This window comes from Nomascus leucogenys, chromosome 3, assembly GCF_006542625.1.
Source record: "Nomascus leucogenys isolate Asia chromosome 3, Asia_NLE_v1, whole genome shotgun sequence".
Lineage (NCBI taxonomy): Eukaryota > Metazoa > Chordata > Mammalia > Primates > Hylobatidae > Nomascus > Nomascus leucogenys.
In genome coordinates this window covers 9,948,925-10,021,013 of record NC_044383.1, presented here as the reverse complement: position 1 = coordinate 10,021,013, position 72,089 = coordinate 9,948,925, and positions in this window count along the sequence as shown.

Here is a 72,089-nt window from a genome sequence, read left to right as displayed (position 1 = left end):
CTTGGGGAAAGCTTTGTCACCTGTCCCTGAGGTCTGCTCTATGCATCTTCATCCCCTCTACTGAGACCTATGTCATTGTTCTTTGTCCCAATTAAAAGTCTATGTTAGTGAGAATGATGCAAGGGGTGTTAGGGACCCTCAGGTAGTCTTTGCTCTCTTCATTTCCAACCAGTTTTTCACTCAGAGGGTTTTTTCCCTGTCTCCTGACTCAGGCAACCTCATCATTTTCCTCTGAAAGTAAAAATTGTCTGTGGCCAACCACTCAACCTCGGAAGAAAGCCTGAGGTTGCTTTAGTTCCATTGGTTTATTCTTTCTTTTCCTCCTTCCTCTCCTTCTTCCAATCTTGGGCATCATTCTGCCCCCTGAGATGTTTTACTTGCTCCTCAAGACCCCCATGCAGCAGCCTTCGTCGCTGCTTCAAACTTTTTCTCTTTTTTGCTCTTCTCTTTCTCAATTCCTCTCTGACTTTTGGGGTCCAGGAATGGTCAATTACTTGGGCTGATAGGGTTGGCTTTTCAAAGACCCACATAGTGGTTGCAGCACAAACCTTTTGGCCAAGCAGCCACCAGACCAACTCTCTCCCTTCTGGCTCCCAGCTTTGCAGCAAAAGGAGGCTCGTTCCCATTCAGCAGGCATGGTTTCCATCTGCAAAGATCGCTTAATCTCCTTCCTTGCTGCCATTGCTTAGAGCAGGATCAGTTCTTTATGTCCTATGTTGGGTTTAATGTCAGTGCCATACATTTCTCACCGCATTAACTTTACAACACCATCGCCTCCATGCCCGAGCCAAGTGGGCAGGGCTTGTCTCTGTTTTATGGAAACCCAGTCACTGTATAGGAAAACCTGGCTGTTTAAAAGCTAGTTGAACATTGTATAAATCATCCACATCTCTTGCTACTAAAGGCCTCCTAAGACAATGTTGCTGGATGTCCCTTGCTGACCCCACAGACCGGTTCTTGCAGTGCCTGCTGACTTGGCCTGGTGAGAAGGGCAGGGCCAGGCCTGTCTCGACCTGCATTCCCACCCAACGCAGCAAGCTATTTTGAAAAAACTTCTCTATCAATTCTTGTGAGTTATTTGTATAATAAACAACATTGTAAAAATGAAGCACTCATGTATTTGTATATTGATGAGAGATAACCAATTCCCTCAACAATTTTACAATTTCAAATTAGGATAACATCCTTTTTTGGAGCTCTTCAAACATCTTAAACAGGGAACACATGCACACATTTAAGTACCCTAAACAATTATTAAACTTAAGGTAATCAAAGTATTAACACGATAGTTTAATTCATTCATTGGTCGTTTAGAAGCTTGTTCTCACACCTGACTTGGGTTCTAGGAGAATGAGAATATGCACCGATGCAGGCTGGGGTTGTCCAATGCCCGCCGCTGGTTGGGGCAGAACAGGGTTACTGTCTAAGCTGATTCGAACTCTAGTCCCCACCCAGCAGGCTGAGCTCTTTTTTTTTTCTTTCTTTTCTTTCCTTCAGGTTGGTTTTTCACCTGTGGGCTTAGACGGAAGGGGAGATTTCTTTGGCCCGAGCACCTTCTGTCCTCAAAGTGGGTTGCTCGTGTCAGTGGCATGAGCTCCAAAGGCACCACCTTCCCCCATGGCTGTCCCTAAGGGGGGCGGCTCTCTGCTGTAAGGGGGAGTACTGGTGAGTGGACGCCAACAGGCCAGACCCAAGCATGGGAACACAGCAGCCCCATGCTGAGACAGAAGCTTGGAGGTATGAGGGTGGTTGAGGACAAGGAGCTGGCCAGTACCAGAACTGGCCCTGGAAACAGAGCTGAGGGCTGGGCTAAGGGGGTGAGGCCTGGCCACAGAGGGAGGTGCAGCCCCTCCAGGGCCCTTGAGACCCCTCATCCTGGCATCTGGCAAAAGCAAGTGATTGTTTTTCCTGTTTATTGAGGAAAATTGCTATTTCCCTCCAGTGAGAAAAAGCAATGGGCCCGGAGGGGAGTATGGGCTGGGGGGAACCGTGCAGGGGAGGGGCTGGGCTGGGGAGCAGGAGGGAAGCAAGGCGCAGAGGGATGAGGAGATCCAAGAAGACTGGGGTTTGGGAGGCAATTAGAGCAGAGACCAGGACAAGCGCAAGGCTATGATCATGGTGCGCCAAAGAAGCCTTGAAACCACAGGCCTCGTGGCTCAGTGAGGTGCATGCAGATGGGGCCGGGATAGAAATGGGCCTGCAGGGCTTGAGAGTGAGCGCTCTCCTCCCGCAGGCCTCTGAAAGCACCCTTCAGTGTGTGGTGGCCTCCCCACCTGGAGGCCCTGTCCCCTGTCCAAACCATTCTCTTCCCAGTGCCCACCCAGCACCTGGCTGACCAACGATGAACAACAAGTTTCTCTGTTTCTTCTAGTCCGCTAACCTCCTGAAATGCTGCCTCTTCCAGGAAGCCTGCCGGTTGCACTAAAACATTGCTCACTGTGGCTCTCCATGGTGGCTCTGACCCGGGTGCGAGTTCTGCAGAGATGAATGAGGCTGCCCTGGGGTCACTGCCCCATCCAGCTAAGTGATGGACTTTCTCCATCTTGCTGCCCTCACGTTTCCCGGGCCCACGTGTCTTGACTCACCTAGGCTGGTGGGCATCCACAAGGGCAGGCAAGCCAGTGACTGGCAGAGGCAACTTTGCCCAGTGACTGGTGCTGGCCCAGATGCTGGGAGTTGAGAGCACAGTGCAATGCATTTGGGGCTCACCAGATGCTCTTCGGGAGCCCTAAGGGGAGCAGACTTCCCCTGGGAAAGATCTCAACTCAGAAACCCTCTCAAGGCCTGGATCCCCACCCTAGGAAGGGAAGAAAACGATCGTTTCACCCAGACATCAAATGGTCAAGGGGGTCATCGAAAGGATTTCACTGTGCATTGGGAATCCTTGGCACGGGAACTTCTCTGCTTCACAAAAAATCCTCGACTGAGAGTCTCCTACATTTTATGTCCTCAAATCTAAACCTCAACTGGCAGATTCCGGCCAGGCTGGGGGTTAACTCAGGACTCAGAGAAACCGTTCCACCAGAGGCTCTGATGAAGGGATCAGTCAGGAATTCATAAAGTATTTATTTAGCTGCCCAAAGCACTCCCACCCTCCCTTTCTTGTATGTTAGAATTGATGCAAAGTTTCCGAGACAAGCCTGCGATTGCGGCTGTCACCAAACAATGCCATATTTCTTTTCTTCTCTTAAATTCTAGGGATCATTCCCTGTAAGAGGGCAATTTGTCTGTCAGGCAGGCAAAACAGGGGCCGCTCCCTGCCCTCATTAAACTGACAGCACGCTTATTAGCAGAAAACGAAGCCAGCCCGCCATGAAGCTAGCCACTGTTTTATGGCGAGCGCCAGGGAGATATTTTCAGTAATTAATTTGATAAATATATTAATTATGAATTGAGTTGACAGTACAATCAGATTGTCAGCCTTCCAGACAGCCTCTTGTGATAAGTAGCTCTGTGATGAAGTGGTTGGATTTCAAGCCTGTCATCCTGCAGGGCAGTCCCTTATCACCCGTCTGCCCATTCACTCTGTAATTTCCTGCGCATTGTAATTAAATGGTAGCTTTCTGATTGGAAGTGACTCCTCAAACTTAATCTCTCTTTCTCTCTGAGCTTGGTGGGGGAGGGGTACAAAAAGCCCTTTGTTTCAGGGCATTTTTTATGTTAAGAAGCAGTTTTGCTCCCCTACTCTTTTAAATGAACCTATCTGGTCCTGAAGGTCACAAAGGAGGAAGAAGCCTTATTTGGTGGCTTCAGAGTCTTGCGGGGACCAAGCTACAGTGAGGGGTGGGTGACCCGACTGGGGGCAGCCCCATGTCTGTTCCTGCTGCCCTCAGTCTCTGCCACCTTGGGAAGGTCACCGCTCCTCTCTGGGCCTGTTTCTTCGGCCGGAAAAAGAAAGAGCTGCCAAAATGATTACGCAGGTTACCCCCAGGCCTGAAATTCCGGGCTCCTGTGGACATAGCAGCTCTGCAGCCTCCCTGGTCCTGGAGTCCTGGGGAAGGGGAGGGAAGGAGAGGGAAGGAGAGGGAAGGAGAAGCGAGCCAAGTGTCAGCTGTATTTCTCCAGGACAGGGAGTCATTCAGGGAGTCCCTTGCCGGTACTTTTTTTTTTCCTTTGATGAAATTAATTATGAACACTGCCTGGGGTCATTTGACTCCGGAGATACATGTCAAGATAAAATATTTCAGAAACACTTATATTTAATAATTTAATATGGTGGTTCGCATTTGGGTGCAACAAAGGGAATTATTGGTAATTGCAAATTTTAAAGACGCAGGTCAAAGCCCAGCAAAGTATAGGGGATCATGGGACAAAAATCAGGAAGGATGGCAGAGGATTTTGTTCAGTAAGACCCAAGGGCCTGAGGTTAGGATGAGGAGCGGGGTCATTCATGTGCTTTGTAAAGAAGTTAACTTCTGAAACCTTCTTAAGGGGCAATGCTTGGTTTCTCAGCTGGAAGAAGAAAGAGAGCCAGTTGGTCTGGAGTGTTAGGAAGTCTGTGATTTGAGACTCAGAGAGGCCCAGGGCTGCCCCAGGCCATACAAGAAAGGTGCAAGACCCCAGACAAGCTTGACCTCCCAGCCAGCCAGTGTCCCCGGGTTATGGAGCTTTGTGGAAAGAATAATAGCTTTGCATCTCGTAGCCCCAAGTTCCAAATTCAGCTGCCACTTGTCTGATATGGCTCTGTCTCTTTGTCTGTAAAATGGGCTATTAAACTAACTGCCTCAGATTTGAAGTGAAGGTTACATGAAATAATGCATGGAAGGTATCTTCTAGGGCATTCAGATGCCGTGGAAACCAGGTAGTTAGCTATTGCTTTGCAAATAATAAAATCTCCTTGAAGGTAGGCGATGCGATTATTTTTGTTTTATCGAAGAAGGGCTGCGGCACAGAGAAGTTAAGCAATTTACCCAAATTTACACAGCTAGTTTGTGGCAAAACTGGGATTTGAACCCAAACCGCCTGGCTCCAGGGTCTGGGCTGCCCCTATGGGAGAAGGTGAAACTGCAGTGTGCTAGAATGGACCAGGAAACAAGTCCACGGTCCCTTTCACCTGGTGGGGGAAGACATCCAAAATCTGCCCATGGCCCCCGAGGCCGCTCTGGAGAGGAGTTGCTGTCACATCCTTTGCTCTGTCTGCAGTGACAAGTGACACCGTGCTGGCCACTCAGAGGGCTTGCTCCTCTGGCTTTGGACTCTTGTGGACATGGAAAGGGCAGTGGCCTGGAGGTCAGGAGCCACATTCTAGGTGACTGTGGGCAGGTTGAGCTACCTCTCTGCACTCAGTTTCTCCTCAAGACTCTTTACGATCTGACTGGCTCAGTTCTCACCACTTCCCACGTCCTCCCCACCCCCCCATCCCCCTTATGCCTTCCTCCTAACGCATTCTGCTGGAAAACTGTGGCGCTTACCAAATATGCATGCACCCACTGCCTGCATTTCCCAGCATCTCCTGCAGTTAGGTTTGGTCATATGACTAGCTCTGGCCAATGGGCGATGGGAGAAAGTGACCCATGACACTTCCAGGCCGTGGCAGTTGAAAGCTGAGTGTCCCCAGCCCCCGCCACAGAAGACTCAAAGGCCATGATATGTTTCAGGCAGACGAGGGCCACCACACCAGATCAAGAAGGAAGATCTTGCTGTGCAGAACCACTGAGATTTGGGGATTTCTCTGTAACCGCTCCCTGCCTGAGCTTCCTTGACTGGGTCTCAACAGAACTTTTGCCCATTCTCTGGGTAGCTGAGTCCATCCTTGCCTCTGGGCCTTTGTACAGGCCATTTCCTGAATGCTTTTCCCCTCCTGCTGTTGGCAAACTCCTTCCCCCTTCAGTCCCGGCTCCCTTCTGTGCTATGTGGCTTCTCTGGCCGACCATGGCTGAGTTCCTCGTGCTCTTCCCAGGATTACTGCAGAGAAACATTCCTGCCCCTGGTTCATGCGTAACTTCACTGGCGCTCTCTGTTATGGGCCTGTCTCCCCCAGTAATTTGGGATGTCCACAAGGGCAAGGCCCCTGTACTCTCCCTCTTCATAGCCTTAGGGATTTACCCAGTGCTGGGTACGTATCGAGTGCTCAGTTAATACTTATTGCACGAATGAATGAATGAATGAATGAATGAATGAATGAACAACTGGCATTGGGGTCCTTAGTGGCTTTGCTCTCTGAGCCTTGCCTGCCTCCCTTGTTCCCTTGTTAGGATATTCCACATTCGTGGCTGAGCCTGTGGAGCCTGGTGCAATGAACTAGGTCCCAACAGGGTCACAGACAAATGGAATTTAGCCCTGCTTTTCAGCCAGCTTAGCTTGTGGCTTTGGGAAAATCACTCCTTCAGGGTCTCTGGCTTCCTCATCTCCAAAGTGTACCGAAACATCTTGCCTAGGGAGCTGCTTGGATGGGTGCTCATGCAGGATGGGGGTTCTCTGATGGTCAGGGCTGCAAGTGAGAGTAGGTTCAGTCTGTTTCTCTCCAGCAAGGTGAGCTGGGTGGTCCCTTCTCTGCTCTGATTTTTTGTTCCCTCATCTTTAGAGTGAAGGTGCTGCACTCAGCCACTGGCAGCATTACTGGCAAAAGCCACTGTCGCCACAGTCTAGAGCTGGGCCATATTCAAACTCAGCTTCCTTATGAAACCCAAGCACCTTACTGAAACACTCACAGCTCTTGTCAATCACCTGGAAATCATGGGTCCCACCATGAGCAGAGGATAAAAGCCATAGCATTAAGGACCAGTGCTCAGATGCGTAAGCCAGGAAGCCCCTCATTAGGGCTCCCCATGCTAGGTTCCAGCACATTAAAAAAAGAAAACCTGAAAGTTATACAAGCTTTGTTTGCTGTCACTGGAGGCAAAGCCAACACATACATGCACATATCAATAATCAGGAAAAAGTTTTGATGTGAAGTAAGAAAATTATCACTCATGATAGAAATTGTTTCTATTCATGTTTCTTTCATGAACAAATGCGTGCATATTTTTTTCCCAAAGTTCCAGATTGCTGCCCTTTTCTTAACTTTTCAAAGAAAACTTAAGTACTTTGAGCACAACCAGTGTTGAATATTTTCCTTTGTCAGATTCTACTTGAATCTATATTTTAACATGTTCCCATTATATTTCAAAGAGTAGGCATGATTGCTCTTGAAAAAAAAAGACCAAAGACGGGGTATTGTCTATTATCCCATCCTCCACCTCAGAAATGTTCTCATCAGAGCTAGCTGGGTGTCATTGATTAAATCCTGAATGATGAATCGTAAGCTCCTTTATTTTATACCAGAAGCGACTGGTAAGTGGACGTAAATTGATTTTGGAGAGGATGCTAAGTGATAATCCTTCCCAGGTTTCCAGTAAAGAAAATATACCTATTTGAGGGAATTTTCAACTTGGGTTTGAACCCGCTGATGCCTTTCTGGAGTCCAAGTGGAAACTATGGTGCTTTTGTGTGCCTGTCAGACGTCTTGCTTAATGCCGAGGGAGGAATGATAAATATGCAGAATGCTTTGATGTTAATACCAAACGGGCCTCCAAAGGAGTGGAGTTGAAGGCAGTTGACACTGTGGTTTTCATCCCTCGGCAGGGATCGAACGGATGCTTGAAAATAAATGGCACCTGTGGAGAAAGTGCCCCATCCCTGATTATGTCATCGGAGCCTCTGGTCCCCACACCCGCTGGAGGGCCCTGGGCTCAGCACTCTGCCTGGCAGGAAGATGTGAATGCAGGCAGGGGATAAAAGACAGTGACTCACTTTGTTTTGTTTTGTTTGCCAGGAAGCCTTTCTGATGAGCCCAAGCAACCATCACTAAAAGATCCATGTGAAATGGAGGCTAATCTTCTGCAGGCAGGGATATGAAAGGAGAGGGTCTTCTAGAAATGCAGAGACAACTCCTTTTGGCTGAGTTCCTTTCCCCATGGGACCTCAGTTTCCCCATCTGTGAAATGATGGGGTTTTGTAGGTGATCTCTAAGATGCTGTTATTTGCCATTAGCTAAGAAGATGAAGTGCCATATGGTCCCTTATGGTGGGGATAGGCAGCTTGTGTGGGGTCAGGACAGTCCCTTACGGTGAGGATGAGCAGGTTTTGTGGGGGAAGGACTGTCCCTTATGGTGGGGGTGAGAAGCTTGCATGGGGTCAGGACTGGCTTCTTTGGAGGCATCTGTCTCAGCCCCCCTCAAGGTTAACCTCACTTCCTTGTGGGATTGGTGAGTGGAAAAGCCAGAGGGTGAGGAACCAGGGCCTTCTAGGGTGCCAAAGACCCTGTGCAGAGGTCGTCTGCTCTGTGGGGGCTCTAGGGCTCTCTCCTTTATCCAGGGAAGCTCTTCAGCACTGGGGGAGGAGAAGGGTTTGGGGAAGCAGAGGCCAGCCCAGCATTCAGGAGCCCAGATCCATGGTACTTACAAACCCTCTCTGTGCACCTGCCCCACGTGCTCAACGTGACACCCAGGGCCATGCCTCTACTTGTCCTGCCTCCTGGTCTGGGCTGTGTTATGACTTTCAGAGGCCCTAGATACTTTTGTCTTCAGAAACCCTTTCTCCACAAAAAAATTAACATTTTGTTTTACAACTGCATTGGTCTCAAGATGAATATAATCCAGGCTTGATGTGTTATTATGCATTCATTATTCTTATATTTCTTTCTTTCTTTGAATTTTAAGATAAATAAAAATGAAAACACTTTCATGGACCCTTAAAGGTTGTCCTGAGCTCTGTGCCTGATGAATACATGGACTCTGCTCACCAAACTCCCTATGAAGTCCAACTCCTTTAGAAGCTGCAAACCTACCCTTCAGATTTGCATTCCCAATGACTAACCCCTGCCCAGTACTCCCCAGAGGAGCAGAAGGGGATGGGAACTGTTTGCTGAGTTGTGTGTATGAACGCAGCTAGGAGGGAAGCTTGGGCCATCCTGGCATCAGAGGACAGCCCAGCCCAGGCAGGCAGGCAGCCAGGTGGAACGGGACAGAGTGTGGCTTGGGGTCAGGAACACTTGGACTCTCAGCTCTACCACCTCCTTCCTATCTGAAGGACCTGGGCCTCAGTTTTTTAATCTGTAAAATGGGACTAATGCCACTTTGAACACAGGTTTCCCAAGGCACATGGCACTGGATTAGTGGGAGCTCTTGTTGGAGTGTCACATGTATCATGACCACAGGATTCATATTTTCCAGGAAGCCTCAACATCCATTTGTTCCTATGTTCTCATAAGTGCATTCACACTTGGCACACCACGAGGCCCAGTTCTTGCTTCAGGAATAACAAACCAGTAACTGCCCAGCTGGGTTTGATAGCAAAGATGCAACAGGGCTATTTTTGCTTTTCTTTCTCCAACAAGAGATTTTCCAGGCAAATCAACTGGAAATGATGGTGTGAGAGAATTGAAGCTCTGGGGGCCCTTGCAGAATTCTGTTAGTTCACTGGCAACAAACTTTTTGTAAGTTGGCCAATCTTCGCCCTAAAGACACTATGTGCAACTCAGCCCCGAATCAAACTAATGGGGAGTTCTGAAGGCTCCTGTAATTTCATGTTGAAACAATGTCTTAAATTAATATTTTCTTTAGTTCAAAAGGCTGCCTCGCCTTTGGCTGAGTGTTCCTGCTGCAGGGAACCAGGGAGTGACCCTGGCCAGAAGTCCCCAAGACGTGGGGACAAAAGCCCCATGCACACATCAATAATGAAAAAAAATCTCACCCGGAGGCATTAGTCACCAAAAATGTTTTACACCAGTTCAGTATAAAAATCAATTCTGAAGTGCAGTATATCATAGTCCATAAATTACATGTGTTTGATCAAAACAGTGACAGAAAAGAGCAGAGGTGAAGACGAAGAAACTTTCCACTGAAAGAGGGGACTGCAGACCCACCCAGGCCCTTCACACTGGAGGTGGACACCAGCAGCCTAGGGGGCCCCCAGCATGTTCCACCAGGGAGCACATTCCTGCCTGCACCCCTGGTCCAGAATTAAGATGAGAACAAATGGAATGGGAAGACCAAGGCGGGATGAGCATGGGGCTCAGGCTTCACCCGCGTGGCTTTATGCTACACAGAGAGCTCCTGCACGCAGGGCGGTCCCCAGAACCTGCTCGGCCACTGGGCCTTGTGCTCCTACCTGGACTCAAGGTTAATGGCAAGGAAAGGCAGCTGAGTCTCTGCTACTCTTCTCCCCCAAGGCTTTCTAATGAGGGGTGCCCGGTTTTTAGACATACATTTCAGGAAGTGCAGATGCTGTTGAGTAGAACAAAGCTTCCCCACGTGGGAAGCCACCAGAGGTGGGGAGGGTGGGCCTGGAAAGTCCCTGACACAGGCCCCAAAGCCAACTTGCTTTCTAGGTAACTAATGGAGACCCCTCCCCATGACGCTTTCCCAGGAGCAGTCACCCCCCTGCCCCCAGTCTTTTTTTTTTTTTTTTTTTTGGAGACAGAGTCTTGCTCTGTCGCCCAGGCTGGAATGCAGTGGCATGATCTCCACTCACTGCAAGCTCCGCCTCCTGGGTTCACGGCATTCTCCTGCCTCAGCCTCCCGAGTAGCTGGGACTACAGGCACCCGCCACCACGCCTGGCTAATTTTTTTGTATTTTTAGTAGAGTTGGGGTTTCACCATGTTAGCCAGGATGATCTTGATCTCCTGACCTCATGATCCTCCTGCCTCAGCCTCCCAAAGTGCTGGGATTACAGGCTTGAGCCACTGCGCCCGGCGTGCCCCCACTGTTTGCTGTCCCAAGTCAGAGGTGCTGCTGATGCGGGTTCCTGGAGCCAGCACCCAGGGCTCTCCGGGCTCCCCAAGTGCCTTCTCCACCTGCCTGATTGCTGCTCACCCCTCCTCTGGGCTCCAACAGATGCTAGGCTTGGAGGTTTGGGCCCCACACCATCTGACCATCACCTTCCACCTCCATGGTGGCTTGTTCCAGCCAGCACAGCCCCATTCAGTGGCACTGTCACGCCTGGTGAAAGCGAGAGGCAGCCCTTGCTGAGAAGCAGACCATGTGCCGTCTCTGTGCACCAAATACTCTCTAGCACCTCGGTCACTGCCCAAGGGTTCATTCAATTCCAAAGCCAGAATGAGCCTTGGAGGTTGTCTAACCTGACCCACTCATTGCACAGAGGGGGAAACTGAGGCCCAACATAGGCAGTGACTATCCAGGGATCCAGCTTGAGGCAGCTCTAGGATTAGACCCGGGCAGCCTGAGTCCTCTGGCTGTTGTCCTCCCAGCGCTGTTCTCCCCTTCCCAAGGGCACATGGGCTGGTGGGGACAGCCGCTAGCTCGCCTCCTGCTGGGTGGTGGGGAGACCACCCGTAACCACCCAGGATCCCATCCCTTCCTATTTTCAGCCAAAGAGATTCCAGCCTCCACAAGGGGGTGGAGATTTGCATCTGTTGCCATTTCCCCTGAGTGCATACCCAGCTCTGTTCTGTATTGACCAGGATATTAAGAGGAGCTCAGTGAGCACTAAATAGAATGTAACCTGCTTCCTAGCCTGGGGGTCCCTTAAGTTAGGCTTCCAATCCAAATGGTGACTAACTCTGGGCTAGGTGGAGTCTCTGTCTCATTTGAGGGGAGAGGAAATTGGGGGTTGGAAAACCCATCACACATCCCAATTTATAGTGCAGCTGCTGCAGCCGCCAACCTAACCAGCTCAGAGCTTGACCATGCGGGGCCCCGGACACCATAAAATGTGTGGTCTCTTTCAAGTGAACTGTGGCAGAACCAAGAACTTTGCTGCCTGCCTCTCTTCACTGAATGGCATTACTCCCTGCTCCACAGGCCCCTGAAAGCCCCCAGGCCTGCCAAGTGTGGCTTTGCATGGACAGGCACAGAGGGAGACATGTCACCCTCCCTGTGTCTTCTGTGCAAGAGCCCAGGTTGCCAGGCCTGAGCTGGAAACTGAGGCTCTGTAGAGAGCATGACCCAGACTTTGTCTCAAAGGACCTGAATTCTCAACAGAGGAGCCTGATGGGTAAACAAGATGGGGTCTTAAAATTTGCAACTCTTCTGTGTGGCAGGTATTTTCTTCCCATTTTATTTCTTCATCTACTCTTTCAATCAATATTTATTAGGTACCATTATGTGACACATGCTGGGCTGAATCCCAGGGATGGAGCCTCCTTCTTACCTCCCCTGTGCTCCAGCTCCACACCAAGTGCGTATCCTCTGAGCCTGGCAAGCCCTCCTCTCTCCAGGCCTTCATAGCCACTGACTCCCTTTATCGGACCACTTTTGTCCTCCCCACCACACTTCCCCACTTGGCAATCTGTGAATCACTTTTTTGAGACCCATCTTGAAAATCCCTTCTTGTGGACTATGGTGGATGTCCTGGCAGAAGCATGCTCCCTGGCTGTCTCTCTTCTCTGAATAACATTATCCCCTGCAAGATCAAGCACTCAAGGTGTTGTTTTGTTATTCTTTACTTATTTTTATTTGATTTTATTTTACTTTTTTGATATGGAGTCTCGCTGTGTTGCCCAGGCTGGAGTGCAGTGGCGCTATCTTGGCTCACTGCAAGCTCTGCCTCCTGGGTTCACGCCATTCTCCTGCCTCAGCCTCCTGAGTAGCTCACGCCCAGCTAATTTTTTTTGTATTTTTAGTAGAGACGGGGTTTCGTCGTGTTTGCTAGTATGGTCTTGATCTCCTGACCTCGTGATCCACCCGTCTTAGCCTCCCAAAGTGGATTCTTTACTTAAAAACCTGCCTCCCACTACGAGCCTGTGATGGCTGATACTGCACCTTGAGCCATCTTTGTATTCCCAGCACTCAGAACAGAGCCGTGCACTCAGGAGTTTCTTTATCCATGTGACTGTTGAATTGAATATCCTACTGCACACCAGAACCCTAAACCCTCACCTCCTTCTGCTCCAGTGTGCAACCACATCCAAATTCAGTGTGTCAATGAGATAGACATCTGCTTAAAAGTAAGATGAGTGTGTGTCATTAGGGGGCAATAAAAGTGGGGGATTGAGAAGGAAAGAGAACCCAAAGCCAAAGACCCCACAGAACCCAGGCCCCGTGACTCCCAAATACCTCAAATCCATGGAAGCAAAAGGTTCTGAGGGCCTCCTGGCTCCACACTTCCTGCACAGCTGAAGCCAGCTTGGGAGGTGGCAGCTCTCTCTCACCTGTCAGAATTTCAGAACCTCATTATGACGATCACCACTTCCACCCCGCGTGCTTCTTGTGTCTGCTGGAACCACTCACTGACAGTGCTTAGGTCCAGAAGAACTCGAAAATGCTTAATTGGTTAAATGAACGAGTGACTGATTAAGGAATAAAATCCAACCTGAAACAGTTGACAAAAGTAAAATGATGACTCTGTAGTGTAATGATATAGGAAGATTAATGCACAGACATCTGTGGAGCTCCAGGATTTCAGGAATGGGTCAAGCCATAGATGCCGCCAAGCTCTCATTTTAAGGCCATGGAATCTAAAGTCCGTGGAGGTTGTGACATTTCCCCAAAACACATAAAGCTAAGTTCATTCACGTATGTAATATTTGTTGAATGTCTGTTATGACCAGGCACCCTTTTGCATATTTGCCATGCAACAGTGAATAAAACACAAAAATCCAGGTCCTCACGGAGCTTCCATTCCAGCTGGGAGAGAGAAACCACCAACAATAAACACAGTAAACCACATAGCATGTTAGAAGGTGATCAATGTAATGGGGAAAAAATAGACCAAGGTAAGGGGTCCAGGAATGTGTTGTTGGGTCGAGATTACATATTGTAATTTGCACAGTGTGGTGGTTTAAAAAGACAAAGTAGAATAAAGATTTTTAAAGGAAGTGAGAGAATATGGAGTTTTTTACCTTGCAGGCATATTATGAATATTCAGTGAAACAATGTGTGTGCTCATCAGGCAGGAAGAGCTCAGCAAATGGTGGCTGCTCTGGAAATTATTGTCATCACTATCATCCTCATAGACATCATCAGCCTTATTGTTATCATCATCAACCTCATCAATGTCATCATCACCCTCATCAATGACATCATCAGCCCTTTGTCATCATCATCATCCACCTTGCTGTTCTCCTCCTTGTTGACATCATTATCCTCATCCTCCTCATCATCACCATCAACAGCATTATTTTTACTTTTTATTCCTCCACCTGTAAGAGTTTCTTTTCCTCCTTCTTACTGTTTTCCTCTTGGGATGACCAGTGGTGAAGGAAGTGTCAGAGGCAATGACCTCACAGCTGTCATTGCCATGGGTGACACCTCCCAGAAAGACCTTACTGGAACTTTCAGTCCAGGGGAGTTTCTGCTGCTCTAGGATGGAGGAAATGTTCAAGAACTGTGGAGCGTCTGAGATTTTATCCTACTTTTAAGTTTATGACATGGTCTGCCACAGTTTTTTGTATGCTGGCAGAAGGCACAAGACTCCTGGGTCAGGGACAAAGGATAAGTCATTACTCAGAACAATAGCGGTAGCCAGAGTATCAGGGTTGACACCACTTCTCTAAGCTCTAACTCCCACAGGGCAATTTAATGTGGGCCAGGTGATGTCTTGCACAGGTAACGGGTTGCATTACAAGAGAAGAACACCAAGCTTTGGGAACCTGGAGCTTTTTATAATAGACAATAAGCCTACCTGAACTTTGCCTTCTAGGCAGACATTATTTTATTAAACTGGTCAGTTAATAAATCTACCCTTTGCTCTGGGCAGAGACACTATATCTTCCAAGACTGTTTGCAATACAAACATCCTTGAAAAGATAGTCTAGAACAAAGGCAGTCTGTATCTCTATCTCAAGACATGAGAAACACAAGAGACCCAGGGATAATTATCTCCCAACAGAGACTTAAAGAATTAGCAAAGGTCGGGTGTAGTGGCTCATGTCTGTAATCCCAGCACTTTGGGAGGCTGAGACCAGAGGATCACTTTAGTCCAGGAGTTCAAGACCAGCCTGGACAACATGGCGAAACCCCGTCTCTACAAAAAAAATACAAAAATTAGCCAGGCTTGGTGGTGGCTTGCACCTGTAGTCCCAAGTACTCAGGAGGCTGAAGTGGGAGGATTGCTTGAACCTGGATGGTGGTGGTTGTGGTGAGCCAAGATCTCACCACTGTACTCCAGCCTGGGTGACAGAGTGAGACCCTGCCTCAAAAACAACCAAAAATTTTTTTAAAAAAGAATTAGCAAAAAAAGTGTGTGACAGAATCATTATTCATTTGGTGTTTATTGGTTGTTTAGGAACTCTGGGGCTAAGAATCCCGGCTCATCACTTAGGGACCACTGTGTTTCTGCCATCTCAGGGAGTCTGTTTAGTTCTCAGCTCTAGTAGTCTTGGCTTTGATCCCTAGCTCTTCCACTTTTCCAAGGGTGTCACTAGGCAATTTGCTTTGCCTACTTCCTTATCCTTTTTTTAATTTTTTTTTTTTTTTTTTTTTTTGAGACAGAGTCTGGCTCTGTAGCCCAGGCTGGAGTGCAGTGGTGCGATCGCAGCTCACTACAATGTCTACCTCCTAGGTTCAAGTGATTCTCCTGCCTCAGCCTCCCAAGTAGCTGGGACTACAGGTGCACAGCCCCATGACCCGCTAATTTTTGTATTTTTAGTAGAAACAGGGTTTCACTGTCTTGGCCAGGCTGATCTCGAACTCCTGATCTCAAGTGATCCACCTGCCTCAGCCTCCCAAAGTGCTGGGATTACAGGCATGAGCCACTGCACCCAGCCTTTTTATCCTTAAAATGGGACTCACGATGGTACTCACTTTAGAAGGTTACTAGGAGGACCAGATGATATAATATCTCAACAGTGCTTAGCTCCATGCCTGGCACATGGAAACGACTTGGTTGATGATGGTAAAGATGATGGGGATGATGATTTTCCACAAAGAAAAACATGACTTACAGGAAACCAGCTGGAGATTGGTGGCTTCACCAGGTAATAAGCTGTGATTGGGTCCTCTGATGCCGGAGATGGAGATGGAGAGATTTTTTTATTCTTCAATGTAGTGGTCATGTTGGGCCTTTAGGATTGAACTCTGTTTCAGAATTTAATGTCCCAGGATTTGTTTACATATGTCTTCAGAAATCATGTCACACTCAAAGCCTCAATGAGAACTCATTTTTTTTTTCTAGAAATCTCTATTAAAACCCCAAAGTTGAATCAGGGTATTATATTGTCCTTAGATTCCACATTGATATGTGTCCTACTAAGGATTAAATATGTCATGCAGACCCCAGTGTAGACATATAGTTTCATAAACCATATACCCAGAAACCCTAAGAAAATAGAGATTCTACTTGTGTGAAAATTCAACTCAACATGCTAAATATTTCCTGTGTGTCTGTCATGAGCCAGGCAATGAACGTGATGGGCAGTACAGTGAATCCCCGGTCTGCATGATGCAGGCTCTCTCCCAGGGAGCTTGGAAGTGCCCTGGATCTATAATTCATATGGAATGTAGAATGCAAATGCCTAGAGAGGCTAAACAAGAAGATATACAGAGAGAGAAAGAATGAGAATGAGAATATCATAAGGAGATCATGAATGGCATCCTGAAGGTGCAGGCAGAGGGGCATTTGGCAGGGCCTTGAAGAACACGGTGAATTACAAAAAACCAAGTCTTAGAGCTGATCTGGATTTTAATCCCAACTCCACCTTTGTAACGTTAGACAAATGATTTAACCTTTAGTGCTTCTCTTGTGCTTTTCTCCCCATTTGTAAAAAGAAGATGTTAAAACCAACCTTGTGGGACCTTGTAAGGGTCAGTGACTAAAGTGGTTCGCATGCTTGGCAAGCACTAGGATCAATAAATGGTATTAAAAACATTGTGAGCGAGAGTCTTAGGTGGGGTTCCCCGGAAGCATACTGTCAGATGGAGGTTTACTGGGAATGCTCTTGGGAACAATGCCTGTGGGCTACTGGAGGATGCTGAATTGGGCAGATGGAGGAACTGAACTCTGCTGCAGTCACGACAGAGGACTCAGCCCATGACAGGGAGCTCTGGAGCTTGGGAGCCCTCCAAAGTGATCCTGAATTGAGGCAAAGGGGCTGGTCTTGTGCCACCTTATCAGCCAGTTTCTGGACGGGAACTGCCCCTGTGGAGAGGATGTAACTCTGGGCAAGGCAGTTCCCTTGGCAGAAGGCAAGGCCAGGAGAGGGCCTCAGCTGTGAGCCATCAGCAGCCGACACTCCTAGAATCCCAAGGGAATGAATGCCTTGGTCCTGAAGGAGCACACCACAGCACACCACAGCGTCCACTACAGCAGGTGAAGCTCAGTGCATTAGAATGAGATCCATCTCTTCCAGGTATTCTATTACTTTCTCTGAGGCCTAGGCCTGACTGAAATTCAGAGATGCCTTCACCGTTAGAAAGTGGAAGTTTTGCTCTGCCCCATGAAGACAGCTCTGGGTGGCTCTGGCCTCATTCTGCATTCAGGGCCTCCTCACTTACCAGTTCTGAAGATAGTCAGCCCCTTCTGCTTCCTCCCTACCTTTATTCTTACTTGTGACCTTTTTACTTTCTTGAAAGGATCGAATAGTAGATACCAAGTAGCCAAGTTCTACTTCTCAAAGAGAAGTAGAGAATCCCTAGAAAGACCTTGAAATCACATGAGCTCAATTGCAGGTCACATTTCCAGGGCTGGGGCTGGCAGGGGTTACTGGCCTCATCTAGATGGTCCAAGGAAAGAGTTGTACAATGACCTGCACAATTAAGGCAATGTTTGAAGCCAGTCTGAGCTAGCCCTGAATTTGACTTGTTCCATCACCCAAGGCTTCTGGACAGTTCTTTGCTCTCTGTAAGTATACAACCTTCTTCCCCATTTCTGTCTCTGCCACTGACATTTAGAAATTTGCACTCTTCCCCGCCTACCTAACTGATCCAGGGCTCAGGGGAATTCCAGGTTTCAGGCTAGTCTGCCCAGCGATACCACCTTTATTTACATGGAATGTAAAGAGAAGTCCTCTGATTGCTATTAATAACTAAACAAAGTTATCCTGGAGACACCGCAGTTTCTGGCCTCACCCAAGGCAAAAGAACCAATGAGGACTTTTTAAAAACATTACTTTTTATGGGTATATGGTGAAGGACTTTTCAAAAATGAAAATGAGCTCATTGTTAGCTTTGATTTTGTAGGTGCCAAAGTCTAAGGTGTTTTGGGTTTGTACTCAGTTTGAATGAGGATTTTTTTTGCATAGTTTCCCCTTTCTAACACTATTGCATTAATATTTAGCAATTTGTAGTAAGGTAGATACTGTCAATTAAGGGTAGTTCATTTTTTTTTCTTTTCTTTTTTTTTTTTTTTTTTTTTTTTTTTTTTTTTGAGATGGAGTGTTGCTCTGTCACCCAGGCCGGAGTGCAGTGGCGCGATCTCAGCTTACTGCAACCCTCTGTCTCCTGGGTCCGAGAGATTCTTCTGCCTCAGTCTCCCAAGTAGCTGGGACTACAGGCATGTGTCACCATGCCTGGCTAATTTTTGTATTTTTGGTAGAGATAGGGTTTCACCATGTTGGCCAGGCTGGTCTCAAACTCCTGACCTCAGGTGATCCACCCGCCTCAGCCTCCCAAAGGTTTGGGATTACAGGCGTGAACCACCACGCCCAGGCAGGGTAATTCATTAATAGTGAAATAATGCTGGCCCTGACCCAAGAAGAACTAAATCTACCTCAGGACAACTTTTTGCTGTTCTTTATGGCAATTATCTTCAGAGTTAACTGTAGCTCTAAAATAAAGAAATTTCTCTATTAGAACCACCCCCAGATATTCAGATACAGACTCCCAGTTGTGATTCTAAATGCAGAGACAGACATTGCTCCCCTTTATTTTTCCATGCCCCAATAATTATTGATTAATGAAATTGGCAGCTGAACTACAGGGCTCCTAAAAAAGTGCTCAGAGTATATATGAATGTTTAGCTTTAAGGATGCTCCTTGTAGGATTCTTTTCATGGCAAATATTGGAAACAACTTAGATAATAACAGGAGATCTGTTGAATAAACTGTGTCAAATATATTCATTAGAAGATTACGCAGCCACGGAAATGATATCCATGAAAATGATATTGCAGGAGTATATTCCATGCCATGAAAATCTCTATAGTATAGTATGTGCATATTTGTAAATATGTAAATATATATATACTGTGGCTGTATAAATAAACACATGGTCTTAGGAGAGACCTTGCACAATGTCACAGTCATTTTTTTCCTTGAGAGCGAGATTGCTGGTGAGTTCTATTTTCTTTTGCTCATCTTTTTCATTCTAACTTTTCAGAAATACACATATATTTCTTACGTAATTAAGAAGTAAAAAGTTATGAAATGAGTGCAGAGGAGGAGGTGGTCTCCTTCCTGTTGAAATGTGGGCTCTTGACATAAGGAGCACCCAGTTTTTGTGTCCCAAAGCCCCAGCCCCTCATTATGACCACCCTGCCTCCCATGAGGTCCACAGCCAGCAGCCCAAGGTGGCCACGTTTGTGTGTTACGGACAGGGATGGAAGTGTGGCAAAGGGCAAAGACGTTTAGACCTGCCTCTGCCTTCTGGGGAGAAAACATGAAGTAGCGACTTGCCCCCTCTGAAACTCCATTTCCTGGGAACCCCAAACTTGGGGCCCTTCTGGAGTTCTCTGTGATTCTGAGCAGCTGGAACATCTCTTCCAGAGCCTCAGAGGGAGGGTGTCCTGGTGACTTTGCCCCCAGCGGCAATGCTGCCCCGTCCTGTGCTGCTGCAGTCCTTGAGGGGTGTGAATGCTGAGCATAGGATAGGACAGGCCACCTACCCGGGACTGGCATCCCTGTAGGGTCCCCGGCTCTCTGACATCCACAGAGGCCAGGTGCCGCCCCCCCCCACGGCCCAGTGTCCTCCTGAAGGTGTGCATGTGCCTCTGCTTTAGGGCATAGAATGGGGCGGACGCCAGCCAGGGCTGGCGGAGGCGATGACAGCACTGACTATCTGCAGATCTTGCTTCGGCTAAGGTTGCGTGGTTTGCAATTAGATGAGAGGTCTGGGGGCCTGGGAGATCATTTCCTTCAGCAGGTTATCATTTGGGCAAAATCAAGGGCTTGTCAGCCTTAGCACAGGCTCTGCCTGCTCCCTGTCTGTACCCCCCTGCCCCTACCCAGGCAGCCTTGGCATTCTGTGCCCCAGAAACTCAGGCTGCCAGCTCTTCTGTGGGACCTCAGGCCCTTGGTATTCTCTGAGCAAACTGTGTTGTGCAATGATCCCTTCCTGGAGACATCTTCCCACAGCACTACTTTCCCCATCCCTGAGTCTAGTACTCCTCACCCCTCCCTCCCATCACATATCATAGTTTGTGATTATCCATTTATTTGTATGGCTGTTGGTCACTGTTTCCCCCACTAGACAATAAGACTAAGTATTGTTCACACTTGTTTGCCTAGCGCCTAGCACAGAGCCTGGCACATAGTAGGCTCTCAATAATGAAATGAATGAATGAATGCATGCGTGATCAACACACGGCAGCCATCAGGAACATTCTAACCTTCAAACTGGGACCAGCTCTCCTGGACATGAGTCCAGGTTCAGCAAATCAGCTGTGTGACCATGGGCAAGTTGACTGACTGTTCTGAGATTGTTTTCCCATCTCTTCAATGTGGATGCAAATAGCACTTTTCTCTCTCTCTCTCTCTTTTTTTTTTTTTTTTTTTTTTTTGTCCAGCTCATACCTAGCAAATAGCACTTTTATCATAGGGTTGTAATGAAGACTCAATGAGATGAGGCCTGCAAAGCATCTGACACAGAGGGAGCATACAATGAATGAGCGTCATTATTATTTTGTCCTTTGAGCTTCTTCCAGCCAGAGCTGGAGGTCATCCTCGGTTATAAAATCTCTTGATTTCCTCGTAGATCTGGGCCTCTCCATCTGCCTGTGTGTCACTTCTTCCTTCCCACAAGTGTTCCTGGGCTTAAGGGGCAGACAAGAAGAAAGTGGGCATCCCTCTGCTCTAAAAGGTTCTGCGACTGCAGGGGGAGAATCCAGCTTACTGAATGCGACGTAGAACCTGTTGTGGGTCTGTTGGCATATTCTATCTGGGATGTCAGCGTGGGTGAGCAGAGAGGGGAGCTGCCCCCACAAACCCCACCTTGTGGAACCCCAGGTATTGCAGGAAATGTGGCTGTGGGCTGCCCCCTTCCTGAAGCAGGCTCCATGCAGGGCTGACTGCTGCGGTTCAAGAAGGGATCCAGACAGGTGGTTGTTTCGGTCTGGATGTTACCATGGGATGTCACCTCTAGGAGGGAAATCAGACGTTAGAGAAACTTGATTCAGACACAGGCACACAGGCACACAGACATTGGCTTCTCTAGCCCATTAACAATTGGGTGCATTTAACAGTCTGCATCAGGCTGGGTGCAGTGGCTCACACCTGTAATCCCAGCACTTTGGGAGGCTGAGACTGGAGGATCGCTTGAGGCCAGGAGTTTGAGATCAGCCTGGGCAACATAGGAAGACCCTGTTTCTACAGAACAACAACAGCAAAGCAAAACAGTCTACATCTAACTCCTGGATTCTGGTGGTACTCAGAGAGGTAAAGCACCTGGCACACCACAGTCACACAGCTGCTGGGTGGCAGAGGCAGCGCTTCCAACCAGTCTGTGTGTTTCCAAAGCTTTCCCAAGTAATACTACCTCTATGATTGGTATTTCCACTTCAAGTTTACCTAGATGCCAGTTTTTTAAAAACATAAATTTTTTATTTTTTAAATAATTTTAACTTTCATTTTAGATTCAGGGGGTACATGTCCAGGCTTATTACCTGGGTATGTTGAGTGATGCTGAGATTCAGGGTATGGATCCTGACACCAAGGTAGTGAGCACAGTACCTGATATGAAGCTTTTCAACCCCCACCTGGCCCCTCTCCCTCTAGAGCTTCCCAGTGTGCATCGTTGTCATCTTTACGTTCGTGAGTACTCAGTACTGTACTGAGAACATGCAGTATTTGGTTCTTGCATTAATTCGCTTAGGATGATGACCTCCAGCTACATCCATGTTGTACAAAGGACATGATTTTGTTCTTTTTAAGGCTGCATAGTATTCCATGGAGTTAATGTACCACATTTTCTTTATCCAGTCCACCATTGGTGGGCACCTGGGTTGATTCCATGTCTTTGCTATTGTGAATAGTGCTGCGATGAACATGCAAGTGCATTTGTCTTTATGGCAGAATGATTTATTTTCCTTTGGGTATACCTAGCCATGGGATTGCTGGGTCAAACAGTAGCTGTTGTAAGTTCTTTGAGAAATCTCCAAACTGCTTTCCACAGTGGCTGAGGATTACATTCCCACCAACAGTGTATAAGTATTCCCTTTTCTCTGTGGCCTTGTTAGCATGTTATTTTTTGACTTTTTAATAATAGCCATTCTGACTGGTGTGAGATGGTATCTCCTTGTGGTTTTGATTTGCATTTCTCTGAAGATAAGTATGTTTCATATGTTTGTTGGCTGCTTGTATGTCTCTTGAAAAGTTTCTGTTCACATCCTCTGCCCATTTTAAAATGGGCTTATTTATTTTTTGCTTGTTGATTTGTTTAAGCTGAAAGCTAACAAACTATTTCTGGTTTTAAACTTGACACTCAACCAATTGGGCCTAATAGATAGCTACAGAATATTGACCTAATAGATATCTACAGAATATTCCACCCAACAACCACAGAATATAGCCTCTTCTCTCTCATCTGCTCATGCAATATATTCTAAGATTAACCACATACAAGGTCATAAAGGAAGCCTCAGTAAGTTTGAAAAAATTGAAATCATACCAAGTACACTCTTGGATTACATTGCAATAAAACATAGAAATCAATATCAAGGAGATCTCCCAAAACTACACAAATACATGGAAATTAAATAACTTGCTCCCAAATAATTCCTGAGTGAGCACAAAATTAAGGGAGAAATAAAATTATTTGAAATTAATGAAAATAGGGACACAACTTACCAAAATCTCTAGGATGCAACTAAAGCAGTATTAAGAGGAATGTTTATAACACTAAATACCTTATCAAGACGTTAGTAAGATCTCAAATTAACAGTGTAACTTTGCACCTAGAGGAACTAGAACACAAGAACAAACCAATCCCCAAACTAGCAGAAGAAAAGAAATAACTAAAATTAGAGAAAAACTGAACAAAATTGACCTGCAAAAATCCATACGAAAGATAAATGAAACCAAGATTTGATTTTTTTAAAGAATAAACAAGATCAATAGATCACTAGCTAGATTTACAAAGAAAAAAAGATCCAAATGACAAAGATGACATTACAACTGATCCCACAGAAATACAGATCTTCAGAGACTATTTTGAATAACTCTATGCACACAAATTAGAAAACCTAGAGGAAATGGATTAATTCCCAGAAATGCACAACCTCCCAAGATTGAACTAGGAAAAAAATCAAAACCATGAACGGATCAATAACAAGTTCCAAAACTGAATCAGTAATAAAAAATCTACCAACCAAAAGAACGTTCTGGACCAGAGGAATTTACAGCTGAACCCTACTAGAGGTATAAAGAAGAACTGATACCAATCCTACTGAAACTATTCCAAAAAATTGAGGAGGAGGGGCTCCTCCCTAACTCATTCTGTGAAGCCATCATCAGCCCGATACCAAAATCTGGCAGAGACACAATGAAAGAAAACTTTAGGCCAATATCTCTGTTGAGCATAGACACAAAAGTCCTCAACAAAATATTAGCAAAACTAATCCAGCAGCATATCAAAAAGTTAAGTCAAGTGGGCTTTATTCCTGGGATGCAAAACTGGTTCAACATATGCAAATCAATAAAGGTGATTCACCACATAAACAGAATAAAAAGCAAAACCATATGATCATTTCAATAGATATAGAAAAGGCTTTTGATAAAATCCAACATCGCTTTATAATAAAAACCCTCAACAGACTAGGCATTGAAGGAACATGCCTCAAAATAATAAGAACCACCTATAACAAACCCACAGCTGACATCATACTGAACAGGCCAAAAGTGGAACCATTCCCTTGAGAACTGGAACAAGACAAGAATGCCTACTCTCACCACTCCTATTCAACATAATACTGAAAATTTTAACCAGAGCAATCAGGCAAGAAAAAGAAATAAAGGGCATCCAAATAGTAAAAGAAGAAATCAAATTATCTTTTTTTGCTGACAACATGATTCTATACCTAGAAAATCCTAAAGACTCTGCTGAAAGGCTCCTAGAACTGATAAATGACTTCAATAAAGTTTTTAGATACAAAATCAATGTACAAAAATCAGTAACATTTCTATACATCAATAACATTCAAGCTGAGAGTCAAATCAAAATTTGTTTGATTTTTTATGGTTATTTGCAACAACCACAAAACATTGAAATACCTAGGAATACAGCCAACCAGGGAGGTGAAATATCTCTGCAAAGGGAGCTACAAAACACTGCTGAAAGAAATCAGAGATGACACATAAAAATGGAAAAAAAGTCCATGCTCATGGATTGGAAGAATAAATATTGTTAAAATGGCCTTACTGCCCCAAACAATTTACAGATACAATGCTATTCCTATCAAACTACGAATATCATTTTTCACAGAATTACAAAAAAAAATTCTAAAATTTATATAGAACCAAAAAAAAGAGCCCAAATAGCCAAAACAATTCTAAGCAAAAAGAAAAAAGCCACAGGCATCCCAGTACCCAACTTCAAACTATAAGGCTACAGTAACCAAAACATGCATGGTACTGGTATAAAAATAGACCTGTAGACCAACAGGATGGAATAGACAATCCAGAGCTAAAGCTGTATACTTACAACCATTTGATCTTTGACAAAGCTGACAAAAACAAACAATAGGGAAAGGACTCCCTGCTTAATAAATGGTGCTGGGGTAATGGCTAGCTATAAGCAGGAAATGAAACTGGACCCCTACCTCTCACCAAATATAAAAATTAACTCAAGATGGATTAAAGATTTAAATGTAAGCTCTCAAACTATAAAAATCCTGGAAGAAAATGTAGGAAATACCCTTCTTGACATTGACCTTGGCAAATAATTTTTGGCTAAGTCCCTAAAAGCAATTGCAACTAAAACAACAATTGACAAGTGAGACCTAATTCAACTAAAGGGCTTCTGCCTGGCAAAAGAAATTTAGAGTAAACAGAAAACTACTGAATGGGAGAAAATATTTGCAAACTATGCATCTGATGAAGGTCTAATATCCAGGATCTATAAGGAACTTAAATCAACAAGTCGGATACCAGTTTTAATGGCTTACATCTGTAAGTTCCTATGTTCAGTCACCAAGTTTTCAACACCAGGTTCTGGCCAAAGTGCCAAAAATATGAAGATGAACAAGTGTGACAAAGAAAATCTGGCTAGGGTGGTAAAATTTTCTAGGGAAGTTGCAAGGGGCGGCGCAGGGGTGGGGGTGCATGTAAAACAGGTGGAAGACAAGGGTTATGTCATTCAGTACATTTATTCGGGTCCAGTGTAGCCTCTAATTCCAAGTCTCTCATGATAAGGGCTATTTTCTAACTGTTGTTTAGAGACGATGTCCCTTTCAGAAGCAAGTTTATTATTGCTGCATGCAGGAAGAAATAGATCAGCTAGCCCTTTCTGAAACTACAAGAATCTTGGTTTACTAGCGAAACTATATCCAAGTAAAATACTATGCCACTTACAGGTACTTACAAATCTATGTGTCTGATATTTTATCTCAATTTTATTTATTTATTTTTTCAGTGAGCATTTATTGAGCATCTGCTTCTTGCTGTACACTGTGCTGGCAGCTAGGGATACAGATGTGAGCAAAAACCAAACAGCATCACACCTATCCTTATGGGACATAGAGAGGGGAGACACATTAAATAAACACACAAGTCAGTGTGTTAATTTTAACAGAGAAACCAGGAATTTGATCTAAACAGGGGGAAGGAGACTTCCTTGCAGAGCAAACATGGAGCCGAAGTCTGGAGGCTGAGTAGGATGTAACTGGGCAAAGAGGGGAGGGCAGAGCATTCCAGGTAGGAGGTGGGCTGTGGAAAGGTCATGGGGCAGAGAGAGTGCATGTTAGGACCTGTGAGAAGGCCAGGAGAGAGAAGTAGAGAGGAGGGGGCAGTGCAAGAAGAAGCAGGACAACTCAGCAGGGAGTTTTGTTTTTATCCTTAGAAGAATGAGAAGCGGCTGAGAGCTGTGGCTCAGGCTTGTAATCCCAGCACTTTGGGAGGCTGAGGCAGGGAGATCATGAGGTCAGGAGTTCGAGACCAGCCTGGCCAACTCAGTGAAACCTCATCTCTACTAAAAATACAAAAATTAGCTGGGTGTTTGGTGGTGGGCACCTGTAATCCCAAATATTCGGGAGGCTGGGGCAGGAGAATTGCTTGAACCCGGGAGGTGGAGGTTGAAGTGAGCTGAGATTGTGCCACTGCACTCCAGCCTGGGCAACAGTGCAAGACTCCGTCTCAATAAAAAAAGAAAAAAAAATGAGAAGCCATTTCAGGATTTTAAGCCAGATAATGATATATTAGATTTCAATTTCCAAAAAACTACCCTGATTATAGTGGACTCCAGACTGGAGGGAGGCTGGAGGGGGAGGCCACGTGGAGACTCTAGCAGCGTCCTGATGAGCAGAGATGGCAGCCTGGAGTTAGGTGAGGGTGGGCCAGGTGGAGTGAAAGTGACGTGCTGGGGACAGGTTTAGGAGGAGGGGTAGACAAGGCTTGATGAGGGATCGGTGGTTGGGTCAAAGGACAGAGGCGTATCAAAGATAATTCAGACCTTTCTTATCTTGGGGCTCAATGAACGGTGGTCCAGTCAGTGAGATATGGAAGATGACCAGGTCAGAAGGGGAGACCTTGGGTCCTGCTTTGGAGATGTTGAATGTGAGGCTGGCTTTGAGAGATCCAGGGAATTGTGGATATGTGGCCTGCAACATGGAGCCTGGAGAAGTGTGCTTGAGAATCCCCCTCTTAAGAGGTGCTCCTTGGGCCCTCAGTGCTCCTTGAGCCCTCAGATGCATGAGGTTGCCTAGAAGTATATGACACAGAAAGAGGTAAGGATGGAGAAGAGGAAGGCCTGAAGGACCCTGACACTTGGGAGAGGACAGGCTTGCAAAGGAATAGAGCAGGTGAGACCAGAGATGATATTGAAGGAGTATTGTGCCCTGAAGGGCAGAGCAAGGGTAGTTAAAGGAGGAAGTGATCGGCCGAGGAAAAATGATGAAGAATGCCCACTGGATCGAGTAACTGGAAGGCCAATGGAGACTCAGAGAGAACTGTTTCAGATGACAAAGCCCGAGGCTCTGAAAGAAAAGATGATTCAAGCCATATGCTAAGAAAGGGCTGACCAAGACTCAAACCTACGTTTCCTTCAATCTTTCTAACAACCTGTAGACAAGAATTTCAGTAGGAATCATGGTCTATGGACCTGCAGGGTTGGTTTTATCTCTTCCGCAAAAATGCAGTCAGTTGTTTCCCGGTATTGGTTCCAGGATCCCCCAATATCAAAATCCACAGATGCTCAAGGTCCTTACAGAAAGCAGTGTAGTATTTGCATAGAACCTACACTCTTCCTCTTGTAGACTTTAAATCATCTCTAGATTACTTATAATACCTAATACACTAAAAATGCTATATAAATAGTTGCTATTCTGTATTGTTTAGGGAATAATGAAAAGAAATGTCTAAAATGTGGGGCAGGAGGTCAGTGAGAAAGCTTCTTTCCTGTGCCCCACTTGAGGAGTCCTTGGGAAGCCACCAGCACTGTTGATAATGAGGACACTTGGATGCCAAGTGGCCCCTTGGGTCTGTCTTCTGCTAATAAGACTAAAAAGGGGAAGTGTAAAGAATTTGCACCCCAATCCTCTGGTGGGCTGGGGCAGGATGCAGCCACACTCTTCTGATTTCTATTTTGTATTTTTGTTTGAAGAAGTCATCTCCCAGATGAAAAGTCAGTTTGAATGCACACTGGGTATTTGCGGCATGAGTTTGTCAACTGCTGGAGTAAAGAGCTCTGATAGATGGATAAACAGCCTTCTGGTTTTTTGAAAGCTGTTTTCAGTTCCCTTCCAGGATCTGAGCTTGGGAAGAAATAAGCCACCCCTCAGAACCTCAGAAGAAAGATTTACTTCAACATCTGTAGAAGTATTTTAATTTCTTCCTTCAGTAGGTTCGGCTTGGCCAACTGAAACGGTGGTTAAACTATTTTTGATCATGTTAATAAGAAAACTGTCCTGCCCAGAACAGGAAAGCATTGTCTGTTTTTATTGTGCTGCATAAAAATAGCTGCCTCCAGCCTTCTTGTTATGTAGTGGGCGATGACATACATTATTTTACTTAGTCCTCCAAGGAACTCAGTAGGCAGGTGATCTTAGTTCATTGGGGCTGCTTTAGCAAAAGACCACAACCTGGCTGGCTTATAAACAGCAGACATTTATTTTTCACAGTTCTGGAGGCTGGAAGGTCCAAGATCAAGGTACCAGCAGATTCAAAGTCTAGTGAGGGCCCTCTTCCTGGTTCATAGATGACCCCTTCTCAAAGCTCTCTGGGGCTTCTTTTATCACGACATTAATTCTATTCATGAGGGCACTGTCCCCAGGATCTAGGCACGTACCACAGGCCCCATCTCCTAACACCATCACACTGGGGATTAGGTGTCAACTTATGAATTTGCAGGGGGCACAAATATTCAGGCCACAGTACAAATAGAATTGTCTATTTTACCCCTGAAGATATTTTAGCTCTGAGAAATGAATAAGGTGACTGGTTTCACTGGGAGGTGGGAGGAGAGCTGGGAGCGAGGGGAGGAAATACAAACACGATGGAAGGTACTACCACCCCTAGGAGAACCCACCAGTGGATGTAGGGATTCTTGACTAGCAAGGCCCTTGGAGATCAGCTGGAGCAATTTGCTCATTTTATAGCTAGGAACGGAGGCCCAGCAGGAGGGGACGGTATTCCCAAGGCTGAGAGTGTGGCGAGTGCTGGGTTCCTCCCAATACCAATTTCCAGCAGGCAAAATGTCCCAGCATCCCTTGCAGATGTGGCCATGCAACTAATTCTGGCCAGTAAGACATAGATCTCCAGGAATTATTCTGAAAAGAGAGGAGTTATGCCCCATTTGCTTTCTAATGACCCCCCCCCCCCGCCCCACCACCACCACCCCATCCTGCTGCCTGAAGTGTGAAGCTTTAGCAGCATCTTAGCCCAGAGGGACTGGGCAGCCCCTGAGAATGGAGGAGAGGAGAACTGGAAGGAGCCTGGATCTCTGTCGACTTCACTGAGCTTCCCTGGACAGGGCTCTGGATTTACTTTATGTGAGAGAAATCAACATCGATCTTGCTTTTCTGGGGTTTTCTGTTCCATATGGCTACACTTGCGTGGAGTTAATAGGAGACCCTGAACTCCTGCAGGGACCTTGATGGGTGTTAATCACTCCCTAAAAATGGCAGTATCTTCCTTAAGCTTAACTGTTATGACTTTCTTTTTTTGAAGAGCACCAATGCTTTCTTCTGCAATAGAAGTCAAATGCAAAGTCCCAGTAAATATGCCCAGGCAAGTAGCTCCAATATTTAACCCATCCTCCCCACCTCGCACACCTCACTGAGCTTCTGCTCCTAGCGACCCATTTACTGCCCTTCCTGCTCAGACAAGACCCAGGGTTCCTTTCCTCCCTCAGGAATATGCAGAAATGGTGATTGGGCGAGTGGTTTACTATAGGAAGGGGAAATACCATTGTGAAACACCTGTATTCTCTATGCCCGTGAAAATCCCAGAGGGATTAAAGAGTTCAGTGGTTTGTTGTTGTTGTTGCTGTTGTTTTTAAAAAGCACAATATCATAAAAAGGAGCTAGAATTACAATAAACATTTAACAAAATTTGTAAATGAGGAGGGATTTCTAAGTTCCAATTTTTTTTTATTATTATACTTTAGGTTTTAGGGTACATGTGCACAATGTGCAGGTTTGTTACATATGTATCCATGTGCCATGTTGTTTTGCTGCACCCATTAACTCGTCATTTAGCGTTAGGTATATCTCCTAATGCTGTCCCTCCCCCCTCCCCCCACCCCACAACAGTCCCGGAGTGTGATGTTCCCCTTCCTGTGTCCATGAGTTCTCATTGTTCAATTCCCACCTATGAGTGAGAACATGCGGTGTTTGGTTTTTCGTCCTTGTGACAGTTTACTGAGAATGATGTTTTCCAGTTTCATCCATGTCCCCACAAAGGAGATGAACTCATCATTTTTTATGGCTGCATAGTATTCCGTGGTGTATATGTGCCACATTTTCTTAATCCAGTCTATCATTGTTGGACATTTGGGTTGGTTCCAAGTCTTTGTTATTGTGAATAGTGCCACAATAAACATATGTGTGCATGTGACTTTATAGCAGCATGATTTATAGTCCTTTGGGTATATACCCAGTAATGGGGTGGCTGGGTCAAATGGTATTTCTAGCTCTAGATCCCTGAGGAATTGCCACACTGACTTCCACAATGGTTGAACTAGTTTACAGTCCCACCAACAGTGTAAAAGTGTTCCTATTTCTCCACATCCTCTCCAGCACCTGTTGTTTCCTGACTTTTTAATGATGGCCATTCTAACTGGTGTGAGATGGTATCTCATTGTGGTTTTGATTTGCATTTCTCTGATGGCCAGTGATGATGACCATTTTTTCATGTGTTTTTTGGCTTCATTAATGTCTTCTTTTGAGAAGTATCTGTTCACGTCCTTCGCCCACTTTTTGATGGGGTTGTTTGTTTTTTTCTTATAAATTTGTTTGAGTTCATTGTAGATTCTGGATATTAGCCCTTTGTCAGATGAGTAGGTTGCAAAAATTTTCTCCCATTCTGTAGGTTACCTGTTCACTCTGATGGTAGTTTCTTTTGCTGTGCAGAAGCTCTTTAGTTTAATGAGATCCCATTTGTCAATTTTGGCTTTTGTTGCCATTGCTTTTGGTGTTTTAGACATGAAGTCCTAGCCCACGCCTATGTCCTGAATGGTATTGCCTAGGTTTTCTTGTAGGATTTTAATGGTTTTAGGTCTAACATATAAGTCTTTAATCCATCTTGAATTAATTTTTGTATAAGGTGTAAGGAAGGGATCCAGTTTCAGCTTTCTACATATGGCTAGCCAGTTTTCCCAGCACCATTTATTAAATAGGGAATCCTTTCCCCATTTCTTGTTTTTGTCAGGTTTGTCAAAGATCAGATAGTTGTAGTTATGCGGCATTGCTAAGTTCCAATTTAATGAAGAAAACAGGGAAAGAGATATTTAATTACTAAAAATAAAATTTACATATGGCAAACAAAACCAAATCAAAACCAAAACTACTTAAGAAGAAGTTTCCCAAAATATGACAAAAGATTGTGAGATTTAATATACTGTGCCTTCATTCAAATTGATAAGAAATTATCATGATCTTGTCAAGTCATTTGAAAAAAAAAAAGATAATTACAGCCCTTTAAAATACAAATGAGTAGTATATACTTTGAAAAAGGTATTTAAATTTACCGTAAAAATCAAATAGGTAAAAACTAAAACATCAGTGAAACAAATTTTAACATCAAGCTAGCACTTTAAAATGAGAGTTGTGGGGCTGGCAAAGGTGCAGAGAACTGGGAAATCATATATGTACTGATAGAAACTGGCCCGATCTTTTCTTTTGGAAAGCAATTCAGCAGTATCTAAAATATTCATATGCATTCAATCAGTAGTTCCACTTCTGGGAATGTATCCCAAGGAAGTACTAAGGAATGTAAAAGAAAAGCTTTATGTTCGGAGATGTGTGCTATAGTATTCTTTATCAGAGAAAACAGAAAAGAAGCTACAAAAATATCCAGTTCCTGGGGAATATCCTAAAATTCCCATGAACCAAGGTGGAATAAAAAATAAAAAACTTTAAAATAAAAAATTCTTAAGTTTTTAAATAAAAAATTAAAAACTAAATAATCAGATCAAAAACTACTGTATACTTTGTTATAAGTCTTTTGAGAGTTTTCTTTAAAAAGCTTTATTGAGGTGTAATTGACATACAGTAAACCACACTTCTAAAATGTATAATTTGATAAAGTGTGGATTTATGTATACATTTATGAAACTCTCATCACAATCAAGATATTGCACACATTAATCATCCCTCAAAACTCTCCTCTTCCTTTTCCAATCTGTCCCTTCTTCCTTCCCAACTCCATTCATCCCCACACAACCACTGATCTGCTTTCTGTCACTATGCTTTCCAATTTCTAGAATTTTATTTGGAATTATGCAGCATGGACTCTTACTTGTCTGGCTTCTAGCTTATTTATCTAGCATTAATGATTCTGAGAACCATCCACATGATTGTATCTCTCAATAGTTCAAGCCTTTTAATTGCTGAGTAGTATTTAATTACACAGGTATACCACAATTTGTTTATCCTTTCAGATGTTGATGGACAATTTGAGTTGCTTCCAGTTTTGAACTATTACAAATAAAACCACTACTAACATTCAAGTGCAAGCCTTCGTAAGGACATATGCTTACATTTCTCTTGGGTAAATAACTGCTTAGCGGTGGAATGTGTGAGTTGTGTGGTAGACATATGTTTAACCTTTAAAGCAAGCTGGTTGTCCAACCCAGGACGGCTTTGAATGCAGCCCAACACAAATTCGTAAACTTTCTTAAAACATTATGAGTTCTTTTGTGATTTTTTTTTTAGCTCATCAGCTATCGTTAGTGTTCATGTATTTTGTGTGTGGCCCAAGACAATTCTTATTCCAATGGGGTCCAGGGAAGACAAAAGATTAAATACCCCTGCTTTAAAGAAACTGCCAAACGCTTTCCCAAAGTGGGTGTACCATTCTACATTCCCACCAGCTGTGCGGTCAGCTCCACATCCTTGCTAATAATTGGGAGGGTTGGTCGTTTTTAAATTCAGACATTCTAACAGATGAGTAGTGATATCTCATTGCATTTTAAATTTGCATTTCCCTAATGACTAATGATGTGCCTTTTTATGTGCTTATTTGCCATCTGTATATCTTCTTTGATGAATTGCTTTTGAAAACCTGTTGCACATGTTTTAAATTGGGTTGTTTTCTTATTATTGAATTCTTGAGTTTTTTTTTAAACTATATATTGTGGATACAACTCCTTTATCAGATATGTGATTTGCAAATACGTTCTCCAAGACTGTGGCTTGTTATTTTGGTGTCTTTCAAAGAGCAGATGTTCTTAATTTCAACGAAGTTCACTGTATCAATTTTTTCTTTCATAGATTGTGCATTTTGTGTTGTCTCTAAGAAATACTTGCTTAACTCAAGGTCACAAAGGTTCTCTCCTATATTTTATTCCAGATGTTCTATAATTTCAGCTTTTGCATTTATCTCTATGATATCTTTTGAGTTAATTTTATAGAGTAAAAGGTATGAATCAAAGTTTATTTTTGCATATGGATATCCAATTGTTCTAGTATCTTTTGTTCAAAAGACTATCTTTTCTCCAATCGTCTTTGTGCCTCTGTTGAAAATCAATTGACCATATACACATGGGTCTATTTCTGGGTTCTGTATTCTGATTTATTCATCTATTTGTTGAGCTTGACCAATGCCATACTGTTTTAGTTACCATGGCTTTATAAGTCTTGAAGTCAGGCAATGTAAATTCTCCAACTCTGTTCTTGTTCAAAGTTGTTTGACTATTCTCAGCCTTTTGCATTTCCATATGAATTTTAGAATTGTCTTACAAATTTCTACAAAAGAATCCTGTTGGAGTTTTGATTATATTGCATCTATAATCAATTTAGGAAAAAATAGGTATCTTAACAATATTGCATCTTCTGATGTGTAATCTCAATACAGCTATCACTTCATTTAGGTCTTCTTTAATTTCATTTAGCAATGTTTTCAGTGTACAGGTCTTGCACATATTTTATCAGATTTATCTATAAATATTTTATGTTTTTGTGCTATAGGTAAATGGTATTTTTAAATTTCAATTCCCAATTGTCCATTGCTGGTAAATTAGAAATACAATTGACTTTTGTAATTTAATCTAATATCCTGTAACCTTGCTAAAATAAGTTGTTAGTCCTAATAGCATTTTTTGTAGATTCCATCAGATTTTTGATGAAGACAATTATGTCATCTGAGAATAAAGACACTTTTACTTCTCTATTTTCATTCCTGGATCTCTTTTATTTCTCTTTCTTGCCTCATTACCTTGACTAGAACCTCCAATAAAATGTTAAATAGAAGTGATGAGAGTGGTCACCCCTGCCTTGTTTCCAGTCTTAGGGAAAAGCATTTAATCTTTCACCATTACTTATGACATTAGCTGTAAGTTTTTATGTAGATGCTCCTTAAAATGTCAATGAAATTTCCCTCTATTCCTAGTTTGCAAAGTGTTTTTACCTGGAATAGGTGTTAGATTTTGTCAAATGCTTTTGTTGTATTTAGTGAAATAATCATATGTCTCTTTGTTAGTTTATTAATATAGCGTACTTCATTAATTGACTTTTGAATATTAAAGCCCTAGGATAAACCTTAAGTGGTCATGATACATCACTCATTCATTCATACACACACACACACACACACACACACATATATACATATAATTGCATTTGATTTACTCAAATTCATAAAGAATGTTTGCATCTATGTTTATGAGGAATATGCATCTGTAGTTCTCTTTCCTTGTAACATTTTTGTCTGGTTTTGATATCAAAGTAATGCTTGCCTTATAAAATGAGTTTGAAAGTCTTACTCCTTCTTCAAATTTCTGGGGTAGAAAATGCAGAACTGGTATTACGTCTTCCTTACATGTTTGGTAGAATTCACCAGTGAAGCCCTCTGATGCTAAAGTTTTCTTTGTGGCAGGGTTTTTAACTAAAAATTCAAATTATTTTATATACATGGCTATCAAGTCATCTATGTATTCTTAAGTGAAGTGTTATAGTTTCTGTCTTGTAAGAAACTTTTCCATTTCATGTAAGTTGTTGGATTTATTGGCCTAAAGTTATTCATAATATTATTTGTTGGCTTATTAGCTATAACTTTGTGTTGTGTTATTTTAGTGAAATTTATAGTTTATAGTACACAACTTTAATCACATTCAACTTTCAACCAATTGTATACCATGTCATATATATTATAAAGACTTTACAGCATTATATTTTAAGAAAAGGAGAATGAAAAGAGACCAAAAATATTTGAAGTAAAAATGTTCAAATATTTTTAAAATGTTGTGAAAACTGTGGACCCACAAATACAAGAAGCTCAATGAATCACAAGCAGAAGAAACATAAAGAAAATAAGACTTCACCGTATCATATTCAAATTGCTTAAAATCAACAAAAAAGAGAAAACCCTCAAAGCAGCAGGGAAAAAAGACACAGTGTGTCCAAAAGGATCTTTCATTTGGCCTTTATGCTATTATGTCATACATTTTACTTCTAAATATTTTATAAGCCCCAGAGTACATTGCTATCACTTTTGCTTTACACAATTGACCAACTTTTAAAGATACTTAAATGATAAGAGAAAGTATTTATGCTTGTCAATATAGCCTCCATTTCTGGTCCTCTTCATTCCTTTGTGTAGCTCCATGTTTCCATTTAGTATTATTTTTCTTCAGCTTGAAAGGCTTTCTTGAGTATGTCTTGTAGTTGGAGTCTAGTGGTAATTGATTTTTTTGGTATGTCTTCAAAAGACCTTGTTTCCTGAAATTTTGAAAAATATATTTATTGGATAAAGAATTCTAAGTTGTCATTTTTTTCTTTCAGTACTTTAAAGATGTGCTTCACTATCTTTAGCTTGTATGGTTCTCAACGAGAAATCAGCTATCACCCAATCTCTATCCTTCTGGACACGTTGTGTCTTTTTTTTCTCTAGCTGCTTTTAAGATTTTCTCTTTATTGTTGATTTTAAGCAATTTGAATATATGATGAAGTCTAATTTTCTTTATGTTTCTTCCGCATGTGATTCATTGAGCCTCTTGTATTTACGGGTTCATAGTTTTCACATTTTAAAAATACTGGATATTTTTACTTCAAATATTTTTAGGTCCCTTTTCTTTCTCCTTTCCTTCAGGGATTCCAAGTACACATATATCTGGCTCCTTGACATTGTTCCACAGTTCACCAATGCTTCGTTAATTTTTTAAGTATTTTTCATCTCTCGATTTTATTTTGTCTTCTAACTTACTATTTTTTCAGAAATATCTAATCTTGCAAAGAGTTCTTTGTGTAATAAAATATTGTCTTTATTGTAAAATGAAAAAAAATCATGGTATAACATTTTATATATAGTATGACCTTAAATATGTTTAAAATGTGCCCAGAAAAAATATTAGAAGAAAACACATAAATGTAAATAGTGGACTTACCTGGTTGGTAGAATTATTAATTCTTAATACCTCCTTTATACTTTTCTGTAATTTCCAGAATTTTGAAAGTATGAATACATTACTTTTATAATTATCTGTGTAAAAAAGAAAGGATATAAGATGTTAACAACATTGAGATATCATTTGTTATCAAATTAGTAAAGATTAAAAATAAAATGAGAATATCCAGTATTGATGAGCCATGGAAAGTGCATTCTTGTTCAACATTTCCCCCTTAGGGGATATTTATTATAGGGCCTTCTTTAAGAGACTTTGGCAATGGACTTCTGTCATAGGTTGCTGATGTTTCAAAAGGGGATGCTTGGCCTGACACTGAACATGTGTGTGCCTATATATGTGCACTTCAATTTATGTCAATACGGTCATAAATAGCTCTATGCAAGTCAATTTATTTGCAAATTGGAACAATGCCTGTGGTAACTGAAACTATTTAAAGAAGTCCTGAGGTTAAGCCTTTTATTATGGAAATATTCTCTTGCTGTTTCTCTGTATTAGTCAGTTATCATGCTGCTAATAAAGAGACACCTGAGCTGGGTAATTTGTAAAGGAAAGACAGTTCCACATGGCTGAGGAGGCCTCACAGTCATGGTGGAAGGTGAAGGAGGAGCAAAGTCATGTCTTACATGGCAGCAGGAAAAAGAGCATGTGCAGGGGAACTCCCCTTTATAAAACCATCAGATCTCATGAGACTTATTTACTATCACGAGAACAGCATGGGAAAGATCCACCCTCGTGATTCCATTAACTACTACTGGGAATTATGGGAGCTGTAATTCAAGATGAGATTTGGGTGGGGATACCACCAAACCATATCATTCTCTTTTTAAGCTTAAATATTTGTTTTTTCACATTAGTATTTACATTATCTTGTTGGAGCAAGACTTGCCTGCATTTTATTTCTGATTCACTCTGTACTGATTTTAGCATAGGCTCTGTTACTAAAAGAATATGTGACTTTCGGCAAGTTAATACCTCTCTCTAGGCCTCACTCTTTGACATAGGAGAGTATGTTAGTTTTCCAGGGCTGCCATATAAAACACCACAGGCTGGATGCCTTAGACAAGAGACATTTATTTTCTCAGAGTTCTGAGTACTAGAATTCCAAGATCAAGGTGTCAGCAGGCTTGGTTTCTCCTGAGGTCTCTCTTCTTGGCTTGCAGAAGGCCACCTTCTTCTTGTATCCTTGCATGAACTTTTCTCAGTGTGCATGCATCCCTCGCATCACTCCCTCTTATAAGAATATCAGTCCTATTGGGTTAGGGCCCCATCCTTATGACCTCACTTCCCCTCGGTTTAATTTTCACCTCACCTTTAAAGATCCTGTCTCCAAATATAGTTACATTAGGGATTAGGGCTTCAACATATGAATGCTGAGGGGACACAATTCAGACTATAGCAGAAATAATTAATTAGCCCTAGATCAGTGGTTCTTAACCTCCAGAATTCCCAGGCAGGGATTGCTGGACCCTGTCCCAAGTTTCTGATTCAGCTTCAGAATGGGGCTTGGGATTTTACATTTGTGGTGAATTCCCAGATGATATTTATGCTGCTGGTCCAGAGAGCACACTTTGCAAAAACCACTTGTGCAGACCTTTAAGATAACTATGAACTGTGCAACAACAAACTTAAGACAGAGAGAACACACAATTTTAAAGGGTGCTTTTGGCAGTGCAAATGATGCAATGGTAAATTTTGCAAGTTGGCTTTCGATATGGTTTGGCTCTGTGTCCCCACCCAAATCTCATTTTGTAGCTCCCATAATTCCCATCTGTTGTGGGAGGGAACAGGTGGGAGATGATTGAATTATGGGGGTGCACCTTTCCTGTGCTGTTCTCATGATAGTGAATGGGTCTCAGGAGATCTGATGGTTTTAAAAGGGGAGCTGCCCTGTACAAGCTCTCTCTTTTTTGCCTGCTGACATCCACATAAGATGGGACTTGCTCCTCCTTGCTTTCTGCCATGATTGTGAGGCCTCCCCAGCCATGTGGAACTGTAAGATTAAAAAAAGCTCTTTCTTTTGTAAATTGCAATCTCGGGTATGTCTTTATCAGCAGCATGAAAATGGACTAATATAGGTTTATTAAAAATTCACAGACTTTTAAAAAGAAGAAGGTAGAAAACAATATGTCTTGAACATCTCAGGAATAATGTAAGTAGGCAAATCTATATAAGTGTAACTCATCCTATTTCAACTCCAGGGCTTACATATTTTTAAAAGCTCCCTTAGAAACATATGGCTCAACAAGCCTAATCACAGGGAAGGTAACCACTTCTCTGCTGGTTCCTAAATGATGCTTTCATAAGCACTGTTTACAGGGCAAGAAATACTCAGTCCTGACATTGGATTATTCTTCACAATTTATGTTGTTTGTCCAGGAATTTAACTCTTTTCACAATCAGCTTTCTCTGGACAAGGACACTGTATTCTTTTAATAGGATTTTTTTTTTTTTTTTTTTTTTTTTTTTTTTACCTGTATGACACAGTATGCCAGATAAAGAAACCGTTTCTTTCAGGCTTTTAATCTCCTCCAAGAGCGAAAGTACTATTTGCTGAAATAAAAATACACCTTGGCAGAAATGCGATGCTAATCCTCTTAGTTTTAATGGTTTGGAAATGGTTGGAGTAAGAAGGTAAACATTGTAGTTGATTAATAGGAAAGAAGTCAATTGTCCATGTAGCCACTGCTATATGCCATACTGTACAATAGTGCTTTATTTTTATAAACCCCCAAACAAAGTCTCTCTCCATTTTAATGTTCTTACTTGAAAAGTGATCTACTTGCACCGTGCAGCTCCTAAGCGTTTGATTCCATTACCCCCAAAAGCAAGCAGTGCACATTTCAAATCGATGTCAAACAAATCCCACTGATAACTGGTGTCATATCAATGGCTTATCAGGTCTTTTTTATTGAAAATAGTCGGATATAATGAGGTGCTTCACATTTAAAAGTCTTAAATCTTTGAAAGCTCCAGGCCTAGATGGTTTTGATACTGGCTTATTAAACTTGCCCTGGAAGAGAAAGCAGGAGTGGTTGGGGGTGGGTGTGAGCAAGAGTAAGAAAAACCCGGAGGAGGGGAGATGGAAGACTTAGCAGACTGACTAAACCCCACGTTGGCCATGGTGCAAAGATCATATTTGCTGATAGCCGTTTCTACCAGCACTTCCCAGGGAGGACTCAGAAAAAGGAGGCTCAAAGTGCTTTTGAGCATCTGTATATATCTGCCTCCCAGGAATTCTCCTGTAATTTTTTTTGCCAGGATCTCACAGCCTCCTTTGCATGGTGACAAGCCCAGCATCTGGGGACTTTCAGTAACTGTCCATTTTTAAACTTGAGCATTGGACAAAGAAGACATTTGACCTACTTTACCACTGGACTGTGAGAAGAAGCTCTTCTGGATCCAGCAAGAAGAGACTTTGACAATATTTGAGACTCTGCTATGAGTACCAAGCACAAGAAGATGCCCTCCCCCTTTGTCATCCTCTATAACTCAGCTTATGCTCCTGCTAAGTCAGTACTGGCCCCTTTTGACAGCTGAGGAAAGTGAGGTTCCAAAGGGGTGAAAGCCTTTGTCATGGTATAGCCTGGAGCAGTATGAGTCTCAAAGTGTAGTCCCCGACCAGCCCCAACAACATCGCCTGGGAATTCAGGCTTCACCCAGACCTACTAAGTCAGAAACATAGCTGGTAGGCCCCAGAAGTCTGTGTGCAAAATCAGCAGTGATGCTGATAAACACTAAAGTTTGCAAATGGCCTGCTGCTTTAGCACCTAAGGCCGTAAGTGTGGAAACTTCCTAAAGGGCTTTAGCAAGTAAGAAGCAGTGCTTTCAACCATGCTAGATAGCAATGAAAGGAAAAGGGAATGCTGTACATCCTCTTCTCCTTTATTTCTCAACCATATGGTTTTAGGGGGTGACCAAAAAACTGGAATGGGCAAAACAGGACTTTCATGTCTTCAACCATCCCATGATGTTGAGGCCAAGGGTTCCATCCTGCTGGAATAGCCTGTGATTCTGAGTTGAAGGCCATCCTGCTTTATGGGAGTAGAGAAGAATGCGGAGAAGTTAGACCAGGACTTTTCCTTGTTTCTTCTGGCCACACCATCAAGTGTCTTCCTAACAGAGAATAGCCCTCCTCTGGTGGGTTCCAGAGGAACTACTTGTTCTGAGATACATGGATCCGAAAGGGTGCCCTGGAAAGAGCTGTGCCATCTAGCACACCTCTTAGTCATGTCTTTTACAATGTCTGGTGTTGCCTGGAGCAAAGTTTGGATCATAACAGCGAATCAAGCTGGAAAGGAAGGGCTCTGAGGAAGCCTGGCCCCTGAGAAGCACATGGAAACTTATACATTTCTGCTTCTTTCCTTAACTGCCAATTCTGCCTACCACTCTGAGTGGCCCACCCAGCCAGCTCTCACTTCAATCTCATTGGCTTGCTCACATGCCAATCAAGTGCTGAGCCAGCAACTCATGGGAAACCCAAACAGTATCTCACACAAACTCAAATAGAAGCGTGTATTTCTTATGGTGCTCTCAGGAGGCCTTCATCAAAGGTGGAGAACAAGGACAAAAGGGCAAGAGTGCTGAACTTGGCATCCCCATTCTCCCCATCTCAGCCTGTGACCTTAGGCAAGTTACAACCCCCTATTTTCCCATAATTGAAGCCTATGGCCTCTGTGCTTCGCTCCTCCAACCAGCACTGACATGAGGATGTTGGAAGGATGTAGAAAGGTATTAGGTATTAGAGCAACAATATACAGATGCACCGAGATGGGCTTTGAACCTCCAACAGGGAACTCCAGCTCAGCAAGGTGTTTCGCCAGCAGAAACAGCCTGTCCCTGTGCTTTGGCTGAGCAGAGCAGTGATAAGACCACAGAGTCGGGCACAACTCAAAGTGGGGTGACCAATTCATCTCCATTTTTCTGGAACTTAACTATTTTTAACCCTGTAAGTCCCAGACAAACCAGGACTGTTGGTCACTCTAGATCAAGGCCAACTTCATCCTTCATTTGTCATGTAACTTAACTCTCAGAGACTTGATTCTATATAGTATGTAAAGCGGAGGTAAGAATAATACTCACAGGCACTTTTCACACTCTAGTCATTCCATCCTGGAAGCCTAAGGTCTCCCCTCCCCTAGCCTTCTCAGGCTCCCTGATCCTGGGCTGGTCTTGACAGGACACTGAGCATGACTTATGGCAATGATGCTTCCTCTCTCTGTGCCGGGAGCTCCTTGAGGGCAGGCCCATGTTTCAATCAGCTTTGTTTCTTCAGTCCTTCCCTTGCGCAGTGCCTGCACCATGGGTGAAGTGCTTAGTAATGCTTGTTAAAATGTCAGTTACTGACCTCTCCCATCAGGAAGACAGACCCCACAAACTAACCTGGAAAGTTCACTTCGAGTTTCAAAGAGCTAACCACATCAGCTAGCACAGAATGGGTATCAGAGTCTGCAAATGCATTTAGCACATCTTTGATTTCTTTCCTTTCATCCTCCCAACCCCCTTGGGAGATAGGCAAAGGGGTTATTACTTCCTTTATTGTACACACAAGGAACCTTAGGCTTAGAGACGGTAGGTGACTTTCCCAAGATCACACAGCTAGAAACCAGAGGGTGTCTTTGCCACACATAAACTACAGTGACCAACTCCAGGGCCACCAAAGCACTTTTTCGGGGGGTGGTGGCTATAGATGCTTGGAAAAGCCTTCTGGTGTCCAATTGCCTCCCAGGCTCATCTTCAGTAAAAACATGGCCTCTGATTGCCTTGGCCCCTTCCTAATCTGCAGATCCAGGGAGACCCAAGGCATAGGACAAAAACAGCCGCTTCAGGGCCCCTGTCCCAGGATTCCACAGTGAATCTTCCTAGTGCTAGGAGACCATTTTCACAACCTAATCAATGATCCCGTCATTGACTTGGTGTTCCCAGAGGACAGGTTTAAAACTTTATCGAACACTGTATGTGGGGGCAATTATAGGGATAATGGAAAATCATCGACAAGTGGAGGCCTCTGCATTGCAAATTAACATCTGCTCCACGTAAGAGAAAAGTCCTGTTTTAGTCTCAGAATTTGTGAAAATAGAAATGGCCATAAGACAAAGTGTGCGATTTCTGATGGGTACCATCCTGCTCCAACCTGGGTCTCCTGCACTGGCTCTGTCATTAGCATGTAAATGACATGGCTCCCTGTGACCATGACAATCCCCATATAATGTGCTCACTGGGAGTGCCTGCTGCATCATCTACAACAACTGCTCTTGTGATTCCCAGGGTCCTAAAACAACTGGCACCCAAAGTCTCCCTGTGTTTGTAGTGGGCAACCCTGGGAGTGCACCTGGCCTTGGGCTCTGGAGGTGGGTTGGCTCTGGCAGCTGCCAGGCATTCCTCACACAGGCAGGCACACCCAGGAGGCACTGGGCAGAACACTGAGCCTGAGCCAGGGGACCGGGTTCCTGTCTCAGATCCACTAGTTGGGTGGTCTGGGCAAGTTGTGTCAGCTCCTAAGCCTTGCTGTCCTCATCTGTAGAATGGGGCTACTGTTCTTTCTGTATTAGAGGATCCCTGTGAGGGTTAGATGAGGTAGCCCTTTGAGCCTTCAAAGAACCTATAAGCCTCATATGACAGATTCATGTGTCCAGCCCTCGGCCTCCTGTGTGGCAGGCATCATCCTAGCACTAGGGAACAAGAGAAATCCCCTGCCATAGTTAAAAATCGTTCAAACAATCGACTATAGACATATCATTTCTGAAAGTGAAACACTGTGACTGAAGCTAAGCTGGATGGGGTTCGAGGTGATGACAGGGCTGGGGTTAGACAAGACTTGCCCCAAAAGTGATGTTTGAGCAGAGACCGGAAGGATGTACAAGAGTGAGCCACGCCATGTTCTGAGGGGAGAGCATGCCAGGAAGGAGTTGGGGGATCAGCCGGGCAAAGGCCATGCAGAGGGAAGGAATGAGCTTGGCAGTTTCAGGGAGCAGCAAGGAGCCCTGACCCGCAGCCAGGCGAGCAAGGGATGGGGAGCAGAGGAGGTGGAGAGTGACAGGGCTGTCGTACAGGCCATCAGAAGGAATGGGAATGTTATGCTAAATGCCTTGACATTGGGAGGTCACTGGGAGGTTTTGACCACAAGGGTGGCGTGAGCTGACTTGGCTTCCTAAAAGTCATTCTGGCTGCTGGGTGGAGAGTTAATCCAGGGACAAGGGCAGAAACAGAGTTCAGGAAGGAGCGCAGGTCTGCCCTGTTTCCCGAGAGACAGAAACATTCTCAGGAGGCCCCTGGGTTTCCATGGCTTCTTTTTGCCTCCCCTTGGGTTGGCAATGGTAACGTTGACCGTTCCACGGCCACCTTATCTGTGCCCAGAGCTGTGTGCCCATTCTGTCCTCAAGGTATCCCACTTCCTGTAGGAGGTAGGTGATCTCATGCTCCCATTTCCATGACTGACTCGGCCATGTCACATAGCTGGTGAATGGTGGCTGAGCCCACATCCAATGGCTGTCTGGCCCCAAAGCCACTCTGCTCTCTTGACTCTCAGATTTTTTTTTTTTTTTTGAGATGGAGTCTCACTCTGTCGCCCAGGCTGGAGTGCAGTGGCGCGACCTCGGCTCACTGCAAGCTCCGCCTCCCGGGTTCATGCCATTCTCCTGCCTCAGCCTCCTGAGTAGCTGGGACTACAGGTGCCTGCCACCATGCCTGGCTAATTTTTTTTTTTTTTTTTGCATTTTTAGTAGAGACAGGGTTTCACTCTGTTAGCCAGGATGGTCTCGATCTCCTGACCTCGTGATCCACCCGCCTCAGCCTCCCAAAGTGCTGAGATTACAGGAGTGAGCCACCACGCCCGGCCGACTCTCAGATTTTTAAAAAGCCCCCACACTGCATGTGCCTTCGCCCCATGACAAGGCAAATCTGCAGCAACAGCTGCACGTCCCCTTCACAGTGTGGTCCTCTCTTGAAGATGCCCCCCATTTGCCACCATGTTTGTCCCTTGAAGCCCTTCAGGATCTATAGGTGACCATGAGCCTGCTGTCTGATTATGGAAGGTCTCAGCTTTGGTTGTGTCAATGAATGAAGACCAGGACAGTCACAGTTGTATGAGGAGGCTGGGGGCATCCCTTACAGTCCCTTTGAGGGAGGTGCAGTCCTTGTAGATGGATGACCATAGAGAACCAGCTTCTCTGCTGAACCAGGTTAAGTGCTGTAGATGAAGCCACCAGGCTGTTGGCCACCTTGAAGGGCAGTGCAGGGAAGGAGAGCTTCTGTCAGTGTGTGGAGGCAGAGATAAGGCTCGGACAGTGGCAGAACTTCAGGGATATTTGTTGTGACTGTGTCACACAGCCAGAGCCACCTCCCCCATCCTTGGAGGCTGCTGACTCTGCCCCACCCTTCACTACACACCCAGCAGAATAGAGCAGTCACTGTCCAAAGGCTTAGGGGCTTCAAGGAAACTTAGCCTCTGTGGCCAACACCTGGCTCTCTGGATCAGCCATGGCTTAGCTCCTGTCCCAAAAACACCCTGTGCCTCTGAAAAGTGCTATGGGCCTGGCCCCTCAAGGCCCAGAAGCCCCAGGAAAGGCCTCCATGGGCGGAGCAGGGGCTGGTGTTAAGCAGCCGCTCTGCAGAGACACAGATCTCTGCATGATTGATGCTGGAAAGGCCAAGCTTTCACAGGATACCCTGGATTTTACTCAGGCCCACAAAGCCCTTGGGGTTGTGCCTCGATTTTACTCTCGATTTTATTCAGGCCCACAAAGCCAGTGGGGCTGGCTGCCTCAGGGGCCCCAGTTCCTCACCGATTTCAGTGCCCATGCTTATTGCTCTGTGACTCAGAAGTTTCCCACATTGAAGAGGTGGAGCCTGTTTCCTACCTGAGAATCTGGACTGGCCTCAGGACTTGCTTTGACCAATAGCCAGTAGCAGGTGTGAGGGTGTACCAGTTCTGAGCCTAGCTCTCAAGACGACGTTCATAGTCTGCCTGCTCTCTCTTGCACTGCTGGTGTGCTAGAGTAGCCTTCGATGAGATCAGCCTACACCAGCCAACAGCCAAACACCCTTGGATTCACAATCAAACTCATCCAAAATCAGTTGAGTCCAGAGGAGATCTCCCAACCCTCAGCCTTGACTCATGGCTATAGATAATAAATGATTATCATTTTAAGCCACTGGATTTTGGGATTGGCTGTTATGCAGCAATAGCTAACTGATGCACCTGTGAACTTACCCACCCACTTCCAACACTTAATACTGGTTTGAGGAATGACAAATGCTGGGGTTTGCTATTGACAACATTCATATTTGTCATGATCATAATCATCTTATTAACACCGCATATTGGGCATCATCAGCTTCCCACAGCCCAATGCTAGAGACTTTACATATAGCATATGCTTGGACCTTCCCAGCCACACTGGGAGGCAGGTATTATTCCTCCACATTTGACAGGTGATGAAACTGAGATGGAGAGAAGTTAACTAATTTGCCTGGGGTGATACGGACAACAAGTAGCAGTCACAGAATTCAGACCGTTCCTGTCTGCCTCATGCAAATGAAATATTCTCACGAAAAATACATTCAGAGAGCACTGTGCAGCCCGAGCTCCCTGCCCCCAGGTCCCAAGCTTCCTCCTGACTTTGAATCTTGGTAATCTAACTGGGGACCAGAGGGCAGTGCATGCAATGGCCTCAATGCCATTAAAACCATCATCTTTTACTTTAAACAGCCAAGGCAGGAGAATCACTTGAACCTGGGAGGCGGTGCTTCCAGTGAGCCGAGATTGCGCCACTGCTCTCCAGCCTGGGTGACAGAGAGAGACTCCGTCTCAAAATAATAAATAAATAAACAAATAGTGTGAGTAAAATGCTTAGTCCCTTAGCTTCTGATCAGAAGAGCTGCTCAAGTTGATCTCCGGAGAGCTCATATGAACTGACTTCTTTCCCAGGGAGCTGTCCTGATTCAAAATCCAGGCATAAGCCAGGAGTGGTTCCCCTTGAGTGACTCAGAGTTTCAGAGACAGGCTGTGCATAGGTCTGGTTAACCTAATGTGCACAATAAAAATTTTTATTAAAAAGAAACAAGCTGAGGAGATGGCAATTGGCCATGGAAGGGCATTATTTTTTATTGGGATTAGGATTCTTTGATTTAAAAAATACATAAACCCTCAATTTTCTTTCTCTCACTTGGCTTAGCAGCCTGTGAAAAGTTTCCAAAGGCAATTTCAGTATTGGCAGAGAGAACATCTCTGGACTTGCTCGCTTTTCCTGAACAGTCTGTTCTGAGAATTCAAGTCGCATTCACCCAGACTCCCAGCACGTGGGCTCCCTCGCCAGGGCCCCAGGGCCGCGTCCTTAAACTTGAGGCCAAATATCCATCCCAACACTTGCCTCTGTGTTCTCATCCATGTGCTCATAGGGTTTTGCCAAGACAGACCGAATTTTAGTGGAACAAATAGGTTTCTAGAGGTTTCGATTGAGAGGTAAAATTCCTGTGCTTTGTGAAAAGGCAACAAGCCCATGGATGTGATGATTGCTCTGCGTAACTGAGGATTCTGGTTATCTGAGAGCCTCTATGAACTCAAGCGGAACGATCCTTAGATCAGAGCTGACTCCTTGTCAGGTAGCTTTTAATAAGTTGTGTGTTGTGAGCATTTTCTTGGTCATCTCATTTAATTTTCACAACAGCCCTTTGAGGCAGGTTTTTTATAATTTCTATTTCACAGAGGCGGAAATGGAGACCCAGTAATGTTGAGTAACTTAAATTCAACCAGCAAACATTTATTGAATATCTACGTGTGTCAGGCACTGTCTTGGGCACAGGGGATACCACAGGATTGAAACTGACAAGGCAAAGCTGCCCACGGTCACAGAGCTGGGGGGGGGCAGCCTCAGGATGAAAGTGTAGTGACTCCCAGGTGTGAGCTCTGACCCGTTGTACTGAATCCCTGCTCAAGGCCACGTCAAGGATTTTGAATAAAATAAACATGGCACCTGGGGCACTTTTAGAACTGGCAAAGTGCACCTGGAGTTAAGCACCCACCTTTTGCACCTTCTCAGTTGTTTTGAATAAGATTCCAATTCATAAAAATAGCATCTGACATTTGTTGAGCCCCAACTGTGGGCCAGGTGGACTTTGCTGCCTTCTCATGGTAGATTATTTCGGCAGTTCTTCAAGACAGATGCATCTTTTGCAGATGAGGAAATTGGACTTGGGGAAGTGATCTGATTTGCCCAGGGATGCTCAGTGGGCAGGTGGAATGGGGGCTCGGACCAGAACCAAGCACACTGGCTGCCTTCTGTGGCTGTGCCCTGCTCCTGCCAACCTGGGTCTTGAATCTGCTTGGAAGTACAGTTGGCAGTAACTCACCCAGGGGTGTAATCCTCTCTCCCACATAAGACATCTGGCTGGGGGAGAAGGAGGGTGATCACTCTGCTTCGTCGTTGCATTCCATCATTTACCACTTCAAACTGTCCCGTTTAAACCTCTTCTCTTCCTACCCAGAGATGGACCTCTACATTTACTCCAAGGGCTGGCGAGCAAACCACTGTCTCCACCTGCCTCCTGCGCAGGTGCCCCGGGGGCTTGCACTGTCCCCATGCGCTCACTACATACTCACAGGGAGACACTCCTGGAGCACCTAGCACCTGCCCATTGCATTGCCTGTCCAGGGCTGGGGTCAGAGACCAAGAGACCTTTGCAGAATAGTGCTTGGTTTGAGTTACCCCCAGGTACAGAGGGAGGTCGGGAGACAGGACAATGGCAGGAAGGGAGGCTGGCGAACAGCCAGGGCCTGGTCCAGGGCTGGTGCCGACCTCAGTGTGTGAACCGCACGCTGTGGGCCTTTGGAGGCTTAGAAGTCATGGGGGAAGGGACCCAGGCCTCCGCTGATTCCAGGTTCCCAAAGACACAGCTGACAAGCCTCACCCTGAAAGGGGCTTCTTTGAGGGTTGAGAAGAACAAAGCCGGAGGAACTGTTTTGTCTTCGTGGCTGAAAAGATTTGCAGCCCCAGAGGAGCAGCAATGCACAGCTCATCCGAGAAAGCATAAACCGCTGAGAACATTCTCCCCTTCCGAGAGTCCTTTGAAAAACGAACAAGCCCCAGTGTACCGGAAACACAGTGCGGACCCCTGGATGCCACCTTGTAAACAGGGCCGGGGGCATGTCCAGCTCTGCTCTACAACAATCGCCTGTGTTGTGGGGGAGTGTGGACAGACCCCGTGCTCCTGTTCACTGGAAGGCAAGTGAGAGTTAAGTTTCCTGGACTTCTTCTGAGCACCATTATCCGGGGGTAGCGGGCGTAGCCTCCAGAGCCTTGGCCTGTGCAGGTGTTTGCTCCGCACTTGACACTCCCCAACCGGGCGAGGTCTCAGGTGTCCGAGGGAGAACTCCATTCCTGCAGCCCCACCAGGCTTGCCGAGGGCCTGGGCACCAGCATGCCTCGGGGAGGGCTGAGCCTCAGGCACGGGCAAGGGTGCCTAGCAGACCCTGGCATGTGTGTCCTCCTGACTCACCTGGGGCACCCTGCCTCCCTGTTAGTGTTGTTCTGTCCAGCTCTGTGACCGCCCCACTCTCAACAACGAGGTGGCCTGTGGTCCTCACTGGCCAAAGGGACTCTCTCCTGGGAGTTTAAATCTGTAGTGGCCACCCAGAGAAGGAGGGTGGGTGGACTCCCAGGAGCTCCCAGCCCTCTGAAGCCCAGTTTCATCATAGACTATCCAGTATCCTCCCAACATTTGCCTTAAGTTTCCACCAAGAATCCTAAATGGAACAGAAGATTTGGGGCAATGACATCCACCAGGGTGTCCCTCAGACACATGCTGATGGGACCATGGAGGGCCTCACGGAGGCGGGGGCTTTTCCTCTGGGCTCTGACAGATAAAGGCATTGAGAGGTGAAGTAGGGAGGGGGTAACGCTGCTGCCAGGTGGGAAGATGGGGCCCCAGCAGTTGCTGGCTCCTCCGTGCAGCCCCCTCACCTCCTGCCAGAAGGGGGGCAAGGGGGGGAGCCCTCCCGAGCCAGGGGCCATGCTTGGTCTGTCTCCTTTGACACTGAAGTCACAGGACTGTTCCACCCAGAACAGCAGGGTTGGGGGAGCCTGGGCACCAGCATGTCTTGGGAGGGCTGAGCCCCAGGCCAGGGCAGGGGTGCCCCATGTCACCATCCCTTAGCCCAGCATGGCAGACTGTGACCATTTGCCTCAGTTTCTCTAATGTCATCTGCTCTTCACCTGAGTCAAGGGGATAAACAAACTAGAAAAACAAAGCCCCCGAAAAATGCAATCTCAGCATTAGGCATGGTGTTATCATAGAGGCAGCATACAAGAGACTGAATTCTAGAAGCTGCAATCAACAGGCCGACTCCCTCCCCGGGGGCATCAGGGGCTGCCGGGGGTATCTTGGGCCCATCTATGCATGGGCATTTCAGGGGTCACAGGAGGTGAAAAAGCAGGCTTGGCTTCAGGTTTAAGGACCAAGAAAGACTCACCATGCTGTTGCCCCAAGTGGTCACTTTCAAACCCACCAGTGTCCTCCAAAAAAGCTGCTTCTATTTTTAAACACCAGGGTCAAATGTTTTAACAATAAATTCTTGTCCCACAGTGAATAATTTGCTTTAGTTTCTGTGGGATTAGTCGTCATGGAAAGCTACAGCTTTCCTTGCCTGTACTAACTGTCACTTCTGATGCACTAAGGACAGGATTAGGTACAGCCAGATGACGTTTATATACAATTTTTCTGCTAATGAAATACCCTACAGATTCTTATGCAGCCCCAGCTTCACATGTCAGAGACTGAAAATAGCTCTAATCCTGACTCTCCCTCCACCCCCAGAATGAGAAGAGCATCCTTTTAACCCCCATTTAACAGTAGAGGAAGCGGAGGTTCAGAGATGGCAGCAGGGAGCTCCCCGACTCCCATCGCCAGCCGAACAGGGACTGAAACCCAGGTCTACCCTCCAGGAGGTGACAGACACCCTCCCACCCCCCTCCATCTTTCCTTTGAAGGATCAGTTCCAGATCTTGCCCTGGGTTGAAGCAAGAGATAGTTACAAAAAATAATAATAATAATAAGATGAGGCCTCACCATTCCCAGAACACACTTAGCTTACATTTTCAGGTGTTGGAAGCCCCGGAGCCTCACAGCGGACCACGCCCACTGCCAGGAGCTGCAGCGATTCCCCTTTTGTGGTCAGGGAGGCCGTGAAGCCCTAAGTGACCCTGTGACTTCCCAGGCTGCAGGTGGGATTGGGCCAGGCACTGCGCACGCAGCACTGCGAGCCGCTGGCCCAGGTCAGGCTCCAGAGATGGGAGCTCCGCGGGTTCACAGTCGTCTGTGACAGCAGAGCTGAGGGGAGGACGCAGACGCTGGCCTGACCTTGGGCTACCTCTCAGGGTTAGGCCACTGCCTCTGCTGCAGACCCAGGCGGCGCCCAAAGCCTGGGCGTCCCTCCGCTGCAGTGAAAGGGAAAAGAAAACGGGGCTGCGGTGATGCCTGGAGCCAAAATCTCAAGGAGAAGCCCAGCTCCCGACACCTACCCTCTTAAAGTGCAGTTGGATTGATGAGGCCAAAGGAAGTAAGAGGAACCCCGGCCTGGAGGAGGGAACACCTGCCATGGGCCTCAGAGGGTGGCAGAGGAGGTCTGCAGGGGCGAGAACCTCAGACAGAGCCAAGGCACAGGTGAGCAGTGCCCGGCACAGCAGCCTGGTAGATGGGATTGGGGCGGACAGCGGGGAGAGCGGAGAGGGGTCCGCCTGGGTTCACACCCCAACACCCACCAGGAGCCCCTGGGAACCAGTCAGGCCCCCAGCCCAATCCCAGTTTCCCCAGGCCACTGCTGGAACAAAAAGCCTCACTGCAGACAATGGGCCCTTTCTGCAGATGCCCGCTCGGGGCTGGGCACAATCGCTGATTCATAAGCCAGGCAGGGCCCCACAATACCCATGCTGTGTCCAAGAAGGACACCGACGGGAACTCGGAGAGGCCAGCGTCTTTGGTGGGGAAAGGCTGCCCCCTCGTGGTCTACAGGGGCAGTGCGCATGACCAGGGCTCCCAGACTTCAGGCAAGGATGATGGGGGAGAGACAGGGCTTAGAAGTCATCCCACCATATGGACGGGGAAACTGAGGCCCAGAGGCATGCGGAGACTTGGCTCGGACTGTTTTCTTCAATATGAGATAGGATTTGAAGGGGGAAAGTGAAGGAGTTATTTCACCTGATGTATTAAGTGCAGAGGGAGGTAGGTGGGATTTAGAGGAGAAAGCGAAGAAGGAGTTATTTCACTCAAAGTGCGGAGTGAGGAAAATGAAGGAACACGAGGTAGCCAAGCAGTGGGTGCTGAGTTGGCTGACACTGGCTTCTTTCCAGAGCCCAGGGGCGCAGCCTTCCGAACCTCGCATTCAGTGACGTCACTTTGGTAATTTGAAATCGGCCACGGTGGAAGTATTTACACCATGGACATCAGCAAATGCAGCCGAGACCTCCCGCTACCCTGGAGAGCTGGGTTTAAGACATTTGCCAGCACATTACTGCCCAGGGACCAGTCTCAGCTCCAGAGCTGTGGGTTATTGGTAAAGGATGTGATTTCATTGAACCTCAGTTTCTGTATCTGTAAAGCAGGAATCCATCATTTATGAAATATCTTGTGCAGGCACAATCTTAGGTGTGGAGGATACAATACAACATAAGTAAGATAAAAGTATCCACCTGTGTGGAGCTTGTATTTTGGTGAGGAGACAAAATAAACAAGGGAACGATAACGATAGTCATGTCATAATACATGCAATGATGACAAAGTCAGGTGAAAAGGCAATGATGGGTCATTAAGTTTAAGATGGGGAGGGGTTGGGGTGAGGGTTGCCTTGTCTGAGGAGGGGCATTTGCAGTGCTGGAGCAAGCCATGGATGACAGGAATTGCTCCAGTCAGAGGGAACAGCAAGGACAAGGCGCCCAAGACGGCATGTACTAGATGCTCCATGCATAGAAAAAGCCAGCCATCCCCAGTGCTGTAACTGAGTGGCCAGTGGTGGGAGATGAGGTCACAGATGCAGAGGGGGCATACGTGGGGTGAGCATTTCAGTCTCAAAGTATGGACAGCCCCAGGGGGGTTTGCAGAACAAAGTGATAAGATCTGATTTGTCATTTAAAATAATCCTTCTGAGTTCCTGGGGGGTAAAAGACTGGAGAGGAGGGTGTGAGGTGGGGCTGGGAGCCCAGGGAGCTAGGTCAGGGCCCCTCTGCTAAGTGAACAGGAGAGGACAGTTCCTTGTGGTTTCCTGGCATTTGAAGTGGAGGCTTTAAGGCACATGGGTGCCTCACATCTTCAGGCATTCCAGAAGCTGCTTCCTCCCGCTCCTGATTGTACAATAACCTTTACCCTCTGTGGGGTATCATTCTGTGTGCATTCATCCTCATTTGGGTCATGTCTCCCACTTACTTGGTGATGACCTGGGGCTTAGAGATACTGTGGAGCCTGCTCAGGGGACACAGCCAGTGAGCAGGCACTCAGTCTCTTAGGTTCCGGGCCAGTGGGGTGTGGTCTTTGAGGGTCTGGCTGGCCACAGTCCCTAATCAGCACCCAGCTCTGGGCTTCCTTTCCACACCTCCCATGCCTCTCTCCATGCAGCTCTTTCCCCAGTTCCTGAGACCTTCTGGGCCCTTTCTCTCATCACCTCTCCCTGCCTAGGACCCTTCCAACTTCCTCAATTTCCAACAGGAGTGAAGAACCAGGAGGCTTCCTCCTGGGGGATGCCTTTACCTGGATGGGCATGCCTCAGGCTGTTCTACCTGAATCCATTAACTCCTGAACCATAAACCACAAATTCCTCGGGGCAGGAGTCATGTTCATCTCTGTGGACTTGAGGATCTGGCCCCAAGTAGGGGCTTGCACATGTTGTTAGCAATAATGACAGCTGGGTTTATGATGCAGGTACTGTGTCAGGCAAGGTGCTTTACCTGTGGTGTCTTATTTGACCTTCACAAGTGCCCTGAGAGGAAGTTAAGGTTATTATCCTTCTTCAGCACTGGGTACATTATTTGTGGGGGACAATGCAAGATAAAAATGTGGAGCCCCTTGTTAAAGATTGTTAAGAATTATTAACAAATTATTTAAAATTTATTAAGAATTTCAACAGCAGAGCATTCAAGCAAGCATGGGTCCATCTAAGTATGACAGTGCAGGTTGAATGCCCATGAAGTAAACTCTGTCCCCATTTTACAGATGAAGAAACGGAGGCTCAAAGAGGTTAAGTAATGTCCCTGGGGGTCATGCAACTAGGAAACAGCAAAGTTGAGATCTGTGTTCTTTATTACAATCTGTGTAATAGTTAATTTTATGCATCAACTTGACTGGATCACAGTGTGCCCAGATATTTGATCAAACATTATTCCGAGTGTTTCCGTGACAATGTTTTTGGATACGATCAACATTTATTTAATTGGTTGAAGACCTGAATAGAACAAAGAGTTCAGTTCTCTCGAGTAAGAGAATTCCTCCTGTCTGACTACTTCAGAATTGGGACACTGGCTTTTTCCTTCCTCTACACTACAACTACACCATCAGCTCTCCTGGTTCTCAAGCCTTCGGACATGGACAGGAACCACACTATTGGCTCTCCTGGGTCTTCAGCTTGCCAACTCAATGCAGATCTTTGCACTTGTCAGCCTTATAACCATGTGAGCCAATTCCCTAAAATAAATGTCCTCATTTAAATGTATTTCCTATTGCTGTTTCTCTAGAGAACTCTAATACAACCCCATACAAAACTACACCACACTAGAAGAATTGGGTTAAATCGAATTACAAAAAAAAAGATTAAACTCATATGCTCATAATTTGGGACTTTCATGTTTGTAATTATCTGCTAAATTCCCTCAATGGCCCATCTCATAGAAGAGCAGAACTCCATGGCTCCTAAGACTCTATGTGCCCCTCAGTCTGTTGCCACCAGACCTCTTCTCTTGCAACTCTCATGCTCATTGACGCATTCCAGCCATGCTGGCCTCCTTGATACTCCTCAACAGGCCAGGCAGGTCCTGCCTCAGGGCCTTTGCACATGCTGTGCCTCTGCTTGGACTGCTCTTCTCCCACATGTCCACATGGCTGCCTCCCTCCCTCCCATCTTTACTAAGCTGCCGCCTTCCTGGAGAGCTCATTCTGGCCTCTCCATCTCATATGCTCCACCCCTTCACCAGGCTCCCCATCCCACCTGCCGCCTAGCTCTTATCACCACCTGAGAGGACAGATTTCACTTCTTTTTCTTGTTATTTGTAAGCTCTATCTCCATGACTTAGAACAGCGGTAAACATGGGAAGTAATTATTTATGCATAATTAAACAGTTGAGGAAGGGACCTTGGCCCAAACTGATGATGTTGTTTCGAGTGTGCACCCTTCTGCTAGCCCGTATCTGCTGGCCCAGCCTAGAGACCAGGAAGCTGCCCAAAGTGATTGAGTCACTCAAACAGCTGCCCCTGCCAGGGAAGGAATGTGCCAGATTCCACTCCCCCAGGCCTCCTCCAGGGACCCAGTACTGGAAGGCAAGGCTGCCTCCAGGTCCTGGTAACCATAGACTCCTGAGAACTAAAGACCAGACTGGCTCTGGGAAAAGTCTTAGACCCCTACACACCTGGGGATGTTCTAAGGTCTTTCTAGCTACAAAAGTGTCCGTCTCCTATGTCCTGTGAAAGACCCTCCCCAAGGGCTGTAGGACTTTGAGTGTGGGTTTTTAGCTTCCTGGTCCAGTGCTGCCCACACCAAGGGACCTTGATCTTGTTCTCCAAGAAACATTGGACCAGTCCTTTTCAGTAGGCCCAGGTATTCACTCCTCTGTGTCTGGGAGACCTGGGCCTTGCCCCTTGGACCCAAAATGGCAAGAAGAGGCAGGTCTGCAGTGCCTTTGATATTGCAATGTCATCTTACCGGCAGTCCCTGTAGACATGCAGTATTGGCCTGCACCATCAACTCCTGACTGCCAAGGGGCATGTGGCTTGGGACTTGTGTGCAGGCACTGAGCCTATGATGGGACACTGGCCTCGGTGTCCTGGTTGGGTGTTTTCCCAGACCACACTCCAAGTTTCCGAGTCCCCCTGCTCATTCTGTCTGTCCTGCCCTTCCTGGCTCTGTGATCACTGGAGAGGAGACGGCACGCCTCAGAATGACAGCACCGGAGGGGCCTGCAGGATCTTCCAGCCCACAGGAATCCCAGGCCCCAGGAAGCAAAGTGATCAGCCAGAAGCCCCAGGGCCAGCGCTGGGCAGGCTGGACCCCCAGGTGACTGGAGCCTGGCTGGGTCATAACACTCCTCTGTTCTCCTTACCTTCTCCTGTCCATGATGGGGAGGTATGAGGTCAGGAGTTTTCAAACGTTTTGTTTAAGCAGCTGAACATTTTTATTCAAAGTAAATCTAACATGAAAGCGGATCTACAGATCAGATGTGATGGTTAATTGTATGTGTCAACTTGACTGGGTTAAGGGATGCTCAGCTGGCTGGTAAAATACTTTCCGGGTGCATCTATGTGGGTGTTTCCAGAAGAGATTTGCAGGGGAATCAGTGGACAGAGTAAGGCAGCTCCATCTTCAGCTCAGGCAGCATCCTACACGTTGAGGGCCCGGACAGAACAAAAAAGGCAGAGGAAAAGTAAGTTCTCCCTTCTGAAGTTCAGGTATCCACCTTCCCCTGGCCCCAGACATCAGAGCTCTAGGACCTTGGGCCTTTAGACTCCAAGACTTACACCAGTGGCCCCAGTTTTCAGGCTTCTGACTGAGCTTTGCATCATTGGCTTCAGACCCAGCTGAATTCCACACCAATTTCATGGTTCTCCAGCCTACAGATGGCAGATTAAGGGATTCCTTGGCCTCCAAGAGCACATGAGCCAATTCCCATAATAAGTCCCCTCTTATGTGTCTGTAGTTGACCCTTGAACAACACAGGTTTAAATGGCATAGGTCCACTTACTTGCAGATCTTTTTTCAACAAATATATTGAAAAAATTTTTGGAGAATTTATGACAATTTGAAAAAACTGGAAGATAAACCAGATAGCCTAGAAATATTGGAAAAAATAAGAAAAAGTGGCCAGGTACAGTGGCTCATGCCTGTAATCCCAGCACTTTGGGAGGCCGAGGTGGGAGGATCACTTGAGTCCAGGAGTTTGAGACCAGGTTGGGCAATGTGGTGAAACCCCGTCTCTACAAAAAATACAAGAATTAGCTGAGTGTGGTGGCACATGCCTGTAGTAGCCCCAGCTACCTGGGAGGCTAAGGAGGGAGGATCACTTGAGGCCAGGAGGTCAAGGCTGCAGTGTGCCATGATAGCACCAGTGCATTCCAACCTGGGTGACAGAGCAAGACCCTGTCTTTAAAAAAAAAAAAAAAATCAGATAAAGTTAGGTATGTATTAGGGTTCTCTAGAGGGACAGAATAGGATAGATGTATATGCAAAGGGGAGTTTATTAAGGAGTATTGACTCACACGATCACAAGGTGAGGTCTGACAATAGGCCGTCTGCAAATTGAGGAGCAAGGAAGCCAGTCCAAGTCCCAAAACCTCAAAAATAGGGAAACCAACAGTGCAGCCTTCAGCCGATGGTTGAAGGTCCAAGAGTCCCAAAGCTGAAGAACTTGGAGTCCAATGTTTGAGGGCAGGAAGCATCTAGCATGGGAGAAAGATGCAGGCCAGGAGACTCAGCCAGTCTAGTCTTCCCACATTCTTCTGCCTGCTTTTATTCTAGCCATGCTGGCAGCTGATTAGATGGTGCCCACCCAGATTGAGGGTGGGTCTGCCTCTCCCAGTCCACTGACTCAAATGTGAATCTCCTTTGGCAACACCCTCACGGACACACAATACTTTGCATCCTTCAATCCAATCAAGTTGACACTCATATTAACCATCACAGGTATATTATTAATGTATAAAATATATGTAGATGCTAGGCTATTTATGCATTAGTCAACTGTCTATGTTATTGAGAAGATTTCTGGTCGGCAGTAGGCTATTAGTAGTTCAGCTTTTGGGAAGTCAAAAGTTATATGCAGGTTTTTAACTGCAAGAGGGATTGGTGCCCCTCATCCTGGAGTTGTTCAAAGGTCAACCTTGTATATATTCTATGGTTATGTTTGGTAATATACCAGATAATGGTAAATGATCATTAAAGAGCCCAATGAATTTGGTGGATGTTATGTGCCGGACACTGCCGGGTCCTCCTCACTGCCACTGCATGCATGGGGACTATCATTATCCCCATTCTAGAGAGAGATAGGAAAGCCCAGAGTGGCAGGAAACTTGCCCAAGAGCACAGAAGCAAAGCTGGAGTCCTAACACAGTCATATGATTCCCTTCGAGGGGCTGGCTTTCCTGAAATCATGGGGGAGGGGCTACCCTGGAACCGCCCCCACCATGGCAGCTCCGAGGTCCTCAGGACATAGTTTGAAAGCCCCCCGTCCTGCCCCACCCCTCCACCCTCCAGCACTGTCCTGTGCCATCTCACCAGCTTAGCTTTGCAAAGGAAACCCTCTCTGCTTGCGTTTTAAATTCTGTGTGTGACATCAGATCGTGTACATTCTACCACCATGAGGTTTTTTCACTCAGCATTATTGATGAGATTTATCTGAGTTGACACATGTAGTTCTGGTTCCAGCATTTTTACTGCTGTATAGTATTCCATTATATGACATTTCCACATTGTACCCATTCTCTTGGGTAAAGGTTGATTTTTAAAAGTTGACATTGATAAAATCCCTAATAGCTCTTTTCAGCTCCCTATAGGGTGTCTTTTTCTCCCCACCAGCTCTGCCAGCACCTTCTATGCCCTGCACACTCCTAATGACCATGATTCCCGATCCCCACCTGTCATCTCATCCCCACTGAGGGAGGTGACCTCTGGACAGAGGGGAGGCAAGCCTTCCCCACCTGGGCAGCACCTGGCCAACTGCCTGTAGGGCTGGAGGACTTGGTGCACTTGCCCACCTAGGGACAAAACGCAAGGCTGAGGCCAGGACGATGCACTCTCTGCGCCCTGTAGGAAGCCAAGGGCAGGAGGCCTCCTTCCCTGCAGCTGACATTAAGGGCATCTCTTTGAAAGGCAGAGGGTGGCTGAGGTGCTACGCTCTTCCCTGACAGGCAGCAGGAGCATTATTTCCCAGGATGAGCTAAGTGTGGTGTTGCTGCCATTCTGGAGGTTGGGTGGGGAGGGCTGGGGATGAAGAAATCAGCTGACAGTCACGGTTTCTAATAGCAAACACATGAAAGTTCATCAACAAGAGAATGGATACGTTGCGAGTTTCATATAATGGAATGCTTATTGCAGTAAAAATGGTTGAACTTGAACTACATGTATCTACCCAGATCAATCCCATAAACAATGTTGAAAGAAAAAACCTAGTTAAGTGTGGTGGCTCATGCCTATAATTCCAGCAGTTTGGGAGGCCGAGACGGGTGGATCACCTGAGGTCAGGAGTTCAAGACCAGCCTGACCAACATGGAAAAACCCCATCTCTACTAAAAATACAAAATTAGCCGGACATGGCACATGCCTGCAATCCCAGCTACTCGGGAGGCTGAGGCAGGAGAATCGCTTGAACCCAGGAAGCGGAGGTTGCAGTGAGCTAAGATTGCACCATTGCACTCCAGCCTGGGCAACAAGAGCAAAACTCCGTCTAAAAAAATATTTTAAAAAAACCTAGTTATGAAATAATGTATATTATTTATAATAAGCTACAAAAATGTGTGGGATTAAATAGCATCTGATTCAGGTTAAAAGAGGTCACCCGCGGCGTGGAAGGCAGGAGGTGGCTGGGGTGGGAACACTGGTGGTTTTAATGCGTATGCAATGTTTTCTTTCTTACGCTGGGTGATAGGTTTGTACTTACTTATTATATTTGTTTTTAAACCTTTTAGTATCTTGAATAAAGTATAGCCTTTTTGTTTTAAGAAAGACAGGTAAGAAGGAGAAAAAATCAAAAAAAAGGAAAAGGAAACGTGTTAAAATCAGAAACAGATTCATCTTCTCTAACTGCTGAATTGTTCAGACGCAGAGCAATGGAGTATTCTCTGCAGCAGAGGAGCGTCTGCCTGTGTCCACACCTCCGGACAATACCCGTAAACTTGGGCATTTGTGCAAATCCCCTCCAACAGTGAACGTTGCCCACAATACACAGCAGACCAGACTCATCCCGGCGGGGTGATGAAGCACACATAAACCCCATTATCCAGCTATTTCAGCTACTCGGCTTCTGCAAACTGAACAACGACTCCTTCTCTCTTTTTTTCACTGTCATCTTGAAAAGTCTACGCAGGGATTTCCCCACCTGCTAAAACTCTAACAGGTGGCACAAGAACATTTACTCAGAGTCTATTTGGAGCATAAGCTGCTATTTACCTTTGTCCACACTATTTACTCCGTACCGGGTGAGAAAGGATTTCTATGTCAAAGACTGACACCTGAATTCCATCAATTTTCCCGTTTTCTTTCTGGGCCAACCATGTCCAATTGGCCTGTGCAAGCAGTCGAGGAGGGGACTGTGATGGCAGCCCCGCTCTGGCCAGTCTGCTCTCCACATGTTTTCATCCTGAGAGCACAGCTGGTAGATCTGTTTCCAGGGCATCCTGCAGCGGGCGCGTGAGTCACAGAATCAGTCACACAAATGACCCACCACATATAAAAAAGCCACCAATATATCAACAGGCCTTAAAACCGAGCAGCAGTTGCAATAGCTCCTAGATCAGCGGCAGAAAGCAGCGGAGGCGGCCCAGCACAGACCCCGGGAGCAAGCCAGGTGGGCGCTGTGCTGCTGATTTATGCCTCCACTTCGTTCTCTATTCAAGGTATGAAACATTCTGAACAGCAGATGCTAAAAAATGAAAAAAGATTGCCATAACAATATGAAAGCAGGGTGCTGGGCTATCAAGAGGGGAATATTTATGTCCCTAGGGAGATCATTCTCACCACAACGTCTTATCCATGTGTCATCCGGCAGGGCATGCAGGGCGGGCGGATGGTGGGAGAAGTGACCACTTTGCCCCCTGCAGGCACATCAGTGAAAGCCAGTCCTGCTCCAGTTGGAGGTCCCCTTGTCATAGGCCTGTCCCCAACATGGACGGGACCCCTCCATTTGATGTCACTGAAGGAGCTGATCAATAGTTATCCTAGACTTGGCACCTGAAGACCTGGTTTCAAGTCCCAGCTATGCCTTTTAGCTGTGTGACATTGGGCAAGCCATTTGCCCTTTCTGAGCCTCGGTTTCCCCATCTGTACAATAGAGTCAATGATCCTTGGCTCACAATGAAATGGAGACCTGGATACAAACATGCTCTGAAAATGGAGGGTGCCTAGGGAGCCATGGGAGGACCACACACAGAGGACTGAAGAGCAAATTCTCCCTCCTCTTTTTGCAAACCTGTTGACCTGAAGAGGCTCTGGAGGCCAGGAGGAGGGAGGGTGACGGAGCACTGAGAATTAGCAGCACTGGGACATCTGGCCATGTCTAGACCATCAGGAGAGGGGGCTGCTTCTGGCTCCAGGTAGAGCCTGATGCTGGATCCTTTCCAGCTAGACTCCAGGGATCTCAGGGGACAGAGTGGCAGCTGTGAGCTGAATTGTGTCTCCCGGAAAGATCTGTTCAAGTCCTAATCTCGATACCTGTGAATGTGATTTTATTCGGGAATACAGTCTTTGCAAATGTAATCAAGTTAAGTTGAGGTCATATTGGGTTTGATGGTCATTAAATCCAATAAATGAAGTCCTTTAAGAGAAAGGAGAGGGCGATTCGGACACAGAGACACAGACATGCAGAGGGAAGACCGAGACTATGTGGAGTGAGGCAGAAAGTGGGGTGACTCATTTACAAGCCAAGGATTGTAGGCAAACACCAGAAACTAAGAGGGAAGCAAGGAAAATCCTCCCCAGGAGCCTTCAGAGAGAGGATGGCCCCACAGGAGTGGACTTCTGGCCTCCAGAAACAATATTCTGTTGTTTGAAGTCCCTCCATGTCTAGGAATTTGTTATGGCTGCCCTCGGAAGCTAACACACTGCACCCACAGGGATTAGGCATTCTGGGCCCCAGGGCTTTACCACCCAGGCTGGGGCTGAGCAGGGCTCTGAGGGAAGATGAGGCCTCCATTGTAATGCAGGGAACCAGCCAGGCCTGGGGGAGGGGGGGAGGTGCCCAGCAGCCAGCAGAAGGCCACATCCACCTCTGGGGGTGGGGGGGGTGGGTGGCCGCAGGGATGTGCCACCACTCTCCATGGCAACTAAAGTGAGGGGCAGTCCTCCAAAAAGTGAGCACAGGCTGTCCTGGGGTAGGCTGGGGGCTCCATGCTCAGGGTGAGTCATTGGCTTTGCTCTGGGCCCGTTGGAGCTCAACTCTCCTGATGGGCAACGGCAGCTCCAAGGGAGGCTCATGCAGGGCCGGCAGCTCCGAGGGAGGCTCATGTGGGGCCAACCTCTGGGATGGGGGAGGATGGGCGAGATGTCCCCAGGCTATGCCTTTCTCAATGGCTTTTACATCTGATTTCCCTGCTTCACAGAGAGGCCCAGCAGCAGGCGGCAGGAGGAGAGCTGGTCCAGCTCTCTTCCTTCATCCTCCCACCTGCAGTGACAGAGGCCTGCCCACTGGGGTGGGAAGTGTGGTCCTCGGACCAACAGCCCTGGCTGCACCAGGATCCTTTTAGAAACGCAGCATCTCAGGGCTTGCCAGACCCCTAAATCCAAACAAGAGCCCCTGACGCCCATGCACGCCAGAGTCCAGAGCACAGCTGCAGAGCCCTGGTCCCCTAAGTTGGCCGTGGATGGCAGCAGGTCTACCTGGGAACGCGTTAGAAAGATGGATTCCCGTGCCCTCCTCAGACCCACTGAGTCAGGGCCTCTGGTGCTGCCCGCCATCATGTTCCACCCAGCGCTGCAGGCTGGACAGGATTCCCTTCCTCCTTCCCCAGAGCCAGCTCTGCGCTGGGAGAGTTAGCTGCACTCTGTGCCCAGGGTCTGCGAAATGGGAGTCCTGGGAGGCTGTTCATGGGGCAGGAAGTCCAGGCCTGGGAGGCTCAAGCCTCAGGGTCCTAGTCTGTCAAGTGAGCCCCTCACAGGGCAGCGCTCAGGCTAAGTTAGAGCAAGATGCTGGCTGGGGAGCGAGTCACAAACCAGGGAGAGCAGGTGAGGATTGCCAATATTCTTCTGCCCGTTTCCTGGCCCACAGCGACCTGGAGAGCTCTGCTCCTGGGAAAGTGTCAGAGGTAGCGGAGTCTCTAGTCCCAGGTCCCTCTCCCAGCCTTTGTGGCCTGGGTGTGCCAACTCGGTGATGAGCAGACTCCAGGGACCCAAGTGATCAACTTCTTTAAGATCTGAAAATCCACGTATTTGTCTGTGGGGCAGTGTTTCACAGTGGTTCCAGTGTCCTCTCTTGTATCATAGACGTAACAACCTCATCATGCAGGAGACTCCAGCCCAAGGTGTGTTTGGTGGCTGCACACACACTGGAATCCCCAAGACCCAGGATGGCTGACCTCATGAGGACCTGTTCGGGACCCTCAGAACAACCCCTCCTATCACAAATGCCCAGATTCCACCAGGCTAGGCTACAAAACAGGTCCCCACGCTCAGCTAGCAGCAGGTCCCAGGCTTTTCAGGGTAGCAAAGGCCAGAGCCTGAGGCCATGAAGCCACCCCCTTCACCTCTCCCTCTGGAAGCCTGCCTGGGGGCCCCTCTGCTCTGCTTCCATGGCCCATGGGGCCTCTCTTCCCACTGGAGTGGGAAGGAGGGACAGGGAGGGTTTCTGGGGAGGTGCACTGAGCAGTCCCGGGGGCAGCAGCTCCAGCTGACTGGATTTGTTGTGTTTTACCCAAACCTCCCACTGGAGTTGAGGCCCAATCTCTGCCATGGCGCACTGTGTCTCTGCCTCCTTTGCCTCCTTCATGCACGTCTCTCTCTTGGGGACCTGGCCGGAGTTCGGACTTAATATGCCTCAGTGAAACCATAGCTTCAACCAAAAGGGGGCAAGTTCTGTCATGCAGTGCGGGGAGTGTCATGTGAGAGCAGGGCTAGGAAGCACTTTAGGAAGTGGGAGGGGTTGGTCTGAAAAGCTTATTTTAGGGGACGTTTTTTAAAAAAATCCTGAATTTTGTTCCCATCGAACAAGATAAACATGGACTTCATGCTCCTCAAATTTCCAAACTTCAAGATCCAACAGAAACTGATGCTAAGGGGCGGGTTGGGGTGGGGATCTCCTTCCCCTGAGGTCCCCTACCCCTGATTTCGGCTTTTCTGCTAGGGACAGACCTGTCAGGGTGGTGGGGGCTGGGATGAAGGAAGCTGGATGGGAGCACAGAAGCCTTCAACCCTTCTCATCTCTGATGCTTCCTCAAGGGATTCAGAACTTTTTTAAAAATCACAGGGTCTGCTGCAAATGACAGGCAGGGGAGTAGCACCCCCAGGGCTGGGTAAAGCAGCAGCAATTTTCTAGCAGTTGCATTGATTTATAGTTCTTTATGGAATTGTATCTTCCTATTCTGTTATTTTTCACTTTGAGTAAAAATTAATTGTTTTGTTTAACCAAAAACACAGACGGAGGGAAGGGAGAAAGGGAAAAGGGAAAGTGGCAGGGCTTGTGAAAGGAGCAGGCTTCGGAGTCTCACAGAACCAGGACGGGATCCAAACCCCAGCTTCACAGTGGGCTCCAGTGCTGTGTGAGCATCGGCAGGTTATTTCTCTCTCTGATCTGCAGCTCCTCACACATCTGCCTGGGGAATGATAATCCACACGTCACAGTGTTCTTAGGAAGATGACAGGAAATAGTGGGTTTCAAGGTGGTGGCACAGAGCAGGTGCTGGCGTTTGTTCCCATGTACCTCTCAGGAGCCACTTTGCCAAATGCATCAAAAGTAGAGATGTTGATGAAACCAGCATGATATGAGCCTTGGTGACAGTCGCTCTGCCTCCTGATCAGAGGTGGGTTGTGCTGTCTTGGCAGAGTTGGAACCCTCAAAAGTAAGGCCAAAACTTCATCAGAGATGACATCTGGAGAGGAGAGGAGAGGAAGAGGAGGAGGAGGAGGAGGACGAGGAGGAAGGAGAGGAGAGAGGAGGAGGAGAAGAGAGGAGAGGACAGGAGGAGGAGACAGGAGGAGGAGGGAGGAGAGGAGAGGAGAGAGGAGGAGGAGAAGAGAGGAGAGGACAGGAGGAGGAGACAGGAGGAGGAGGGAGGAGAGGAGAGGAGAGAGGGGAGAGGAGGGGGGAGAGAGGAGAGAAGAGAGGATGAGGAGGAGAAGGGAGGGGAGGAGGAGGAGAGGGGAGAGGAGGAGGAGGAGATGGGAGGGGAGGAGGAGATGGGAGGGGAGGAGGAGGGAGAGGGGAGGGGAGGAGGAGGAGGAGATGGGAGGGGAGGAGGAGATGGGAGGGGAGGAGGAGGGGAGGAGGAGAGGGGAGGGGAGGAGGAGGAGATGGGAGGGGAGGAGGAGGGAGAGGATAGGAGAGGGGAGAGGAGGAGGAGGAGGGAGAGGATAGGAGAGGGGAGAGGAGGAGGAGGGAGAGAAGAGGAGACAAGGAGGGAAAGGGGAAGGAGAGGGTAGGGGATGGGAGGGGAGGGGAAGGGAAACGGAGGGGAGGGGAGGGGAGGGGAGGGGGAGGGAAGAGAGGAGAGGAGAGGAGAGGAGAGGGAGGTACTGCTCAGGAGGCAGGAGGAATGGGCTTATATGGGCCCAGAGAAGTGCCCCTGGCTCGAATACATTGTTCCAATCAGGCCCTGACTGTGCCTTCACCAGTACTGAACACCAGGCCCAGCTTTTCACCTGGACCATCTCATCGGTGACCAACCCACAAGAAAATCATTATTGCTTCCACTTTACAGAGAAGGCAGCTGAGGCCCAGAGGGATTTAAACAGGGCCCCCCCAAGGAAGGCCTGCAGCAGGAGGTAAAGGGGGCAGGACCCACTGGTGAGAAAGTCTTTGTCCCTCTTGACATTTCTGTCCCATCAGTGGGAAGCTGGGGGATTCCGCCATGCTTCTCCTCCCAGGGAGGCAGACATGTTGAGAAACACTGGCAGCTTCTCCCAGCACCTGCCTGATGCTTGTCCCTGTCACGGGAGGAGGGTTGCTAAGCTGTTTGGTTGGCGTCCGCAGTATTTGCTGGAGGGCACAGTGACTGTGTTTCAAAGGTGGATGCCCACGTTCTAGCCCCGCTCTTTGCTTCCTCCATTTGAGGGCAGCCACTCCCCTGCTCCCACCCAGGAGGCACACCTTACCTGCTAATCCAGTGCCTCCCAAACTTCCCCAGGATCTTGTTAACAGGCAGCTTCTGACTCAGCTGCGCTGGGGCACCCAGGGCTGGGCTGGTCTAAGTCTCCCAGCTGATGCTGGTCAGAGGCCCACACTCTGAGGAGCAAAGCAATGGGTTACAATCTTAGCTCAACACCAGAGAAACAATGACCTGGGGATTATTTTAAAAATACTGGTTTCCAAACTCCACTCGGTAATATTAAATTATAGTCATTTGAGAGGCAGAACCCGGGAAACGAATAATGTTTGATGCTGTTCCGGAGATTCTAACATGCAACCCAAGTTGAGAACTACTGTTCTAGAAGCAGGCTTGCCTCTCTCTGCCCACCTGTGACCAGGCAGGTAGTGGGTTGATCTAGGCAAGTGTGCCCAGATTTTGCCTGACAGATCCAGCCCCTGCCTCCTCTTCTCCCAGGGCACACCGGAGGCTCCACATTCCAAAAGTATGAGTTGCCCTTGATTGGAAGCTTTTCTCTTCAATGGAGCTTTTTTTACCAAAGGTTCACATTGGAGGTTCTGGGCATCTGGCCAGACAAAACAGCCCTATACTTCTCACCTGGCCATTTTTCATTCCGTGTTGGCTCCATCATCCAGAGCCCTGCCGGATGGAGGAGGACCAACATCTCAGACTTCTGAAAGACTAGAACCCCAAGTCTGTGTGCCCTCTGAACCTCTCAGCTTCCCAAAGGGGGAAGATGGGCCTCTCTCTCTCTGCTGCAGGTAGAGAAGAACCATGAGATGGAGAAGGGGTGGCCCAATCACCCCCAAACCTCCTCAGCATCCCCACCTGGCCCCAACCTGCCAGCCTTCCCCAGGCTCTTAACAAGAGGCCAGTTCTCATTCAGCCTTTCTCCTGTTCTTGAGAGGCAAGTGGGCAGCTGAGCAGAACTGTAGAAGATAGGACCCGCTGAGCCAGGGCCACTGGCTTGGCCCTCTCCTGTCCCTAGGGCTGAGCAGGAGGTCATCAGACCCCAGGGGGCATTGTTCATGTCTCAAAGGTGTTGAGGGAAAATTCTCTCCTGGAGTGTGAGCTAGACCTAGTGACTCACTCATGACAAATCAAGTATGGAGAGGGAAAAAAAGTAAACTGCATGATGGTGGAACCTGGCAGATGTCACCTCAACTGAGTGACCAAAGTTCTCATCACTTCCAATCAGTCATGTTGACATCACGTGCAGCTTGACATGGTGCAAAGGGAAGGGTGTTCCATCTTTGTTTTATTCTTCTCCCAAATCCAAAACAACACTCTCTTAATGAGAAAACATCAGACAAACCCAAGCTGAAGGACAGTCTACAAAAACCAGACGCATACTCTTCAAAACTCTCCATGTTAGAAAAAACAAGGAAAGGTTGAAAAGCTCTAACAGATTGGCAGATATGAAGGAGATATGATGACCATCATATCCTAGATTGGATCCTGGAACAGAAAAGGACATCAGTGGAAACACTGGGGAAACCCAATCAAGTCTGAGTTACTACTAGTGCTGATGTTAATTTCTTAGTTTTAATGATTGTACTATAGAAGATGTTAACGTGCAGGGAAGCTGGGTAAGGGGTATACTGGACCTCTCTCTACTATCTTTGCAACTCTTCTGTGAATCTAAATTCTTTTTCAAAATTAAAAGTTTCTTTTAAAGTATTAGGGGAAAATAAACGAGGAGGGAATGGTCCCACTCTGTCTTTCAAACACTGTCTGATCTACGAGGTAGAATCATGAAAGGAGAAAAGCTGGGCTGCTGGCTAGAGGTGAATTTATTGCCAGAAAGTAGCTCTGCTGTGCTCTCTCTGCTGTGATTTACAGCCAAGGATCTGGGCCCCACATCGATCCTTGCTTTGAGCCCCCAGTGCAGGTGCAGGGTCCTCTGGGCAAAATCGATGCATGGAGGTGACACTGTACATTTTGCTGCCATCACAGGAATCCAGATTTATGTTCTGGGCAAGTTAGATCCCAGGGCAATGGAAAGGGGGTTGATGAGGAGTCAGGAGGTCTGGGTTCCAGGCTCAGATCTGCCATTTACCTGTGTTTGTTCATGGCCTATTTACTTCACATCTCTGGACCTTACTTTTGGAAAATGGTCTCTATAGCCACCACCAAGTCATATCATAAGGGTCCTTTGATTGCAAACAACAAAATGTGGCCATGGGTAGAAAAGCTTGAGTATAAAAGAAATTTGTTGGAAAGAATCTATGGGACAGCTGGAGGCTCCGAAATGGGCACAACCAGAATTAATGCAGGTAGAGTAATTTCCATAATAAGAAACCCAGCATTTCAGTAGCTTAATACACTTCAATGTGTCATAGCCTTATCAGGCCAGGGGTGGGTGGGAGGGTGGCTCTTTGCTCTACAGTCATTTAGCCACCCAGGTTCCTTCCATCTTGTGGCTCCTCTCAGTTCTAGGTCCTTACTCTGTCTCATCTTATATTGGCTGAATGGAATCCTCTCCATTCAGCCAATATAAGATGAGACAGAGTGAGGCCCATGTATGGAAGGTTTGTAATGGGCCACGTTGGGAAATGGACTTATCACTTCCATTCACATCCCACTGAGTGCAAGGAAGCCTGGGAAATGTAGCCTAAGTCTGTTCCCAGGAAGAAGTAGAGGTGGAACCCTGGACAGGACTAGTTATTTCTGCCACAGGCAATGGGAACTATTCAGAACTTTGCTGAGGTTTGACTATTGCAGTGAATGAGTTACCAACAATCAATAAAATTTCATCCTTAAGGCTCTCTGCCCCAGATTTTGAATCCTAGGAGAAAGTCCAATTGGTCCTGCTTGATCTCACATCCATCCCTGATCTAAGGGAGGGCAGGGCTCCTACACTGATAGTTCCCAGGTGGCATGCAGTGATGGAGGAGAAATACCCCAAAAGGAGAGAGCATGGTGTTGGGGGCCCCAAAGACAACAAATGCACATGAAAAACACAAAGTTGTCCTGCTTTACAAGTGATGTGTAAACCTGCCCGCTTGCAAAGACCCCTGCTCTATCTGCCTCGAAGTTTGCATTTTAAAATTAGAACATTTTTGGGGAAGCTTAACTCAAAAATAAGTTCTTCTAGCTCTACGTGTCTGTGCATATCACTATGTCTCATTCATGTATTTCCTTAACCAATATTTACTGGGTGGCTTTTGTATGACAGGCACTGTGCCAATCACGGAGACACAGCATAGAATGTCCTCACCTCCAGAAATCCTACCGCCTCATGGGTAGAAAAGATAGATAGAAAAGGTGAGAAGGCAATGGGAGGGCTAAGAAATCCCAGGAACGGGGAGCATGCAGATTGGGCTGAGGATGGCCTAGGGGCAGGGGGGGTGGTGCCCTAAAAGGTGATGCATGAGCTAAGCTCTAAGGACAAGTTCAGAGTTAGACAGACAGAGCACGGAAAGGACAGTCCCTCCCAGGCCAAGAGCCCAGAGAAGCAGAGTCCCAGAAGCAAGATGAAGTGTGGCCCACTTGATGAGCTGAAAATGGGTTCACTCAGCCTGGCAGAGTGAACAGAATGAAAGGGGATTGGTCAAGGTGACACTGGCGAGGCAGGCAGGAGTTCTAGCTCAGAGCACCTTGTAAGCTGTACTTCGGGAAATCCAATGTTCTCCAAAGGCAAAAGGTCACACCTCTTCTGCCGGGCACATTGACCACCCTTCTGAGCCTTCTTGCCCCATCATGAGGGCAAGAGAAAGCTGTGCTGTGCTGTCACCCTAATGTTAAGGAATTTGGGTGCCAGCAGGACCTGCAGCGCCCACTTGCTCCATTCCCTTACCCGCTATCGTTACTCTCTGCAGTATCCCTGAGGTGGCAGCTAAAAACTGGAGTGTGGGGAGCCCGGGCACAAAGGAGGTGCCTGCATCTTGATGCTGGTAGTTGCAGGGAAATGGGTAGGTAAGAACGTGCTACCTGCAGCTGCCACACCAGGTCCTAACCCTGCGTCTGTGTCTGTGTCTTACACCCACTCAAAAAAATAATGTGGCTCCACAATGGGAGGGTTTTTAAGAAACAGTGGAAAAGGAGGGCGGGTTAGAAGACAGCGGACGGAAGAGAAGACCAGTGGGCTGTTTGTGACCTCCCAACCACATTTGAAAACTTCCACGAGCCACATTCAAAAGCAACTTTCACTTCCAGATAAAAATGGCATTCCTCTCTCTTAACACCAACAAAACACACACACACACACACATGCATGCACACACACACATACACATGCACACACAGGAGGGGAAAAAAAGCCCAACCCAACGCTATCAACCAAAGAAGGAAATGGCCGTGGCCCCAACTACACCCCGTGACATGCATGGGCCACACATTCTGTGACATCTGGGCCGAAGCAAAGCAGGCCACTGGTGTCCACACAACCTCCTGAGGCCACAGGTAGGATGCAGAATCCTGAGAGAAAGTGATGTGGTCCTATAAGGCCTATCAAAGATCTGTAGATTGGAATAAGACTTAGAGGTGACAGGGGAAATGTCCCCAAAGAGAGTCACAGTGTTCCTTTAGAACAGAGGTTGGCAAACAATGGCCTGCAGGCTGTTTTTGTGAGTAAAGTTTTATTGGAACACAGCCAGGCCCCTTCATTCGCATGCAGTCTATGGCTGTTATCACATCAGAACTGCAGAGTGCGGTAGGTGCAATGAGACTGTATGGCCCCCAAAGCCTGAAATATTTACTGCCTTCAAGAAAAATGCTTACTGACTCCACCCCTAAGACTTGCAATGGCATGGATCCAAGGCGGCTATGAATTCTTCAGCACTCCTCTCGTTGAGAAGTTATTTTCCTTCCCTTGGCTCCAGGACAACAGAAGCGATGCTCTGTCAGTTCTGGCCTGGGCTTTACAGAGACTATTTCAAATCTGTGCTTCCTGTCTCTTGAGCCCTGAGCCACCATGAGAAAAGTCTAACTGCCCTGCTGGAGAAACCATGTCAAGGGGTGCTGAGACCTCAGGGAGAAAGGGGGCACCCCAGACAGCCCATCCTTCCAGTTGTCCCCACCACGGCCCCAGGAATCTGAGGCCATCTGGGATCCTCCAAGACCAGACTAGGCACCAACTGAATGTCACTGCGGACTCCAGCCATTGCCATGTGTGACAGAAGATGCACCCAGCAGAGCCTGCCCCAAATTCCTGATCCACAAAAGCATAAGATATGATCAAATGATGATTGTTTGAAGCCACTAAGACTGCTGCATTGGTTATGCAGTCATAGAGACCCAGAGAGGGCAGAGACAAAAGAAGGCCCCTGCTGATCTACTCTTTTCCTAAGGGAAGTGCTGAGGGTATGAGAAGGGAGGGAGGCTGAGAGCACAGAATTGCAGCATAGATGGGCCGTGGTGTAGTGGGATGAACTGTGAGCCACACCATTTTTTAAACTCTGAAAGCTGAGCGAAGGCAGCCTTCTGCAGCAGAAAGAGAAAGCATTTGGTGAAGGGGTGTCCAGATGCAACTTAGCTGAAGCTGCAGTCTCTCCCAGGCCACCTCAGCACCCTCCTCCCTACCCTTCTGAGGCATTGAAAGCCATATTGGAAACAACAAAGAACAGAATTGACAACTAGTGTCACACAGGAGTAACAGAGGACAGATGGAACAAATGGAAAAGAACAAAGGCATGCCACAGAGTTTGGGTGTCTGTCCCCTCCAAATCTCATGTTGACATGTGATCCCCATTGTTGGATGTGGGGCCTGGTGGGAGGCAGTCAGATCCTGGGGCTGGATGCCTCATGAATGATTTGGTGCCGCCCCACAGCAATGAGTTCATATGAGACCTGGTTGTTTAAAAAGGCCTGGCATCTCTCTTGCTCCTTCTTTCACCGTGAGACACGCATGCTCTTTCTCCACCTTCTGCCATGAGTAAAAGTTTCTTGAGGCCTCACCAGAAGCCAAGGAAATGCTGATACCGTGCTTGCACAGCCTGCAGAACGATGAGCTCAATAAACCTCTTTTCTTTATAAATTACCCAGTCTCAGATATTCCTTTATAGCAACACCAAACAGCCTAATATGGCATGAAAGGAAATTTAGAGAAGACGGTAGACATGAAAGACCAAGAAGACCCATGCACACAATATTGTGTTTCTGAAGACAAGAGTGGAACACCATCTATCTCATCTCACTGCCCAAACCGAGGAAGGTTCTCCACTTGCAAGGACTCATGTGATTACCCTGGGCCCACTAGAATAATGTCCCCACTGCCATGTCTTTAATAGAATCAAACCTCCAAATCCCCCTTTGTCACATAAAGTAACAAATTCAAGGTTTCTGGGATTAGAATGAGGACATTTTCTGAGAAGTGGGGGATCCCTATTCTGCCTACCACAGTGGGTGATGGTTATTTCTTGGAATCAGGATTTGGAGTTGTTTTTAGCTTCTTTATAACTTCATAGTGAATATAGGTTATTTTTACCAAAAAATATAGATGATTCTTAGAAATTCAATGCAACTTCCTTGCTTCTCTTGAGTCTGGCTGCTTCACCCTATGGGAAGCTGTTTCAGCATACTCATAAGCCGCCAGGCTCTGTGCCAAGGTCCCGGAGCGTGTCACTGCAGGCAGCACTCCTCAGTGTCCCTCTTTC